Source organism: Talpa occidentalis, unplaced genomic scaffold (genome assembly GCF_014898055.3).
Source record: "Talpa occidentalis isolate TD23 unplaced genomic scaffold, MPIMG_talOcc4v2.1 talOcc4.2, whole genome shotgun sequence".
NCBI classification, from domain to species: Eukaryota; Metazoa; Chordata; class Mammalia; order Eulipotyphla; family Talpidae; genus Talpa; species Talpa occidentalis.
The window spans coordinates 133,298,031-133,370,119 of record NW_023602073.1 but is presented as its reverse complement, the minus strand read 5'-3'; the positions used below and the strand labels follow the sequence as shown (position 1 = coordinate 133,370,119).

Sequence of the window (72,089 nt, the reverse complement as noted above, 5' to 3'; positions counted from 1 at the left end):
CGCGCCATGTGGGATCCTGGCCCGGTGGCCGGGGATCGAACTGGCACTGCAGAGGCTGCAGGCAGCTTCGCAGCCCAGCACTCAGCTGCTGCACCACCGGTGAGGCCCCAACTTTTCATTTTTATCTAGCATATCTGTTTAAAACTACCTAAGAATGACTCAAATTACTATTTGATTTATACAGTTTCCAGGTATAGCTTTTAGTGCAATTCCCTATCTCACTTAAATTCTCAAACCTACTAGTCACAAGCATTTTAACATGAATTCTTGACAATTGCAATTTCTGGATCTCTTAAGGATTTTTCCCCCTTGGTTACAGAATTTTTTCCTTGAGGCATATAGTTTATTTTTGTTTGAATGGAGGGCATAAGTTATTAAAGAAAATTTTAGCTCTGGATAGTGTTATCTTCCTGAAGAGAGTTTATTTTTGCTTCCAGCAGGCAGTTAAGGTAGAGCAGTTATCTGACCCAATCATAAATTGAGGTGATTTTTAAATTGGGCTTCCACCTTTTAAAGATCCATCTCTTTGGTTGAGTTCCAACCAAACACCTAGAGTGTTGGCCAGGGCCCTAAATCATCAGCTAGCTCTAAACTCTAATTTTTGTTCCTGATGGTTCATAAAGCCGCTTAGTTTATCAGCCTCTCGGTCACCATTTGATTGCTTGTAAGTGCCTCGAGGGGTAACTAGTTTGACATTTCATTTCTCTGTTTTGTTTTCTTGTTTGTTTGTTTTCTTTTATTGAGAACCTTGGACCTTCAAGTTTTTCCTGTTTAGGAAGTTCTTCAATGCCTTCAAGCAGATATGGTAGCATTTTCTTCAGTTTTTCTAGTCATTCTTGAAAGGAAGTTTACTCTACAACAAGTGATTCCACCCAGGTTTCTGAACATCAACTTCATCATCTGGAAATTTCCTTTGAGCTCTAAAACTACAAGATTTCCTGTGATTTTGGCTCCTTTAAGTGTCTATTTTTTTAAAAAACATGAACTATGAAGGATCAGTATAGTTGTTTTAGCATATTTTGACCTTTGTTTATATCTAATATAATGAAAATATTTTTAAAAAATCAACCATGGTGGAAACCAGATAAACAAGTTTTATCCCTTGTGCCAGAGTCTAAGGTTACAACTAGTCCAGCAGGAAAGTGTTCTGTGATAAATTAAGAATACTCACCCTATAAAGAGGGGTGGTGGTGGCGTGTATGCCAAGCATTTGTCAGACATGAATGGATTCATCTCTCTACAGAACTGCTTCCCAACCTTCTAAAATTTAAAGAGACACATCTACCAATTCTACTCTCTTGAAGGAGAGCAAGGATTTACTGACAGAGCAGCTATTCATCCCATAAACTAAATTATTAACAAAAATCAAATCACAGTGGCTTGAGGCTTCCCATAATTTTGTATAAGAGTTTATATGTTCAAATTAGTTAGAAGGAGGGGGCATTGTGCTGCTTGGTCCATTGGGACAGCTATCACAAAAAAATATAGAGTAGATGGCCTATAGACAGAAATTAATTTCTCATAGTACTAGAGGTTGGCAAGTCCAAGACCAATGCAGATTCAGTGTCTGGCAAGAGCCTGCCCTCCAGTTGCTAGATGATCAACAACTCACTGTATCCTCAGGTGTCTGAAGCAGCAAGAAAGCTCTCTGGAGCGGCTTTTATAAGCACATTAATACCACTCATCCGGACTCATAAATCATCTCATGACCAAATCCTTTCCCAAATGCCCCACCTCATAATGCCATCACGTTGGGGATTAGAATTTCAACACATGAATTTTAAAGGAAAGTAGCATTCAGTCCACAGCACTGGTTGAGAAATGGAGGGTGATTTTAACCACATTTTTTCTGCTGCATCGTCTATCAAAGGTCAATGCTCTCAGACCAGCAATAAACAGAACGTTAGAAAACAAAATTGACCAGAAAAAAAAAAGCCAACAAATAGGTGTGTGGTTTTTCTTAAAATAATTCTATCACCAGGTCGAAATACTGTAGATTTTCACAAGTTCGTTCCAAGATGTAACTTTAGAGAGTGGCCCGCTTTGATGAGATTTTTCTAGACCAGAGATACAGGAGAGAAGGGCCTGCCCCGTGTCTTGATCTCAGCCTGGGAGCTGCTGGGGACACGTCTGTGGGGAACCAGATAACTCACTCCTAACCTGCTTATTTGAGTACAGCGGCTTCTCTTCTTGACGTGTCCAGTCTCACAATCGGATTCCCAAGGACTATATTGCAACTTCTGCAAGCCGACAGACAGCAGCAGCTGCCACCACACTGATAATGAGTTTTTGCTGCCACTTGCCCAAAAAAAGCGGCTTTGAATTGCCTGCATGCCTTCCTGCCTGTCCAAACCCACAATCTGCGCAGCTGCCGGCTCCAGCACAGAGAGAACAGGAGCGCCACCTACCGAAGCATTGGAGGCATGACCGGCATCTAGTCCAGCCCGGCCTGCTGGTCACCCAGCAATGCCACTGAAAACCACCTTTGTGCAGCTGTTAAGTAGGGCTCATCTTCTGCCAACTCTGGTTATTGGCTGGAAAAGTCTCAAGGAAGTTTATCCTGTTCTGAACAAATGAAACCGAATGGCATTTGGGATCCAGACTGTCATCCACTTCAGGGACAAGTGGGCAAGCCAGGAAAAGGCAGAGTTGAACACAGAATGCAGTTAGTAAGACACTGGGTGAGGCACTGGGAGGTGAGAGTGACTGATGTGCTCTAGAAAACAATAGAAAGATGATAAATCTCTACCTGTATTACACAGCTGACAAAACACACTCAAGAAACTCAGCCACAATTTATTCCACAGGGAGCACGTCTCAAAGAAAGGCATTTGAGGATTTCCCATATTTTGCTAGGTCCTAGCAATGCTGCCACTAACCTCAGATTAAGAAGCCATGATGGGGCCTCCCTGGTGGCGCAGAGGTTGAGCGCTGGGTTGCGAAGCTGCCCACGGCCTCTGCGGCGCCGGTTCGATCCCCGGCTGCTCCCCGGCCACCTGAGGAGGGTCCCACATGGCGCGCAGACCTCTCCTGCCCCTGCTGCTCCCCTCAGCAATGTACTTCGGTCCTTCTGCCTGCTCTGCTCCCCGTTCTGGCTTTGGTGTATTCTCTCACGCTCCTGCGCTTCTGACTGTACCCAGTTTATGTATAAACAAAACAAACAAACAAAAACAAATAAATAAAACATGCCTCTATAAAAAAAATTAAAAAAAAAAGAAGCCATGATGATATTTTTGATGGGGTTTGGGTTTTTTGTTTCTTCAGTTGGTTGGATTTTTTTTGAGTCACCAATTGAAAAATATTTGGAATTTTGTTCTCAAAAGAACTGCTTTGTGGATGCCCTAAGTATCTGCTTTATATCTCTCTCGATCTTACCATATCAGCCCTCAAAGTGTCACATTCCTTCCCCTGTATTTATGAACTCACATTTCTGACAGTGAATAATAAAGCACATTTTTCAATGAGTTTACTGTCTAATGACATGAGAAAATCTTATTTTAAATATGTACTGACATTCTTACGCAAGTCAGTAAGTTAACACCCTATCAAGTAAAATCTCAACATATATTTGCAGTGATTTCATCACTGAGGAGAAGAAACTGAGCACCTAAGGGGGCCCCTTCCCTACTGAGGAACCATGAGCTTCAGCTACTATGCACAGAGGACATTGTGCATATTCTAGGAGCCATCCAGGTGGGCCTCCTCCTCTGAGGCAACCACGTAAGCACAAATGACAGGAAACACACAAAGAAGTGCCGCGTTGGATTCATGGCTTTAAGACAGAATGCAATACTTACAAACTAAACTAAAATCTCTTAACCTTCTACTGTGAAGATTATATGGGAGCCCCTGCTAAAGTTTCTGGTATTTTGCTATAATTTTACTTTTCAATACAGTCCAGTTGGGCAATAACTTAAGTGTTACATATTATTTATGTTAGCTTATATTTTCACTCATATTCAATTATCATGTTTCCCCTCCATGCCCACTCCTATCTTTTTGCAAGATTCTATACAAAGTAGTTTTGAAAATATGTTTTCATCCAATTATTCAACTACTGACATGACAGACTTATCTTACCTGCCTTATTCCTTAACTTTCATCATTGAGTTCAGTGTAGGAGGGCACTTAGAGTTGCAGTCAGCTGCCACAAATTTAGCCATTAGATGAGTGGCTGGAAGAATAGGCACCCTGGACACCTCTTAGTACCTCCCACAAAACTCAGACCATTCCAACCCTCATTCTTGTCAAAACATCTGCAGTCTTGTCAAAAAGTCTTCATGGCTCTTCTTGAAATGTATACGCTACTAAGTACTGGACAGGATACAGAAATAGAGCCCCAACTTTCTTTCACCTCTCTTTCCCTCCTCGTCTCTGCCCCCTACTCCATCACCCAATGTTAACAAATTACCATTAACTTACCCTAAACAAATCAAAAATGTTCAAGGCTCACAGATAGCCTTGGCAGCAACAAACATGAAACCATTGGTTCTTATATGAAAAGGAAGCTTTAAATTCTAAGTTAACCTCTCACTTAGAGCATCAGCCCTCTCTACTCCCAGCCAAAATGTCAACACATTAAACACCTCTAGTGATGGCAACTTACCAACTCCAAGGAGTTCGTTCAAGCCAGAATACAACACAATAATGAGAGCAGACATTTGTTGGATACTCCATTTTTGCATCTATAATATTGTTTTTTCACTTCAGTAATGTGTGAGGAACATATTAATCTGATCCTGTTCTACAGATAAAGAAAATGAGGCTTAGAGAGATCCAGTAACCTTCCCAGGATCACCTAACAAGGAACATGGGATTTAACCACTATCTGACTCCAGATCCCTCCAAATTGTTGGGGTTGCCTGACATAAAAACTCCTGTTTCCTGTAACTTCCACTATTTAGTCCTGGCCTTCCCCTTGGGCCATAAGGGCATCTAACTCTTCCACATGACAACCTTGGTGTTTACCATAGAGGAGGCACTGTCTCTTCTACCTAATCACCCAGGTCCTTCAATTCATTTCATAAGAAGAGATGGTGTTCTATTTCTTTAGATCGCGAGGCTCTCTAATCTGACATAATCATTTAGTCTATGTCCATCAGAAATGTGCTACCCAGATCTTACTAAACCCTTTCGTTGGTGTGGGTGACCAGTGCCCTGGAGAAAGAAATGACTGCTACCTGCATGTTGGACCAGCACTGCCCCCACATCTTTCTGCAGTGATGGAAAGTTCTATACAGGCACTGCCCTACTCACATGTACCTTTGACTATGGAGTGTTGCGAATGTGGTTACTGAAATTGAGAAATTGTTTTTCTAAACTTTAATTTCATTTTATTTAGCTATGTATCTTTAGTGGATACATAGTGCAGAATACATTTTTGAAGCTTGTATTTCTATCACATCCTGATCCATGTTGAATGGTCTCTGTAAATATGTCGTTTCAATCTTATGCATTTGGCTTTGGGGACCACTGAGCACATTTCACACTGATGTTTGGCAAATATCACCTCATGTCATTACAGTCTGTTAAGATCATTCCCAAACTGATTTTGTCATTTAAAGAATTTAGTATCTCTTAATGCTTAACATGTCACCTATGACTTGGCTAAGCATACTGGCTATATGTTTAAAAAACAGATAGTGAGGTAAGAGTACTAAATATAGCTAACATTACTACTCCCAATAGCTGTGCATGCCGGGACTCTGTATACAGCTTCTCACCTAAACCCAGGACTACCTAGTTCCACAGCCCACACTTACCTATTGCCTAGACTGCCTTACACCCGAGGAAACACACACACATATGTGAGTGCATACACATGCACACAGAACAACACTGGAAACCTCCTTCCATTTAGACACCAGTTATTAATCTACATTTTGCACACCATCACTCAGTCACAAGTGTCTTAGTATCCAAGACATTATTTTTTAACACATTTACAAGAGTCTCATGAAAGTCCTTGTCAAATCTCTTGTTGAAGCAAATATTCACAATGTCTGTAAACACAGTCCTGAACCACCTGTCTGACAACCATTTCAGAAACATAATGAGGTGAATTGACCCTGATCTGTTTTTTCATTCATCTTGATGCTGGAAATATCTATTACTACTTTCTTGTTTAATAATGCACCCAGTCAAAGACATATTTCCATGTCCATCAAGAAGAATGTAAGAACTAAGACATGAATGAAAATATTGCTTCAGCAAGCTTTCTAACTTGTCAAAGGGGATAAAGATGCATTTAAAATTTAGAGCAGTGCCTTCCTGGGGGTGCAAGGGGTTAAAACACAACCTATGAAGTTGTCCGCAGCCACTGCAGCACAAGTTCACTCCCCGGCAGCCAGGGAGCTACCCACATGGCATAGCAGACCTCTCCTGACTCGCCCACTGCTCCCCTCAGCAGTATATTTCAGTACATCTGCCTGTTCTGCTCCCCACTCTGTCTCTGGTGCATCCTCTCACCCCCCCACATCTGGCCTGTACCCCAGCCCTTGTATGCATAAATAAATAATAAATAAATCTTTTTAAAAAATAAAGTTTATAGCAAAGAACAGTTTGTAATAAAAAGCAAGACTTCAATGAGAACATTTTTTAAGATAAATATGTCTAACAAGATGTTAAATGAGATTTTTTGCCTTTTGCATCAATTGCAATTAAAATCCCATGAGTAACAAAGCACCTCCCCATTCTAAAGGTGGAACTGGACTATCTTTGCAGAACTTTCTTAGTAAATGACCTTGCATCACTGTCAGTAATCTGTCAGTCACCTTTAGCCTTTCATTGAGAAAATTAGAATGATATAGAAAGGAAACATTGGTGGGTGAGAATGTCTTTGTAGAGCATTGTCATACTGCTGTGCGATTTCTCACTCCTCTCTAGGAGAGGGTGTGTAGTAAAAGACTTAAGAGATGGGTAAAGAAAGAGTACAAAGCATCAGGAGAGGTAGAAATAAAATCAAAAGTGTGCATTGTCATGGAAACCAAGGAAAGAAAGTCTTTCCAGAAAAAGGGAGTGGGCAGCCTCCTCAAATGCTGCTGAGAAAGTTAAGCTAAGGAATGAAAGCCTTTATTGAATTCAGTAATAATGGGCCATTGGCTTTCTCCATTAGAACAATTTCCTCTTGGATTGGTAAGGATAGAAGTAGGTTGAGCTAGGTGAGTGGTAAGGACAGACAAATCAAACAATTTTTTGAATTATGCTGTGAAAGAAGGAGAAAGGGTCTTTACTGATGGTATATGTAAATTCCAGGGAAGAATGCTTCAGATTTAAAATTAACAGTATAAAGCTCTCAAGGCAATCAGCCTAGCCTTTATTATATACTACATGAAGATCATATTCTGGAGTTCAATGAAAACTCTAAGTCTTGAAGACCTATATATAGATACGCACATACATTTTAAAATAATCTTAAAAAAAAAAGAACAACCGAATTCATTGGCTTAAGTCCTACTGTTTTCACCTAAGTAAAAACAAAGTATGAAAGGACCCAAATGGTCACTTGAGGTTTGGAATTGCTCAAATGTCCAATTTTTACAACTTGCAAGATTTCATAAAAGTGACGGAGCAATCCAGGGCTGTTTCAGCTAAACACAATTTGCATGACTGAAATGGTCCTGGGTTAGCTTAATAAAATAAAATTGTATAACCACAAAACATGTGGATATGACCTTTGCCAATTTCATTACTGCTGAAGTCGGTAGTGGACGGGCTTCTAAACCGAGCTGTATAACTAGCTACAATTGAGAAATTTACAAATGGTAATTTTATATCCTGTCATTTCAATTCAAAGACAATCATGAAATTAAGGCTAGGTATCACCATTGGGAGAGCAAAAACAGTGATTATGGTGTGGGAACTGTGGGAAGTGGATGGCTGGGCTGAGTAGGAAACATTTGTTTTTCCCTGGTGATTTACGCTGTAGCACATGTGTCACTCCTCCCTTCAGTGGCTGTGCAAGATTTATCTCAGGGAGTGTGAGTTGGCCAGTTTGAGAAGAGGGTCATACATCTGTTTTCTAGTTCTTCTTTCACATGGCCAACCAATTAATGAATAAATTAACCCTGAGGAGTCCATAGACAGAACTGTGGAAGAATCAGGCCTCAGATTCTCTGAGACAGAGGTAGAAAAATTAATAACATTTGAGAGGTTATGATAGGAAAGAACGGAGAAAGTTACAGATACTGTGAAGTTAGGTAACTTGTTGACAAGAAGTTAAAGGATTTTTTCATTTTTTAATTTCAATGTGATGTCAAAGGCAAGGTTGTCACCTGTGAAGCAAGTGAGGAAGAATGTTTGGGATAGGTCTAAAAAGAATAGAGAGGAAGTTTAAAAAAAAAAAAAAGACCTGATATCTGATATGAATAATAGAGGAAAGAAACTGATTTAAAAAATAACAAAAACATATCTCTGGATATAGAATGGACAGGAGGAAGGTGAAATGTCCCCAAATGCACAGGTAAGGGGGTTCTCCAGCAGTTGCGCAGGCCATGTGAGTTGTGGTTTGTCAAACAGTTTACAAGGAATAGGAGAATATTTCTAATACCCAAATTGAAACACCAGGCCATGAGTTCTAGGCTGGATTGCAGTGTCTGACACTTGGTAAATCCTCTAACAGTAAAAGAAAGAAAACTAAAAACCCAATAGTTATATCTCTTCCCACCAAACCTAATCAATGCCCTACTGACATTACATCCTAAATATCCATTCTCTCCACTTCCCTGCTCACTATATGGCCAATAGCCTCCCTTCCCTCCTAACTCATCTTCCATACTCGCCATTGATCACAACAAAGAGAAATTTATTTCTTAAATACTTAAACTTGCCTTTTATTCAAACTGCCATCTTCTAATAATTCACCAAAATAACCACTCCAGTCTTACCTCTAACACTTTTTTTTTTTTCTGCTCTAGCTATATCAGACTTCTCTCAATTTCAGGGACACATGTACTCACTCTTCCTCATCCCTTCTCTACTTTTACATCACCAAGTTTTTACAGTCTTTTCTTATGTACTTACCTAAATGTCATCTCCCACTGCCTGTCAATATCCTCCAGTCTGGGTCATCTTTCCTCTGTGAGTTCCTGCAGGGGCCAATCCCTCTCCTATGTAGGGCGGATCACGTGAGTAAGCATCTATCTCATATTGGCCTCTCTGACAGATGACAGCTCCATGATAGATGGGCCCATCTGTCTTGCTCACCATTGGACCCCAGGACTTAACTCAGGGCTGATGCTCACGAGAAGGTCAATAAGCCAGTGTGGCCGATGGATTGGTAAAAGGAGATCAGGTAGAAAACTCTTAGCAAGAAATCAGAGTGGGCCTCCCCTGGTGGTGCAGCGGTTGAGCCTCTGCAGTGCCGGTTCGATCCCCGGCTGCCGGTGAGCATCCCACATGGCATGCAAACCTCTCCTGCCGCGCCTGCTGCTCCCCTCAGTAGTGTACTTCGTCAGTCTGCCTGTTCTGTTCCCCGCTCTGGTGAATTCTCTCACCCTCCCGCACTTCTGACTGTACCCAGTGCTAGTGTAATAAATAAATCTTTTTTAAAAATTTTAAAAATTAAAATAAAAAGAAATCAGAGTGGTCATGGGCCTAGAGTGCCAGATATGGTTGAGGTCAGGAGAAATGAATTAGTGAGAGACCTAAAACAGGAGGATTTGGACAGAGTCAAATGAAATCATTTATTTTGAAAAAAAAAAAAAATATATCAAGGTGAAGTTCAAGCTAACAATGTGATCATTTTGGTGAACTCAGTGTGACTCTAGGTCTAAATATATACTGATATTTTTCAAACAACATGACCCCTGCAGGGTGTTTTAGTCAGGATGAAATTTAGCTGCACAAGGAACCTAAATATGAAACTCCACCAGTCAGCGATCCCAGCATGAAACAGATGGCACATTCAAAAGGGTCTAACTGAAGCAAAATTTTAGGAAGTCACTGTTATATAGGTATGGAAAGAGTTAGGGAAGCCCATAAGAGGAGGTGAAGTGCCCAGGACTCAGTAACAGTGGGGAGATATCACCACTTTTAAGTTGAAGGACAGAGGAAGGACATGTTACTGGAGCCCATCAAGAGCTGAAGCCAGGGACAAGGGTCACCAGGCCGGAGCTATGGTCACAGGGGAACGGAGCCTCTGCTAGAACCTGAACAAGGCAGGCAGGGAGAGAACAAAAAAAAAAAAAAATGATCCTCATCTTCCACACTGATCCCCTGCCAAGATCCTCATTGGCCAAACCCAAGTGAAAGCCAGAGGGTAAGGGAGCCTCCAGGAGCACAGGTCATAGAAGACTCTGGAGAAATGGATCTTGGAGAGAGGGCTGCAAAAGGAAAATAACCAGCACAGAAGCTTAGTTATCTCACTTTATCACAAGTGTTGATGGAGCGCCTTAGGACCGAGATGCCAGTTCTGTGATCCTCGGAAACCAGACTCCTTTTTTTTTAATATTTTATTTTATTTATACAAGAGCCAGAGTACAAGCCAGATGTGCAGAAGGGTGAGAGGATTCACCAGAGACAGAGTGGGGAACAGAACAGGCAGACTGACTGAAATACACTGCTGAGGGGAGCAGCGGGTGAGACAGGAGAGGTCTGCTGTGCCATGTGGGTTGCTCCGAGGCCAGTGGTGATTGAACTGGCACTGCAGAGGCTGAGGACAGCCTCACAGCGCTGCACTCAACCACCTGAGCCACCAGGGAGGCCCCTAGACTCCTATCTTTCTGACCAATCGTCTTTAACACTTGGTCTCCCATTCTATGGTTAAGATCAAAGTCAGTGCGACAGCCATATGCAGAGAAATGAAAGTAGACCACTCTCTGAGGCCATATACAAAAATTAAGTCAAAGTGGAATAAGACTTGGATGTCAGACCTGAAATCATTAGCACACAGAAGAAAACCTAAGTATGACACTGCCTTCAGGGATGTCTTGGAGACGCAATGGCAAGGGAAGCAAAAGCAAAAATAAACAAATGGATCTACACGCTGCACCAGACTGAAAGCCTTCTGCAGAGTGAAAGAAACTATCACTAAAATCAAGACACTCTACTGGGTAGGAGAAAACATTTGTACATCATACATCTAACAAGGGGCTAATATCCAAAATATAGACAGGGTTCATACAGTTTAACGAAAAGAAAACTACCTCAATCAAAAAAAATGGGCAGAAATGCTAAATAGATACCTCTCCAAAGAAGATGAACAGATGGGCAAAGGCACAAGAAAAAAAAATTGCTCATCATCAGAGAAATACAAATCAAAACCATAATGAGATACCACCTCACTCCAGTGAAAAGGACCCAGATCAAAGAGACCAGAAACAAGGGTGAGGGGGAGTGTGGAGAAAAAGGAGCCCTGTGCACTGTGTGAACAAAAATGATGAGAAGAGAGTTGTAGACTATGAACACAATGGAATATGATTCAGCTATTTTGAAAAAGATGAAATCCTGCCATTTGCAACAACATGGGTGAACCCAGAGGGAATCACGCTTGGTGAAATAAGACTGGCAGAGCAAGACAAACAGTATGATTTCACTCGTATGTGGTATACAGAGAAAGCAAAGAGATGAGTGTAGAGGTCAGGAATGGCACTGAGCAGGTTTTCCAGGATCCAGCAGACCGGGTAAAGGAGGAGTCAGAGTCCTCAGTGGTTTTGCAGGTTTTTATTGGGATTACCAGGTACACGGCAGGCAGGGGTGCTGGGGGGCCGGGAGGCTGGCAGGCCTCCCAGCCCCCAGCAAGTCTTCATTTTATCTGGGCTCACTGGCATTCTCTGCTTCTGCTTCTTTGCTTCTCTCTTGGCTTCTGCTGGCGTCCCCGTGACGCCGCCCTTAAAAGCCCAGTCTCAGCCCAGGTGAATCCCATCTACCTATGCCCACACCCTACTCCAGGTGCCCGCCATCAGGCATGCATTCAGGACCGCAAGGATCCATCATCTCTCCTGATGGCAGGAGGGCGGAAAAGCCTGACATTTTTCCTTACCCTACAATGAGCAAAATAAAACAAAAATAAACTCAAGCGCCGGCGGGCCAACAGTTGTTACCAATAGGGAAGGAGGAAGGTAAATAGCGGGGAGGGAAGAGAATGGAAGTGAAGGCTCTAGTTAGGCTTTCGACAGTGAATGTAGTATTATATACACATGTTCTCAACGATGGACACCTGAAACTTATCTAATGTTAGGCGTCCTCACTCCTGAGCACGGGAGTCCTCCTTTGTTAAGAGACTGGGGGAGTTGAAGAGCAGTGAAGGAGGGAGTAGGAAGGAGTTGGTCAGTAGGGCACAAGGGAAAACCGGACCATGTTGGTGTCCTGGAAGAGGGAGTAATCACTGTATTAAATGTCGTTATCAATTTAAAATGCAGCTGTCGGGCCTCCCCTGGTGGCGCAGGTGTTTGAGCGACGCGCTATGAAGCTGTCCGCAGCCTCTGCAGCACTGGTTCAATCCCGGCCGGCTGGCAAGGGTCCCACATGGCGCAGCAGACCTCTCCTGTCTCACCCGCTGCTCCCCTCAGCAGTGTATTTCATCGGTCTCCCTGTTATGTTCCCCACTCTGTCTCTGGTGAATCCTCTCACCCTCCCGTGAATCTGGCCTGTACCCCAGTTCTTGTATAAATAAATCTTTAAAAAATTTAAAAAATAAAATGCAGCTGTCCTACCCACCTATGACTATGCAGATGTCTTTCTTCTTTCCCTAATAAACCTGTCCTTTTAAAAAAAATTTCTGCTTGGAAGAACTGGGGTGCAGGCCAGAGGTGCAGGGGGTGAAAGGATTCACCAGAAACAGTGGGAAGCAGCACAGGCAGATTGACTGGAATACACTGCTGAGGGGAGCAGCGGGTGAGACAGGAGAGGTCTGCTGTGCCATAAGTGGATTCGCTCCCTGAACAGGGATCAGACTCAGTTCTTAGCTGTGATAGCCCTGAGACTCAACCCCTAGGCCACCAGGGAAGCCCTGTCCTTTTGAAAATTAAAAAAAAAAAAAAAAGCTATCAATTTAAGTATGGCAAGGACTACTTGTTTTAATATATAGACATCACCAGTGAACTTCACACTAGCGTAGAGTGATCACTCTATGTATCATAGTCACCTATTCATTCCATAACTATTTCCTCGGTATCTACTATGTGTGACAAGCATTATTCTAGACACTTGTACATATATGCGAAATAGAGATCTACCTCCCCTATGGTGCTTAGATGTTCATGAGGAGAGACATACAATAAAACAATCAGTATAATAAATAAGATAGAAGGTGATAAATGTTATTTAAAAATAGTGCAAGAAAAAAAGTGTAAGGAGGGGCCTCCCCAGTGGCGCAGGGGGTTGAGTGCAGTGCTGTGAAGCTGTCCACAGCCTCTGCAGCACTGGTTCAATTCCCGGCTGGCCAGGGAGATTCCCACATGGCGCAGCAGACCTCTCCTGTCTCACCCGCTGCTCCCTTGGCAGTGTCTTAGGTCCTTCTGCCTGTTCTGCTCCCTGCTCTGTCTCTGGTGAATTCTGTCGCCCTTCTATGCCTCTGGCCTGTATTCCAGTGCTTGTATAAATAAATAAATCTTAAACAAAAAAAAGTAAGGAAATGTTAAATGCTATTTTAAAAATAGTTCAAGGATTACCTGAAGGTCTGCGATTTAAACAGGGTGATCAGTTAGGCTTCCTAAAGACACTGACACTTGGTTAAAAGTTTTAAGAAGCTGACTTTCTGAACGTTCTCAGTTAACAGTCCTCAGCTGGTATTAAACAATCAAGTATATTTACAAGAACTGTGACTCTAGAGGCTTCCTGAAATTTTGATGAGTTGAATAAAGAAAGCAGGAGTAAAAAAATCAAGGTTCACCCTCCACTACACTGTAACTCTACAAAAATCCAATTAGTACTGTCAGCTAACAAAATCACTCAAAAAAATCATCCTGTATTAAGTCCAATGAAAGCTCATAAGGCATCATCAACTAAAAAAGTCATTAATATTAGACTATTAAAAATGGAATTAAGGGGCCTCCCTGGTGACACAGGAGTTAAAGTCTCAGCGCTATCAAGCTATCACCAGCCATTGCAGCATGAGTTCCATCCCTGGGAGGTGGCCCACATGGTGCAGCAGACCTCTCCTGTCTAGCCCACTGCTCCCCTCAGCAGTATATTTCAGCAGCCACCTGTTCTGCTCCCCACTCTGTATCTGGTGAATCCTCTCATCCTCACCTCTGGCCTACACCCCAGTTCTTGTATGCATAAATAAAATAAATCTTTAAAAAATTAAGAAATAAAGATGGAATAAAGTGTATCTCTCATTGCTCATTGAGGAGGCTAAGTTGAGCGGGGCTGTTAAGACGGCAGTTTTAGGAAGTTACTGTCACCTGACTCAGACCTGAAACTAGCCCTGGCATTTCACCTGCTGCAGACAAGGATCAAACAGGCCCTTTTCGGGGCCACGGCACTGCGATTGCTTATTTAAGGCTGGTTCTGCCTGAAGGAGCCCACATGAGTTTCCTGGGTTCACAGCTCTCCTAGTGTAGGTAAGGAAAAATGTCAGGCTTTTCTGCCCTCCCGCCATCAGGATAGATGATGGATCCTTGCGGTCCTGAATGCATGCCTGATGGTGGGCACCTGGAATAGGGTGTGGGCATAGGTAGATGGGATTCACCTGGGCTGAGACTGGGCTTTAAAGGAGGCATCACGGGGACACCAGCAGAAGCCGAAAGAGAAGCCAAGAAAGATGTAGCAGAAGACCAGAGAGAAGCAGAGAACGCTGGAGAGCCCAGATAGAATGAAGACTTGTTGGGGGCTGGGAGGCCTGCCAGCCTCCCGGCCCCCCAGCACCCTTGCCTGCTGTGTACCAGGTAAATCCCAATAAAAAGACCTGCAAAAAGCCACTAAGGACTCTGACTCCTCCTTCACCCAGTCTGCATGGGATCAGAAAACCTGCTCAGTGGTCATTCCTGCCTCTATACCTAGATAACCAAAATGGACAACACAATAAAATCACTCCATATGATGCTTCCAATTTTAATCAATTACTGAAATATATGATACAGTGTTCAGGAACAATTTTCAGGAACCCATTCGTTAAGGTTTTCATAGTAAAGGGGAAAGAGATTTGGTGAAAAAAAAAAAAAAACTCACATGATGCAATAGAAATTTCTCCCACAAGCAAGTCCTAGAGGCAGTTGATCTATGCACGATGCTTATATGCTCTCTCTATAGAGAAAAGTTTTAAAGTTAGTGCTATCCAATGTAACAGCCAGGCAGCTACTGAGGACTTGAAAGGTAACTAGAGTGAATTAGGAAGTGGGTTTTTAATTTAGATTCTTTTCTATGTCATTTGTGTGGCCACCTGGGCTAGCGGCTGCTGTGCTGGATGGCACGGCTGTAGAGGCCTCGATTCTAAGTAATCTTTGCATCTGTTTCCCTTTCTACACAGTAAAGGGGTTCAGAAGGGGGATTTTCAAAGTACCTCCTATTTCTGACATGCTCTAATTCTAATTTTAAAAATCTTTACTTAAATAAACATGATTACCTTTATTCTAAACATGTGGAGATAAAAGTGATTTTTACCAATAGCCCAGAACAGAGATGAGTTCTTATGATCCAGTTATTTTTCTTTCTTTTTAATATTTTGATATTTGATTTTCTGAAAGTAAGCTTTCAGAAAGATTCTGAAAAAAGAGCAGGCATCAAAAACACAAAAGTGGGAGACCATAAAATAATCTACACTACAGTCTAAAAAGTGAAAAAGGAAAATTCTCTGAATTCTCCCACTATTAGATCATTTGTGTATCTGCTATGCAGAGCTGCCAGTATTTTCTCTTGTCTTTTTAACACACTGCTAATTCCCAGACTAGGAATTATGAATACAAGATAGAGAAAACAGTTTCCACCTTCCAGGGGCGCATAAAAACAGTGGTATCTACATGGAGTCCCCGGCATGGTTTCTAGAGTACAATAGCCCAGCAACTACTCTGTACCCCACATCTGAGCAACTCCATGCCCAGAAAGATCATCCTTGCTCAACACTGACACTGCAATCCTATCAAGTTATCTTTTCACATAGTCCAGCTCTCCCAACACACTGCACCCCCAGTGGCTAATACAGTACAGTCCTTGAAGAGTTGAAAGCCTACTTCCTCATCTCATACTAGAAATCCGATGTGGAGGTGTATGCTTTTAAAATGAGCATATCTCTACAAGTCAAGAATTCCATTGACTTCAAGACCTTTCTAATTTCCTTTATTTGGAGCTTAATAATAAATTTTGAAATCTTAGGCTCACAATTAGTATTTTGTTAATAAAATTACATGTAAATCTAGAAACAAAGTACTAAAGTACTTGCTTCAACCTCAAAATAGAGCTGGTTCTAATAAAAAAAACTTCAGTTTGACTATAAATTATCATTCTTAGATAACATTTCTTTTGAACTTTAAAACCTAGCAATTTTGAACAAGCTTTCTCATAGCTCAGAAATTTGCTGGAGAAATTTTCTTAAAACTTTTACTTAATGCAAATCCAAATATGCACATCAGTTTTAAGAGAAATTACAAAGTTTTTAGCAACAGAATATGTCACCTCCTTTGCAATGATTTCACCCCAAAAGCTATAATAAAATATTAGCACTTCTTACACCAAGCTTCATATAAATGCCTAATGTTCAAATCCCAATTTCAGAAGACTAAGAACCACAGCCCTATCCCGCCTACAAAGACACCCGATTAAAGACATCTGGAAAATGATTGAGTTTCCAACACAATTCTTCCAAAAAAAAAAAAAAAAACCCGCTTCCCTGCACACAGTGTTACATAGGCATTAATAAACCTGACAAAAATGTAAATGAGGGAATACCAGGAGTGAAATTTCTGTTTCAGAATTTTTTTAGTCTGATGAAATTCTTTTTAATCTAAAAAATGCAAACCTTCTAAGTCAAATGCTTTTTTAGAATTTCTATTAGTTATTTTAGAAGGGATCTACATTTAAAATTTCATTTCAATGTTAGGGTAGAAGATCACAGAACTATTTTAGGGGTACGTACCTCAAGGAGTCTTGTCATACCTCATAGAATGCCGTCACTTCAAAAGGAGAATTCAGCAGAAGATTTTATTTTTTTTAATTGTATTCTTTTTCATTGAGGTAATATTGGTAGGTGACTGTAGTGGCAGGAATGGGCACGGTGCAGGTTTTCTATGACCTGAGCAGACTGGGTAAAGGAGAAGTCCTGGAGACCTCGGTGGCTTTTCAGGCTTTTATTGGGATTTACCAGGTACACAGCAGGCAGGGGTGCTGGGGGGCTGGGAGGCTGACAGGCCTCCCAGCCCCCACCAAGCCTTCACTCTATCTGGGCTCTCTGGCGTTCTCTGGTGGTTTCTCCTGCTCTCGTGGATCTTCTAGCATCCCCGTGACGCCGTCCTTATAAGTGCAGTACGAGCCCGGTGAATCCCATCTACCTATGCCCACACCCTCCTCCAGGTGCCCGCCATCAGGCCTGCATTCGGGACCGCAGGGTTCCATCATCTATGCTGATGGCGGGAGGGCCGAATAGCCTGATATCATTTACTTACCCCACAGTGACACTGCATAGGATTCAAAGCATAGGATCACATCTCTTCAGATATATACCACCACTCTGCACCCACCACCAAGGAACCCACAGTCCTCTACCGCAGGTATTGTGCCCCCACCATGCTTTGTCCCCCACCCTCCACTCTCCACCTGGTAGACTCAACGCGACAGTCAGTGTAGGGGCAAGAAGACACAGGGCAGGTTCTCTATGCACCTATGCAGACGGGTAAAGGAGAGTCCTGGAGCCCTCGGTGGCTTTTTCAGGCTTTTTGCCATTTTACCAGGTATACGGTGGGCAGGGGTCCAGGAGGCTGCCAGGCCTTCTAACCTCTGGTGAATGTTCACTCTTCCTGGGCTCTCTGGCATTCTCTCATGGTCTCATTCTCTCTCTTCTGCTTCTCTTTCATTCTCACTCTTTCTGCTCTCTTCTGGTGGTTCCGTTCCGCTGGCATCCCCATGACGCCGCTCTTGTATGCCCACGTCTCAGCCCAGGTGTGCCCACCTATGCATGCCCACACCCCACTCCAGGTACCTGCCATCAGGCATGCATCAGGACTGCAGGGATCCATCATCAACGCTAATGGCAGGAGGGCAGAAAAGCCTGATAATCATTTACCCTACAGTCAGAATTTTAGGATTTGTTTTGATTTGGTTTTGTCTGATCCTTTGTTTCTCTATGTTCCACGTTATGAATGAAATCATCCAGTATTTATCTTAGTCCTGGTTTATTTCATTTTGCTTAGTCCCCTCCAGTCCCATCCATGTTATATCAAATGGCAAGATTTCCTCTTTTTTAATAGGTAACTAGTGTAGTATCCCATTGTGTGTAGGCCACATCTTAACCCACTTATCGGCCACTGAGTAATTAGCTATAATAAACAGGGCTGCAATGAACATAGGAGTCCATGTATCCCTTCCAATCAGTGTCTCTTCTTTCTTCAGATGAACACCAGGGAGTGGAATTACTGGATCATATGGCAGGTCTATTTTAATAATTTGGGAAATTTGCATACTGCTTTCCATAGGGGCTGAGCCAGTCTACAACCCTCCCAACAGTGTATAAGGGCTCCTTTTCCTCCACACCCTCACCAACACTTGCTTAGCAGAAGTTTTTAAAAGATACAGCTAATGAAGATAATCTCCTTATGAACATTTAAGTTTTCTCTCAAAAGAACTTCTTTTGGAAATCTGACACAGATCTGCGAATTCTTCCTCCAGGATCAGAGGTGGTTTCAGAGGCCCTTAGTAAGAACCCCTGGAGAGTTTCTTTAAGGGGTAACAACTGGTTGGTGATATAAGAGACTAACTGCTCTTGCGTGTGTTGTTCAGTCATTTCCTCATCTGAAAAGAGAAAGTCACTGTTTAACACTATGTAACATTATTGTAAGAATGCTTTCTGCCCAAGAGAATCTAATGAGAAAAATAAAATCTACAAGAACTAATAAATTTACTGTAAAAAAAAAAAACTTTCTGAAACAACAAATGATCATAATGCATATTTTTAGTACTTACTACATGCCAGGGATTGAAAAATGAGTTATTTCCCTCTGACTTTAATAACACCCTCACCCCTAATAGGGGCTTTTAATACTGTAGGGGCAGAGGGGAAATTTCCCCTTCCCTTTAGGGTCTTCTCGCACTGGTGGGGTAATCAAATTAACTCAGACAGACTGTAAGAAAAAACAATTTTAATTACGTGTGGAGAATCTATATGGATTTAAAGTCTAAAGTAAATAGGGTCAAAACAAGGATTTTTATCCTGAACTAAGGAATGTGATAGGAGCCTGGGGTTTCAAGGAGAAAGGGGGGACTCACATGATGACAGGAAAGATGCTCTGTAACTATTCCATGTTCCCCCTGCGCACAGATAGGCTTCTCCTATAGAATGGTTATATCTAGAGATAAAAAATCTGGGTAAAATCTGGGTAAACCCTTCCCTCGCCTCTCTTTTTTCACTCACTATTAAGGGAGCGGTGAAGATTTCACTTGAGCCTGCAAAGCCTTTATTGATTGATCTCAGCTCAAAATAATCCACCTATAAACTCACATATCTTCGGGATGTCTGTCCTTCAATATTTACAGATTTGGGAATGTGAGCATTAGCGTGTTTGAGTAGTAGAATCTCCCTCAACTGACCTTTACTTAACCAGTCCAGCAAATGCACTGACTGGTTCAGTTCCTCAATCTGCACTGCCAAGAATGACCCCAATCCCATGAAAGCTGGTGAATGGAAGCTTCTCTTCTAAGCAGGCTCTGCATACACAGTTTGCTCCCAGCAAAATTTTGTGCTTACCAAAAGCTGGTCATGTTTACTCCCAAACTTGAACATGCTTGTCACTGCAATAATGCAGTTTAATAAAGGTAACACATAAACAATGAAATATATTTTAAAATACTGCTTCCAAAAAATTTCATTAGATTGCTTTGAAAAGACAAATCATTCACACACAAAAATGTTGAATTAAATGTAGGAGATAAAACAGTAAAAGATTAAGGAATGGAAATAACAAAAGCCCTGAGTTTTCCTCTTTGTAGTGTTTCTTGTGTGTCTTTAAATTCTTATTCCATTTTAAAGAGAGCAAAAGGGGAAATATTCTTTTTTTTAATTAATTAATTTATTTCTTTATACATGCACTGGGTACAGTCAGAAGCACGGGAGGGTGAGAGAATTCACCAGAGCCAGAGCGGGGAGCAGAGCAGGCAGAAGGACCGAAGCACACTGCTGAGGGGAGCAGCGGGCGGCAGGAGAGGTCTGCGCGCCATGTGGGACCCTCCTCTGGTGGCCGGGGAGCAGCCGGGGATCCAACCTGCGCTGCAGAGGCTGCGGGCAGCTTCGCAACCCAGCGCTCAACCGCTGCGCCACCAGGGAGGCCCAGTGGGGGAAATATTCTTAGAGAATGTATCACAAAAGGAGATTTGGGGGGGAAGGTAGTAGGGTCCTCAAAGGACTAAAATCACACATTAAAACAAACAAAAGACTTGAATCTGTTCAATGAATGTGTATTCCTGATTTAAATTTAAATAAAATGTTAATGCTATATGCTATCCCTGTGGTGGGAGGAGGGATATTTTTCCACTTTATGGAGATATAATTAACATAAAGTCTACATGTATTTAAAGTAAGCAGGAAGTTTTGACAAATGTATATACATCTATAAAACCATCAAGATAATGAATACATCAGTGACCCCAAGTTTCCTCCTGCCCCTTTGTAATCATTTTCTTTCCCTTCCCCATTAACATCTCTCCATCCATCCCTAGTCAACCACTCATCTGTCACTGTAGATCCATTTGCATTTTCTAGACTTTTACATAAATGGAATCATATGGTATTTACTCTTTTTCCCCCTCTAGCTTTTTTCACTTCGGTGTAATTATTTTGAGATTCATTCATGTTGTTGCATGTATCAAAAGTTCCATTTATTGCTAAGTAGTATTTTATCATACAAACATTCTACATTTTGAAAAAATGAAACAAAACAGTAAATCTGTAAATTAGAGACATTCATCAGGGGAGGGAGTGGAAAAGTGATCAAAACGAGAGGAAAAAGCACAAGAGTCTATGGTTATGGTTCACAGGTCTCTTGGTGTTGGGAATTTTATGGGGACAACACTTGAGAGGAGAAATCAAACATTGTACAGAAATGAACAACGTTGTAAAACTACATAAATTAAAAAATAAAAAAACAATTATTTTGTACCAAATAATAAAAATAAATATTCTACATTTTGTTCTTCCATTCTCCTGTTCACACTTGGGTTATTTTGTTTTGGGTTATTAACAGAGCTGCTATAAGCATTCATGAACAAGTCTTGTATGGAGATGGCTTCATTTCCTTTGGGTAAATACATAGAAGTGGAATGGCTGGACATAGGATAGATACATGTTTAACTTTTTGAGAAAGTGCCAAATTATGTTCCATGAGTAGTGTATGAGTTTGTTACCTCACTTAATTGCCAGCAATTACTATTCTGTCTTTTTAATGTCATTTCTTTGAGTATGGAGTGGTATTTCATTGTAATTTTGATTCCTGAAAGAGTAATAATGTTGACTGTTTTATCATCTGTTCATTTGCCGTGTGTTTCCTTTGCAAAGTGTCTGTTCAAATATGTTGTCCAAGTGGGTCATTTGTTTTCTTATTAGGTTTTGGGAGTTCTTTATATAGTCTGGATTCAAGTCCTTTTCTTTGGTTGGTCTTTTTATTCTCTCAAAATGTTTTTAGAGAAGTTCTTAATGTTCATAAAATCTAATTTGTTCATTTTTAGATTTTACATTTAAATCTATGATCCACTTTGGGTTTTTTTTTAACATAGTATTGAATCCAGGTTTGGTTTTTGCTCTTTTGCATATGAATACAATTTGTTCCAGCTCCATTTGTTACATTATCCTTTCTTCATTGAATTCTCTTTACACCTTCATAAAAAAATCAAATAGAAATTGTACATGCATAAATTATATGTAAGTGTGGGTCTATTTCTGGATTCCATCCTTTCCTGGATTTCTTTGCCTATCCCTATGCCAATTATCTTTATGCCAATGCAGGTACAAAATTTTTGAATAACTTTTTTTGACTTATTGACCAGCTTATGTTTGGAATTGTCGAAGGGTTTTTACTGTATAAGACTTGATGCAACAAGAAAGGACAAGATAGAAAGGAGAGATGGGCAGGCACAGAAACAATAAGGCAGAGATGTAACACAACAGGTGAAAGGAAAAAGATTAGAAAAAGTGGATACTTTAAAAAAATGGCATTTTCTCAACCCTGCTATCTTCAAAGACGACCCTCCACCTATTAATCCCATCCTGTTTTGAAAGGTTATGTGTATAAAGTAAACAGCATTTATTAGGCAATAATTCATTTGTGTTCTCATGTATAATTCATCAAAGGCATATGCCACTGCCAGTATTTCTGAGCAGTATGAAATAGCCAAGGTTGATATAATTCCTGCCAAAAATAAACTGACCTTTTAGATATCCTGTGCAGTCTTGTCATGGGCAATGATATAATCTCCATTAAGCTTTTTGAAATATTCACAATAGCACCCCCCCCCCCAAACACCCCCGGGACTGCCGCCATCCAGCTCCCTATCCGAACTTCTCTCTTTTTAAAGCCAGGGGAGAAACCCTAGCCTCAGAGCTTCACCTGACCGCACAGGTGCAATCCTTCATCTACCACTTGCTCGCTTCAGACACGTGTAACTTGTTAATGAAAATAACAAAGTGTATGGTTTTGCGATAAATTGGAAAGCATTGATTATCTCAAGAAGAGCCCTAAGCTAAAAAAAAATAATAATTCTCTAAAGGAGCCATGTAACCAGCATTTTCCTCCATAAGGCTATGTGAAATTCAAATAAGCAGTGATAAGGTTTGGCAATTCCTAAAGTCTGAGATACCGAACCCTCAGAAAAGATGGTGAAAAACTGAAAATGAACCACATCAAGAGAAACTGTTTTAAAAATTAGTCAAAAAGAAAAACCCTGCCCACATTGGATACATCAGTGCTAACAAATCTAACAGCCTGACATGTCTGATTCCAAAAACATCTCCCAGTCAGTTTCCCAAGTGAATAAAATGATAGATCCTTAGTGGAGACTATTAAAATGTCACCTTATACCAGATATAGTTCTCCTCAAGCAATGACAAGCGGGAACAGAATGTCAACAAATTAATTCACAAAAAATGAGGTAGAAGACATGCAATTATTGATTTCAGATATTGTTTTCCCCTTTAGAAAAAAAGTCTTTGTTCTTTTCCCTAAGAACCGGATGCTTTCAAATGTACTTGTCATCCTTATGCAGGGTTCCAGCAAGACCTCTTGGAATTCTATTTTCACCCCCATGTTACTGAAGCCAGCGCTGCAGTACTTTTTAAATCTACTTGTTGGCAAAACAACCCCAAAGGTCTCTCTCAATGGAAAACAAAGTGCCTACTTATAAAGCTCATTTTGAGGACTAGGAAAGGGAGTCCAGACTTAACACCCAGTTTTCCATTCACTATGGGAACTTAACTATTTAGATTTAAGTTCTCAGAGCTTCCATTTATCACTAAAATGAGTATAATAATCAACGCAATTTAACATGTACTATGTGGATACAAAGAAAAACAGTCCTTGCTGTAAATTTCATTGTCTATAAATTGTGTCCCAGCTATGATTTTTCCACTTTTAGTTTTATAAAGCATATAATTAGATTGTTCTAAACTAGACTTTAGGAATACAATCTAATAGAAAAAACAAAAACAAAAACACAACTAGCAGGCAAAAGATAAATCAAAGACATTCAGCAGGGAAGGGGAAGGAAGAAGGATCACAACAGGGGAGGGAAGAGCACAAGAGACTATGGTGACGGTTCACGGGTGACATGGTGGTGGAATTCCATTGGGATTACACCTGCGAGAAACCACATGTAAAAAAAAAAAAATACATACATAAATTAAAAAAAAAAGGTACAATCTTTTTTTAAAAAAAAAATTTGTTTATGCGTACAAGAGCTGGGTGTGTAGACCAGTGGTGCAGGGCAGAGGGTGAGAAGATTCACCAGAGACAGAGTGGGGAGTAGAACAAGCAGACTGACTGAAACACACTGCTGAGGGGAGCAGTAGCCAAGACAGGAGAGGTCTGCTGCACCATGTGGGTCAGCTCCCTGGTGGGGGATTGAACTCGCACTGAAGTGGCTGCTGATAGAATCATAGTGCTGAGACTTAACCCCCTGTGCCACCAGAGAGGACACACAATCTAACTTTTCAATCTGGTGCATCAGAATACTTGTTATGATATCTACAGGAGTAACATGGCCAATCCCATTTGAACACTGACACGTAATCAGTGCTGTTCTACAGAATTTCCTAAAACAGAGCCTTTTCTTTTTATCTTTGTTGTCCTTGAGGTGTTAATACTAGACTGAGTTTAATATATATAAAAGCACTGCAACGCTAAAGGGTATCCTTAAACAAATGCCTCAGAAGTGCCTTATTTGATATAGTACAAGGGTATAGCACTTCACTATCTTCGAAAATACTCGTATTGATTAGGTAAGGTTTATCTCTGATATAGAGAGCTAAGAGAACATGAAAAGAACAAAAGCTCAAAACAAACTTTTTTCTTCCAAAATTTGAAATGAAGGGGACAAAGAGATTTGAGAGATAAATCTATTTGGTCACAGTATGTAAAGTCAGCTACAGTTTAATTACAACTCAGTTTTCATCTTCCTAAAATGAACAAGCATATAATCAAATCTTTTCATTGTGAAAATTGTTACGGGCCTAGGAATCAAAGAAAACACTTGTTCAGATTATCTACCTATTTCTATAACCAGAACAATAATTTTGGACTATCCATATCAAATCAGCTTTTTTATAAAGAATGCTTATTTTGTTGCAAAAGGATTTACATCTGACACATCGCTTTCAAACAGCATAAAAAGTTCGTTTCTATTAGCTGCACTAGTGACTTTGAAATGGCTGCCTGAATAGTCATCAAAGCCTCAGAATATCTTCTCTACTATCGTTTCAGATCAATCACAAGTTCAGAAACACTGAATTCCAGAAAATAAAGTGACACACTAGAAAGAGTACGATGCTAGTTTCTGAAATTTTATTATTTTTAATTACATACAGTTCACAAACAGAAACCTTCTAACATCACACACAATTCCATAACCAAATGTTGCAATTTTATCAACATTCTTTAACTATTTACACTGTCTTCCTTCAACAAAAGTGCAATCCAAGACATCTTGACAAATCTTTATTGACAAGAATATATTTTTGAGCTGGTTTTAATGTTGCCCATCCATTTTAGTTACTTTCAATTGACCTGGAAGAATAATTTACAGGACACAGAGACGAGCTGGGTCAGGCAGCATCCTACTATAGGAACCAAAACACTGAACAAGAGGACTTTCTCCTCACCTCTGTCCCAACTGCCCAATAAAATTACTCAACAGCTTGTGTCATGATGCTAAACAGGAAAGCAAACTGGAGTTTCTGACCTGGACACAGGAGAACAGACATTATGTCAAACACTGACTGCAAAATGAAAGACTTTTAGCAAATTAGTTTTGGTGGTCTAGTAAGTTATGTATCAGTATATCTGTTAGTTTTAAAGTTTAAACACCTAATAAAATTCCTTCCTGATGAGTTAGTATCCCCAAAGCTGATATGAAAATACTTCTTTTTATTCTAAAAATGAACTTCTTTTACAAAATCTAGAAATTAAAGAGTGGCAAAAGCTCTTTCTTAATTAGAAGGGGATAATTCACCCCACTTCCCAATTTCAATGTTTATCTTTTAAAGTATAAACCCAATGTATCAACTGCTTCAGATACAAGCAGAGTTGGCCTGAAGAGAAAATGATGAGACCATCAGAAATAGGCATCTCACTACACGAAAGCAGGTAATTTTATTTGTTCAAGGTATATGTCTTAAAAACAAATGATTTCTTAAAAAGTTAGAGGAGATGAAAAATCACTTTGAAATTATTAGTCATTTATGAGTAGTTCATGTTATTGAACACTATTCATCAAAAAAGCAGAAAATGGATCTCTTGGGTGACTAATATCCTTAATATCCTTTAATATCCAAGCCACAATAAAAATAATCATCTTCTTTGACATATTCCAATTCCCACCAAGGTATTCAGAACAAAGTACTTTGAGAAAGTATAGGGAAAATATTAAGGTCAGCAGATATCCAAAGTAAGATTTATTCTTCACATTGTTGCTTACCCATTTATATTTTACCCTCAAATCAGCCAAATTTTCCCTTTTAGGCAAGAATGCAATGCCTTAACGGCAAAAGATGCTCTCAGATATGATACCTATGCCTTCCTTTTATGTAATTGCAGCATCCTACCTTTTGCAGACTCCTACCTTTATCATCAAGATAAAGGCCAAATGCAAATTTTACCCAATTACAGTGAAACCAAATCATATTTAATTTTCAGGGAGTAAAAAACAATATGAAGAAAACTATTAAACACATCAGACACTACAGTCATAACAGTTTTAGACTGAGAAGCTTGCTGGATATGATCTGCATATAATTTCAAGGTTAAGAACAATAATATAAGCAGGTTTCACTACAAAAATTGAGATGGGTTAAAGAATAGCATTACAAATACTTTACTATTCATTTAACTTCAGAAATAAAATCCCAATGGTACTCTGAAGACAAGAGAAATTTACTAATCTTTTTACTTGGATACATAAGAGAATCAAAAGGGAAATAGTTAATTCACAATTAACAGCTTTATGCAGTAAGGACAAATTTGCAAGGGATATGTCCTATAGACCTCTTTAACTTGCATCAAATACTGTCAGATCAATAATGATTTTCTGCTTCTTAGAAGCATTAAGCATTTGCCCACAGCTGTGAAATATTTTTCAGATCATCAAACACCAAACTAGATGCTCTAAACCAAGTGATAATCATCTAAACTGAATAATGAAAAATATTAGTTAATATACTGGTGCTTTGATGGTGTGCTGTTTCAAATAAAACATCAAATATTTCATGTAGCAGAACTGAAACCCACTCCAATAATGCCTAAACACTTCTGAGAGGAAAACCAATTGTTTTTTGAGAATAAAAAGTAGTATCGACCAATGAGTTACATAAAATGTTCACGGCCTCAAATTTAACTGCCCGTGAAATGGTATATTTTCGGCTTTCTTTTAGCATATATTCATATTTGAAATCATCAAATTTTGTTTCAGAAAACATATTCCAATCTAATCCTAGAAGGATGTAGGGCATCAATCTATTTAAGTCACCCCGAGCTAGTGAAAAAAGGCTGTATTTTGGAAAGCCCAATGCTCTGATTAATCAAGTTATAAAAGTTCCCTTTTTATTTTCACCAATGGCAAGGTACATATGGATCTTTAGAATTATCTCTTTTTAAACACATTGTTATACATTATAATTACTGGATTTCCAAAATAAAACACACCCTAAAAAGGAATATTATCTTTTCCTCCTATCTTCACAAGTAATCTTTCCTTTCCTTCCTAGGGTCAAAGCTGATTTTCGAAACTTGGCATTCAATGGGTAAAACGTGGCTATAATCATTTTGGGGGAAGGAAAGTGTGGCAACGATTGGTTCTGAAACTCATCAGTTAGGGTGCATGCCTGATATTTACCTGTGAGAAGGATCAAATGGCATTTCAGCAGTGCAACCTATGTAAATCACCACCCCCCAAACCATGTTATTCCTGGGTTCTCCTTAAGAGCTAATAAGACCAATATCATGGACACAACTCAATTAGCAGGGTTCTGTCTTTCTTGCCCACTTCAGTCAGTGTGCATCAACAATGCCAAACTTAGCATATTCTCTCTGTTACAGGTCAGTTTGCCTAAAAATATTTGCAATATCAATAGCTTTCACCTGTCTTATAATTTGGGCATTACTTTCAGTATGATAACTGACTGCTAAATTACAAGTGATAGAAAATGCACTCATGTTCATTTACAAATAATCTGTCAGTGAGGGCAAACGGCAGGTCAGTGTGCACTGCAAAACGCTAAGCCCAGAGAGACGAATACACTGTCAGCTCTCCAGGCAAACACTTACATTCACTTGTCACAAGTTTTTCCCAAGGCCCAGACAAGATCAAAAGTGGGTCTTGAGACAATTAACATTTCAGTAAGAGTTTCCTCCCAACTCCTACTGCGCTCTTAATTAATGACCACCTAACCCCTTTCCAAAATTTATCCCATCCTCCCCACCACCTTAAAAGCTGCATGAGAGACTCTCAACGATAGTGAACTATTACCCCCAAACTCACAGGATTACCCACTTGGGCTCTGGTCATGACCACAGACTAAGACTTGGGAGTGAAGAGAAGGCTGGGGGCAGCCCCCACTTCAGTGGCACACATACACAAAGGAATTCTCCTTTAAATTAGAAAAGAAATTAATGTCACAGAATGTTTCTCTATAAAAGATATGTAATAAAGTAATAATATCAATAAAATAAGCTATTACTAAAGCAAAGCTTTCATCAATAAGCTTCGAGAACTTTGAAGGAAGAAAATGGCTTCACGAAATGGTAGTCCAGGTTCCCACAGTGTGGACACTGCTGGACGTTGCTGTACTCGGAGAAGTACTGCATCCCGATCCGCACGTCTATCACAGGCTTCCCGCAGTGCTTACAGTTCAGGCGGGCCTGGAGGGGAAACACAGACATGTGAGCCGCGGTGGGCTTTCTGCTTTGCAACACCTCATCCAAACCAAAAGGCAAAACTGGGACATCTGGGAAACTGATAAAGAATTTTCAGTAAAGCATCACTTTTCTGACACAAAACCAGATCTGCAAGGCATAGGATAAGCATAAAGTATATATTCATCATCAGCTTGAAAGACTAACAGCTTCTAATCTCTGTCCTGATGTGCAGCACCATTAGTAGTTTCCTTCTGGTAGGAAGAAAATTCCAAAACATGCACTGTCTAAATTTGTTCACTCAAGTCCCCCAGGGGAAAGTCCAACCCCCTAGGTTTCAATGTATGGTAACATTCACGTCCCTCACCCAAATCTATGTAAAAGTTCTTTAAAGAGACTGAGTTTATTTTAAAAATTCGTGCAATTTTTTTTCCAATCTACTCCTTACTACATTTGTGTTTTCTGTAATAGTAAAATTTTCCTAAATTATTCAAGTAAAATTTAGCAATTTAGGAAAAAGTAGTATGTTTACCCTGAGGCTTCTGGAACCCACTAGCAAACTCTGCCTTCATTTATGTCTGGTCTTTCTCTAATAGCACATTCCTAGAGGCTTTCAAGCAGAGGTTCCAGGACTCAGGTGAATAATCAGAATTTATAAATACAATAGACTCTTACTTTAAATTCATTCTAAAAGTGTAATAGAAAAGTATAATGATCATTAGTCCTTAAAACAATGATGAAGTAGACAGTAGCATGTGACTTTTAGATGATGAAAGCAAGGCATGGTGTAATAAAGTAAAATACCCAAGATGATGTAGTTAGGAGGTAGAAAGGTTGAGATTTAAACCAACTGCTTACTCCAGAGCTCTTAGCAATTACAGGGACTATCTTTCCAGAATCTGATTTTAACCCCCCTTTTAACTGATTAATCTCTCTCAGCAATATTAAAAGTGATAAATTCTGAGCAAAGCTCTCTCTTTAACTTGTTACCTCTTTTAATAAAAAGTAGTCATTGTTTATTTTGGGCTCTAAGTTTCACTGGAAGACTTCCCTTGATTCCTTAACAGTAAATATAGCTAATTGACTGTTTTAAAGCCAAACAGTAATCAAACAGGGTTTCTATTTCAGTAGGAGGCTAGAAAATAAAGGTCTGACCTTTATAAAGAAGAACCAAATAGCGACTATAAAGAGGCTGGTTAAAGCAGGATGCTATTCTGATTTCTCCCTAAAGATACAGAAATAATCCCACAACTTTTCAGTGGTTGTGAAAGAACACCAGATAGGATATTACAGGTTTTCATCATGGCTGTGACATATTTGCGTAGATCTGGGTAAAATAATACAAATTTTTACACCTCCAATGTATTTGGAAAATGAGTCTGACCAAGATTCCCAGTCTTTGCTGGCACTAATATTCTGAATTACAGGTTCAAATTTTCTTTCACTTCCTTTTTTCTTTAAAGGAGTATGTGTGTAGAGAGGGGAAACATTTCCTTTTGTGTCTCTCATGTCAAGAGCTGACACAGGTATAGTACTATAAGATGACACAGTGAGTAATAATAAAAGACTGTGATATCTCTTTCCCAAAGTTAAGTTTTGAAATGGAAATGTGGTCAATGTGTGAGAACAGCATGAACAAAGTTAATCTTGTCTGGAATCAAACAACAGGCCACGGATGGCCACTTAGGCGTCTCATGGAGATATTTATCTCCTTAGGTCACTAGCTGAAATAGTGACTCTACAATTTTACTGACACAGGTGACCTTTCAAATAAACTGATAATAGCAAGGATAGTCTCACTACAAAAACCAAACCACAATGTTACAGATACAAAAATATGTAATAACTAATTTTAAAAAATTTTTATCAGATATTTACAATAAAAGTCAGGCTTTTTTTTTTTTTAATATGGCCACTGAAGAGCAAAGGAAAATTTCTCTGCCACCCACAAATATCAAGGAATCATATAACAAGAGCTTTCTTAGAAATAAACCACAAAATTTCCAAGGATTTTGGTTTGTTGCCTGTTTCTATGTACATACTTAATACACTTTCACGTTAATAGTTCCTTCTTTTCCTGATGACAGCTAAATTTTAACTGCTTAGCATCAGAAAACACCTCTTACTATCGCTTTAAGGATTACAAATATTTCATGTCAACCTCAAACACCTTCTAAGCAGGCAGTCCCTGGGTAACTGTACTATCCCACAGGGAAAAAAGAAAAGGAAAACCCTGTCTACTAAAGGAAATCAAAGTTTCTTCTTCCTTTTCAATAATTACTTTTTCTTACTAGAAACTTGGTATATGTTAACACACAAAACATGAGAAAACAGAAGTAAACAAAAAGCAAACTACAGACACCACTTATCACCCACTGTCCAAAGATAACACCTGGTAACAGGTTAGCAGATTCCTTTTCATATTTTTCCACAATAAGGAAGCATGCTACTGGGCCGTTTTATAACCTGACTTTCTGACTAAATATACTGAAAATATTCCTCATGTAATTATACATTACAGTATCCCCTTTAATGACTGCACAGTACTCCAGCAATGGCTGCACCACACTGTGGTAAATCAGCCACCACTCCTGGGCTTTGGGGCAAGTTTTCTGACTGCTCACTACTAAAACATCTTCTCTATGTCCTCACCCCTCCCCCACAGTAACTACAGTGCTTCTTTTAACTTCTCCACTTGGGGACAGAAGCCTGATACCACCCTGAGCTTGCTCAGTGGGGTCCATACCAACCTGACAGCATGGAGAGGCAGCCAGGATGTCGTAGGTGTACATGGTGCCTAGCTGGTGCCAGCTGCCATCCCAACGGGACTTACACTTGATGCAGATGATCTTGTGAACCCCTTCCAGGCAGTCCACGCACACGGCATACAGGTGCATGAGTCTCCCTATGCACAGAAGACATAATGCTGAGTGGCCATCGAGGAAACACCTTTAGTCTCCAAAGGGAAAAATGGTTCATATATCAATTATAAACAAACATTTCCTCATTTGGGAAAACACAAAAAGCAAAATAGATGATATTTATTCCCCATCCCCAAGACGTCCTTTTAGAATAATGAATTATTAACTATTGTCAGTGGGACATGTACTCTAAGTTCAATCTTACTGAATACTTGCTTCACTTTTCCTGAAAAGTACTGCTAGATTTACCATATGGACATCCAAATGTAAATGGCCAAACAACACATGCACCAAACCAGCCTGTGATCACGCAGGCTTGCTGCTCAGAAGTCTATGTGTGGGAGACATGGTGGATGGACACGGAACCAACAATGATGGCCTTCAGTCACAGGCACTCGTCCACCAATAACCCCCAACACAGAAAGCCAAGTCTGTCTGGGTACCGCTATCCCAGAATTACACCACAGTCAAAATTCCTATTTTAACTGTCACTGTCTCCAAAATTACTCAGCCTTCCCACATCTAATTTAGAAACCAGAATTACAACTTATTGGGAAGTGGTTTTTTAAGAGGAATTCATTGTCGTGTGAATTACTGGGCTCTTAAAAGTCACAACCCCGTCCTCCATTATTTATCAACAAACAATGCTTGTAAATGAAAATGCTTCCCTGGTTTATAAGGATGAGTTAGAGTGCGAAAACCTGGGAAAGCGTAGGAATGTTTCCAGGATCTGCCTGGGCAATGTGCAATGGCAAGCATTTGCCCTCCATGTGGGGATCAGGGAGCTCCACTGCACTAAAAACTACCATCAGGAGAACACGTACTCCTAAGAGGCTTCTCATCTTACTCAGAAACTGCTGTTCACTGCCATCAGCCACAGCTCTTCGCCTGTCAGCGGTAAGGGCTAGCCTGCTCCTTACTGGAGAGCGGTATACAGTACTTACAGGGAAACCTCCCAATGCTGTACTTTACATGATCAGGGACCAAGTTTTATTCATCTCTGTATGCTCAGCACCTAGCACAATGTCTGGAACATGAAAGCACTTCCTAATTGTGTGCTGGATGAATAAATGGGGCGTATTAATAGCCAAAGACATTATAACCTTGGGGGCCCCCTACCCAAAATGGGAAGGGTGACAGGAGCATCTCAAAATACAGCTCACCTCTGCTGTAAAGCAGTGCAACTTTTTAAAAAGGTCTCATATGTCATGGTCGACTTGGAGTGGCCTGGGGACATTTTAGACCTTAGTTCTAGTATCCGGGAGCCAATGGAAAATGTTGCCTCCTAATTCTCAAACATTCAAAGATATCAGGCTGCTGGGAAGGGTGAGGGCGGAGACAGAGAGGTCAAGTGTTGGTAGCAAAGACCATGATGAAAGTTAAGAGGTAACTTTTACCAAGGGTCTGGCACTGTGCTCTGAGGCTATGTGTATCATTTCATTTAACCCTCCCAGCAACACTGTAAGTAGACATTATTATTCCCACTGAGATAGGCGGGCCCGGAGCCTAGCAAGGGCGTGAGTATCTTGCTGAAGTTCACAAAAATAAAGTCCAGACTAAAATTCATCTATCTGTCTGACTTATAACCTCCAGACAAGCTCATAGGAACTCCTGGCCTGGACTGATACTCCAGATTGCTTTCAGTTATTATACATATTCAACCTATAGAGAGCCAAAGAATTGTAAATTTCTAAATGCTAGGGTTATCAAGTCAAACAAAAAGTAGATTCCTGTGGGAATAGTTACCTGTGGTTGTAGGCCATAATGAAGCACAAAGAACTTCCTAATTAGATTAATCCTAACAAATTATTCAAACCAAATGAAGGCATCTTCTCAGAGAATTGTCAGAGAACAGAGGCTGGAGTTGGAGGCTGGGGAGGACAGAGAGGGGTAAAGGGCAAAGCAAGGATGTAAGAATCCACACGTCACCACTGGAAATAACACATTATTTCAGCAGCATATAATCAACTACAGACTGGTATTCTGTGGCCTGGAATATGGCTGTTCTGTTGAAGTTGAAAACAGCTTCTGGAACATATGGCTGGGACTCCGTGATGAGAGAAAACATGACTTACACTCACTTGCTTTAAAAAAGATTGCACGGACTTCTCCAAGGCATGGCAGTAAGATCACTAACAGGTGTCAAGGCTCCACCTGTGGCACTGACTTGTCTGATAAAACACCCTTACCTTTAGATTTTATCATTAATATTTAAACTTCTCAAGACCCTTATAGTACACACCTACCCATCCACTTATGTATTTGTGGATTTATATGTATTTCTGTGCACACTCACATGTATACACACATGCACACAGAGTTCTCAGGCCATCTTATTTTCACTCTTTTCCATTCACTCCTTGGTGAGTACTCTCAGTATTTTGTCTTAGCTGCTACTATCTTCCTTTTTTCCTCCCCATTCAAGACCTCTTCCATGCTTAAGATTTTAACCATCACTCATAAAACATGCTCCCCTGTGTCATCCCAAACGCTAATTTCTACTAATGGTTGCTAGACTCTCCGTACAAAAGTCCCAACATCCTCTCAAGCCTAACACACACAGATGCCTTCATGCTAAGATCAGGCTCTCCCAACTTTTTCCACTCCTTTCCATGACAGCAACATCAATCAACAAGATGATTCATCTTCATCTTCTGCAGTCAAGCTGTACCAAAGCTCTTCCAGATATTCCCATCTTTCATTTCCTGCTATCACTACACAGCAGTCCTTTCATGTAGATTGGAGAAATAAGTTCCAATTATCAGTTCTACCCCTTTCAAACAACTTTTCACTCAAGCAATTATCTGCTTGAATTTTTTTAGACCCTATGATTCATAAAGAATAAAGCAAAGTTCTTTATTATGGCTTGAAGGATACCCACAATCTGTCTTCCACCTACCCTACTCATTTTCCCTTCTAGAACCTATGCTCCAAACAAGTTCTTCTCTCCAGTTCTCTCAGTATCTCCCAATTAACCTGTTTTACCACTATTCCCTTGCTACTATTGCTCTATCTCTGTATCAATACACACAGAAGGTGACTAGCCCCTCTGCTTATCAAATATCCAACCCATCTTTTGACATCTGCCTTCATATTGCCTCCTTCGACTACTCAAGTCAAAGGTGTCCCTCCTTAGAAATTATAGGATGTTTAATGTACATAATATTCAGAAGTTACTAAATCCAGAGGTGTTGTAAGAACCTTAGGCCTGGTGAAGTCAGTTACATTTTTATAAAAGTATCTTACATCCTAAGATTTAAACTGATCTAAGACTAGGACTAATAACACCCAGCACACATATGGAATTCTTAAATCGATCTGTTGCTGGATTAAGTGAAAGAATTTGCCCATCATGAACAGAGAAAGACTACTACTATTCATATGTACCCTGTAGCTTCATTTGTTCACATAAGAAATTATTTCCAGTCTTAATTTGGTGAGGTAAAACTGATTCCAGCTATTTCCCTCTAAAGTTATCCCCAAATACTATAAAGAACAAGAAACAAAATACAAACTCCATCTTCCATGAAACTACAAGGCACCTGCAACCTGGAACCAAAACATGAGATCAGAAGTTGGATGGAGGGATGGTAAATGGTTTAACTCTGACACTGGACAACAGATACAGGGTAGGATGGGATGAGGCACTGAAAATGAAATGGTGGGAGTAACACGTAATCATACATTCTATGTAATTTTCTCCATCAAGAAGCGGTCTATTCAACCATCCCCTGAATCCTACAACTTATTTTGAAGAACAGGATGTGACAGAACTGATTACTTATTTTCAACCTTAAGCCACTACAGAGATAACCTACAGTGCCTACTGTCACCCTCCTGAACACTGTCCTAAGAATGCCAGGAGAGGGCCTCCCCTGGTGGTGCAGCGGTTGAGTGCTAGGCGCAGCCTCTGCAGCCCCGGTTCGTTCCCTGGCCACCAGCCAGGGTCCCACAAAAAAAAAAAAAGAATGCCAGGAGAAAAAGCCCAAGCGAGGCCACTGAAAGATGAAAGACTGTATCGAAACAAAGATGAGTCATTCTACCTGAAGCTACTGATGCCAACTATTCCACCAACTGCCAAATTCATGTGAGAGGTCATGCTACACAACCAGTGCTTACAATTGTGAGAAATTATAAATCACTGTTTTAAACCACTAAGTTTTAGAATGGTTTACATTTTAACAAAAGCTAAACATATAGGGTATTAAATGAAATCCCAGAAAATGAATGAAACTACCACCTGCAAAGTCATCTCCCTTTCGCTGAGAAAGACAAGAAAGCACATCCATGAAACAAGAACAGGATGTGATTTAAAAGAGTTCTTGGAAATTATAATAAGAGAACAGAAAATCTTAAGTCCAGGGTATAAATGAGGTTGAATGGTCAAATTTCTTTCAGATACTAGAGCGCAAAACCAAACAACAAAAATCACTTTTCTCTGAGACTTCCTTTGAGTGACACAGCGGAGCCTATATGTTTATCAAGTAACCCTGAGTTGAACTTCAAAACCAGCTAGAGACACAGGTGCTAGAGAATAGTTACCCAGAAGCAAGGGTCTCACCATCAACAGAAACCAAGACTCCAATTACCTAAATAAAAGCCCCTCCAGACTTCCTCATGTTTGAGTGACCCTACAATTAGCCAATGAACTTTAGCCAAGTCCACTTTCTTTGCCCTGATCCATTTTTGGGGGCAATGAAACTGAACTACTCTGTTCTCAACTCCGGTTCCCCAAATCTATGTAACATCATTCCCTTTCTTAATCAGGAAGAAAAATTTGAGTTTATCTCCTATCTCCTTGTCAATTTACAATAAAGCTTTTCTTTTCTCAAAACCCTAGTGTCATAATAATCTGGTAGCAAGTCCATTGCCTGGTAACAAGTAAAAGTACTGGTATATAAAATCAAGGAGAGCTCCCCAAAAGCAGAACTAAGAGGGGAACAATAGGACCAGATATATATGAGGGATTTTCCCACCTCAAAAATAATACATCAATCTAAGAGGCCCAATATGTGAAAAGTTTTTATAGTTTAAAAATAGAAAAATAGGAGGAAATTATCAAAGAAATAATACAAAAGAAAATTTCCTCAAACTGAAAACCGTAAGTTCACAAAATCAAAAAAGCCAAGAAAATACCTGGCACAATGAATAGGGGAAGAAAGATGCACACCGTGGAGAAACTTCTGAATACTAGGGCTAAAGAGGAAATCTTAAAACTTATAAAATGGTGAGGTATAAGGGAACAGATACAAGAGTAATATTAGGCTTCTCAACAGCAACATTGAAACACAAAATAAAATGAAGAAATGCCTTCAAATGTCCAAGGGGAAAAAATAATTATTATTTCCCGGATGACTATCCCCAGCCAAACAGCAATCAAGTGTGAAGATAGAATCAAGATATTATCAGACTTTCAAAGTCTCAAAGCCTCCATTCCCATGCTCCCTTTCTTAGAAAGCTTCTGGGAATGTTTTTAACAAATTGAGGGAATAAGGCAAGAGAAAAGAAAATACGGGATCCAGTTAACAGAAGACAAAAAATAGGACCGCAATCAAGGAATTCCTGAAGGGCACCTAAGTAGGAGAGCAGGTCTGAATACACCTGGACAGACAGGCACAATGAGATCAAAGGCTCCAAAGAGAAATTTCTTGAAAACAAAATTCATAAACTGTCTGACAGGAATGTGGAAATAATTTTGCAAGGTGATTTGCAGAACTGCTAAAGAGTAAAAACAGCCAACCAAGGCTTCCAAAAAAAGGGAAAGCAAATGAAAATGTGCAGCAATTTCTCATTTTAATAAAAACAAAATATGTTCTAGAATATATGGTATATAGGAAATAGAACTACACTTCTTAGCTCAACACTAAATATGTACATACTCATAATACCACAATGAAAATAGTAAGGATCTGACCAAAAATTGTGATATATTATCCTAAGTGAAAAGGGAAGATGCAAGAAAGCACAGTCATCCACCTTAAAAAATAAGTCAATGGGTAATAACTAAATTGTAGAATAAAGGTAGCAGTTTTACAGTTAGGATGGTAAACACCTGAAGAATCAGTTCAGATTTGAAAGTATCTGTCTCTGACAACAGAGACAGCAGGGGCTGGTGGGAAGAAGACAGCTGGGAACATATCATTTTTATTACTAGGTTCTTTAGCACACTTTAAAGTTATAAAAGTTATTGTCGTGCATCACACCTTTGTATAAATTCAATAGCTTTCTGTGAATTGACACATTTCTCACCTAGACTAACCAACCCCCTGTCATTCAGTTTATGGCTGAAATATCCCCAAGTCTTTGTATGTCATCCCAACCCTAACAAGCTCTCCACCCCTCAGCACCAGGGTCATGTTTGAGCTTTCAACAACCTCCCCTTTAGCTTTTATGGCTATCAAGAAAGTCTCATCTTTCAAAAATTTCAAGATTAATTCAACTAATCTAAAACACCATGGGCCTCTCTGACCCACACTTCCCCTCACGCCGTTGTTAACAGGATCAAAGAGACTACATAGCTTGCTGAGCACATGAACAGATTTTCAAAGGCAACTACTTTAGCAAGTGACATAATTATGGGATCCCTTCTCTAAATTTCCTCCCAATTATGGAAAACTGTACACCAGCAATCCTCTCTTCAAATTACAGCACAACAAAAACATAAAATTACCCACCAGGATAACTGTACTTGGTGGAGTAACATCTGAACAAAAACCACCACCACCTTCACCTCCTCCTGGGACAAAGCTGAAACATTCAAATGTCACCTAGGACCTGACTGGAACAAAAAAGCACCATCCATCAAAATTAAGCCAGAACGGGGCATTTATTCTGGGTTGTTTTTCAGCCTTTAACAGAAAGCAGGCAAGGTGAGTTAACACCTGTACCTTGAAGGTGACAAGGAACATCATATTCGATCTCGTCGTGTCTCGACGGGCTTAAGAACAGCGTTCCGTCCACCAGTGGGAACTGTTCGAACACCGGGAGGGCCCGGTGGCACAGCGCACAGTTCACCACGTTTCGGTGACTGGCGCTGAGCGCAGCGAGGATGAACTTGCGCAGGTCCTCGCCCTGGCCCATTTGGGCATCGTCTTCCATGCGCACGTGGAAAGTGTTCAACTTATGCCGGGGGATGTGGGTGAGGAGCTCGGAGAGGTCCAGCCGCCGCAGGAACTGCACCGGCGCCTCAAAGTGTCCGCCCCGGTGCACCGATAACCCCGCGGGGCTGTAATCAAAGTGGGCGTTTCGGAACACGTGCCCCCCGGCCAGGGCCTTTTTGTGAGGTTCCAGGTGAATGGCGTTCTTCAAGAATTCCCCCAGGTATCTGGAGGCACGGGGGCCGCTGAAGTGGGCAGGGGAGAGGATGGAGTACCCCGTGGGGGGGGACTGGCCGGGGGAGCCACAGGGCGAGCGGGCCCCATAGGCCGCGGCGCTGACCCCCTTCTCCTGCGAGTTCTGCCGGTCCATGGAATGTCGGCGGGGCAGGTCGGGATTCAGGCCCTTCTGGGGCTTGTTGGGAGGCCGACACTTTTTGGCCTCCTCCGCAGCCTCTCCCGGCGGTCGCCCAGTGTTCTTCTCCGCCGCGGACTTCTTCTTTTTCTCCTCCTGCATGCGCTTCACTGGGTACCAGTCTGTGTCCTTCTTCAAGTGGCCCTGCCCACAGCGGCAGGAGCAGAAGCGGAAGGCCAGGTCATAGCCCTTCTTTGTCCACATGTTCTGGCGGCACTGCTTCTCGTTCCAGCTGCGCGCCCGGCCAATGCAGTTGAACTGGACCAGGATGCTGCTCTCCCACTCATAGAAACACTGCAGGTGCATCCAGCTGCTGTGCGGGCAGTGCTCATTGTTGCACACCACCTTCTGGTAGTCGTCCTTCTCCAGGTCCACGGGCCTCCCGAAGCTGCAGATCAGTGGTGTGGCACAAAGGGCTTCTGGAGGGGAACACAAAACGAGACAGATTCAGCTCATGGGACTGGGGACTCCACTGACACCACGTCAGAGGGCAAAGCTGGATCCCCACATTAGCCCTTTCGTGCCTTTTCTGGTGTCAAGATTTCTGTCACTGGAATAACACCACTCAGGGTTAGAAAACATTTACCACTGTCCTCTGTTGTGCAAGGAAATTTATTTTCTGATATTGGTTATCTGCTGAAAAACAACCAATAAACTTCAAAAAGTCCAAATTCTTTACATGCAATTAGCTGTGAGTCAGCACTGGACACAGTGTAGCATGAGGTTTTCCTAAGAGGTGGGCACGACGACTGGCACTTCCAGGGTTCCTTTAAAAGTGAATCATGCCAGTGAACTAGAAAATAATATGAGGAAGCTACTTAACCAACCATTTCAGGCAGTATCTCCAAAAGGACACTCGATATAGAGTTTAAGTTATCCTGAATTACACAGACTGTTAGAAAATAGATCTCCCTCACCATCATTTCTATTCTAGAATGGTCTAATAACTAATGGCAGAGATGTTTGGTCAAACTGTTGGTCTGCACAAAATTATACTGTAAGGTCATAAACGAAAAAAGAAAACAGAATTCTCCAAAAGCTATCAGGAAGGAAAGTGGGGAAAATGAGATTATTTCTACCCTTTCTTGTATACATGCCCCAGAGGGCTTCAAAAAGCCTTTCTGGGTTCCCACAAAGGAAGGAAAACATAGTAACACAAAGTCATTTCCTTAACTAGCAAATAGGATTTATAGAGACTAGAGTTCTACTAGAGTCCCTGTTACTTCAATGTCCAAAACATTTTCAAAAGAGCCCTTAGAGGGCAGTAGCCCTCCCAGTTGGGAACCACTGGGATTGATCACATGTCATGCTCAGTATAAATTTCATCTGGTGTAGCTGAGAAAGTAAATGAAAACTATATATCCTGCTCCGCAATCACAGATGTTCTCAGAAAGCTCACTGGGTGGTGTGGGTGGGAGGCTAGAGGCAGGAGGGAGGCGCACCATTGTTAAGGTAGCTCTGGGTACAGGAGATGGGCAGATGCTATGGACAGCAAACCTGGGAGGGGAGGTTTGGACAGAAGACTCTGGGTTGACCCTATGTGGGGACTGCTGAGCTGCACATGACTATGTACCACCAAGGTGTAGAGACATGACTGGAGCTCAAGAGAGCTGTGAATATAGATGTGGAACTGCATACCCCCAGGTGGACGTTAAATCCCTGGAACTATGAGCTACTTCAAGAGGGATGTGAGGTGCAGAAAACAATCCTGGGAAACAATGTGAAAAGGCTGAAGGAGAAGAGTACTCAACAGAGAGGGATAAGGAATGAACTGAGAATTCACCGCAAGACAAATCAGGAGAGAATTGTATCAAGTCACTCTGGAGAAAGTTGTAAGAATGGAAGGCTAAGAAGAGTCCCAGAGTCAAGTGAGTTCAGTGTGAGTCATCTCTGCACTACTGACCTGGGCTGGCTAATTCTTTGCTATGGGATTGGTCCCGTGCACTATGAGAAGGTGAGTGGTACCATTCCTAGATGCCCCCTCAACAGACATCCAAAATGTCTTGGACATTACTAGATATCCCCTGGTAGTTCCCACCCCAAATGGGAGCCAAAGGGGAAGATACATTGAGAAATCCTCACCAAGTGAGCAGTGAGCCAGTCTTAGACACCTACGCCAATAGCTTCCTTGGGCAAATGGGCAGAGGTGGATAGTCAGGAGTAGATGGTGAGGTAAAAAGAAGCAATACAGGGCCTCCCTGGTGGCACAGTGGGTTGAGCACCGCACTGTGAAGCTGTCCGCAGCCTCTGCAGTGCCGGTTCGATCCCTGCCAGCCGTGGAGGTACCTACATGGCGCAGCAGACCTCTCCTGTCTCACCCACTGCTCCCCCCAGCAGTGTATTTCGGTCAATCTGTCTGTTCTGTTCAATCCTCTCACCCTCCCGTACATCTGGCCTATACCCTGGTTCTTGTATAAATAAATAAATCTTTAAAAAAAAAAAAAAGGAATACAGATGACCCTCCAGAAAACTCTTTCCAGACGTACAATGGTAGTGGGAAAGAGAATGAGCAGAGAACACTGGGCAGCAAAGGCGAGACTAGTCATGTTCATCAACTAGGAGATGAATGCCAAGAACTCAGGATAGATGGAAGATATGGGAGCGGGAACAAACTATGTGATTCTGCTACTCAAAAACCTTTACAACCTTACTACTGCCCCCTGAATTACAAACACATTCCAACCACCTGAATCAACGCAGGTGACAGAACCAGACTCATAGGTTAACAATCATCCCCTTCAGTGTGGGATTCAGTGCCTCAGCAAAACAATCCTAACCACCTCCATGCCCTTGATTGTTGTGGCTTCCCCTCTACCTCCACAATCCTTAATATTCATTTGTCCAAATCCTATTCAGCCTACTATACTAATTCATAGCATGGAATCACCACAGCTGCATTGGAATCCCACTATCATCACTGGTAAGCTGTATTCTTGGACAAGTTAATTAACTTCTCTTTGTGTCAACTTCCTCTGTATAAAATACAGAAAATAATTCAATGTACATTTGTGGTTGTTATAAGATAAAAAAAAATACACCAATAAAGAGGAGGCATTTAGAGCAGGACCTAGTGCCAGAGTAAACCTCCTCTCCTTCCTCGAGCTCCTTCAAGATCTCCTCTAGACACCAATTTTCCCGGGATACCCGATTCACCAGCATCCTGGCCCAAGCACCCAGCATGGTCTGGTCTGAACCCCACTGGATGAGGACTCAGGAGAGGATGCCTCTTACTCATCTTTGTGTTCCTGGTACCACTGGGCCCAGGCCTGGCACAAATCTGGTGCTGAATAAAGTTGCATTAAAAAGGAACACTGGCACATGAAGCCCACACATGACAAGCAGAGCAGACGGAGAGAGATGTAATCCTAGAGAAAAAGTCCTAAATGTTCTAAAGCACATGAAAAAGAAATAGAAGATTGGTTTGAAAATGCTGAGTAAATTAACTGCAGTCACCTGGGCTGTGACCTTTAATGTCCTTTAAAATGTTAATTAGTCAATTAAACAAAGTTCAGTTGCTTTTATCTTCAATCCTTCAGAAGAAGAGTCTTGAAGGGAATGTCTGAAAAATAATGGCAGTAACCACAGTATTATAAAACTAAAGAACGGACTAACCATATCTTTGCATTCACAATATCCAAAATTTTTAAATGTAAATGCTGAGTGACTTGATAATTCTTTACAAAGTAGTTTCACATTAAAAAAGATGGAAAAAAAATTCTATTTATATCTTTTCCCAAATGTTGCAAATGTATCATTTAATCAGTTCTGAGCACTTCCTACATAACAGATCTGTGCATCTGAAAAGACTGGCAAGTCGTGCTAAGAGGACTCACAGAAGTATATACACAGATTACAGAGGGGGGCAGCACAGCCACGCACCCCTGTTCCTGTAACACTGTCTGTAATATCACAGCCATTTTCATTGGCTTCTGCTATGCAAGACTTAGCAACAAAGAGACCCCACTGTCCCTCTTGTTTTCATCTGCCACTCCAATGTGGCCTTGTGGCTAGGCCTCAAAAACACAATATAAAGCCAAGGACTTGTTTCGCAGCATATAATATATGCAACTGACATCTTACCCTATTTCACCCTTCCACTGGCAGGTGAGACTCCCAAGGATGCAGGAAACTCAGGAACAGGTAGAGCCTTAGAAATAACTGAGAACTTCTAACAAGGCTTCTGCATCTCACACAGTCTTTTCACAGAACTGCAGTAGGCTGATCTCAACATTCAGACATGATTTTTTCAAGGTTTGGTGCAAATTTATCTCCCTCTATAATTACTCTCTGACCACCAGGTCCCACCCCTCCCCGAACTTTCCACACCAGAAAGGCAGCTAGAAAGAATGAATGAAGGGGTTGGTTGGGTGCCAGGGGTTCTGCTACTAACTAGCTGTCTGATGTGGGACAGTTTCCTCATCTGTAAAGATGAAAATGCTTACCCAGCTCACCTCAAATACATAGGGAAGCACTTTGTAAACTGTAAAATTCTATAAAAATCCTTCTATACTACCTCTATAATTTTATGTGTGTATTTAACTCCATAACTAAATGCAAGTTGCTCCAATGTATTTCCTGCTTTTACTAATATTTTAGAAACACAATAGGTATTTAGGCAGTAATAAGGAATGTCACGTACTTTTTAATTTCCTAAAAATTGAAACATAGGAGAAGGTTTTGTAACTAAGAAACAGCACTGTTGGCATTCAAAATCATACCTATAACAAATTAGAAATATTATAGAAACATATTTGATTGCTTCCTAAACGCTGTCTCTAAACTTACAAAATCCCTAGCTCTTAAGAATAGCCATCCCAGGGCCTCCCCTGGTGGCGTAGGCAGTTGAGCATTGCACTGTGAAACTGTCCTAAGCCTCTGCAGTACTGATTCGATCCTGATCCCGGCAGGCGAGGTTCCCGCATGGCGCAGCAGACCTCTCCTGTCTCACCTGCTGCTCCCCTCAGCAGTGTATTTCATCAGTCTGCCTGTCCCCGCTCTGTCTCTGGTGAATCCTCTCACCCTCCTGAGCATCTAGCCTGTACCCCGGTTCTTGTATAAATAAATAAATAAATCTTTAAAAAAAAAATAGCCATCCCACTAAGGCAAAAAATGTAGGAATACAGACTGATCTGATACAACTAAACCTGCAATGGGAGGGGTGGGTGAAGGGAATCCCACATTCAGTGAGCCTGCCTGTATCACAGACACTGCAAAGTCAGCCTAACTCTAATAACTTGACTATCAGGCAATATGAGAAAATGTTCCTTTATGCGGTCAGCACTGTCTTAAAAAATGTATATAAACACTTCAATGCCTGTTTCTGCAGCTTCATCAAATATTCAGGACCCAACTTATATTTCTTCCTACCCAAGTAAAAATAATCAGGGCTCACCTCACTCTGGGCAAAATCTCAACTAGTTTCAAGTCTGGACAAAAGAATAACTCCACTGAGGTCATGTAGGCAAAGTCTGCCTCTCCCCACCCTTGCCATCCTGTCTCCCTTCTCCCACTGCCGGGCTCCAAGCCCCTCCTCCCTGGAAGGGAAGGATCTGGCAGCAGGCAAGAACACTGGCTGGCCAGCACACCCAAACCCCTTGACAAACTCCTCACGCTTAACAGGACCCCAAAAACCAGGTATTGCCATGTTCAGCTTGTTAAATATGAAATTAAATGTTTCTACTCTTAAATAATTCTAAGCATTGATGCAGGTGAGGCATTGGACAGGGTTGGGGGATCAGGAGGACCTTCTGAAGGTGTGAGAGCTTTCTAGGGTTGGGGGATCAGGAGGACCTTCTGAAGGTGTGAGAGTTTTCTAGGTAAAACGCAAGGCAAGGACTCGGTTCTAGTCATTCTTATAAGCCCACTACTTTGCTACTTTGCAAATCACATTAAGTGCTGAATAAATTTTAATCTTGTTGAAGAAAAATATGACTCAACTGGATAGAGCACTCAGTGACAGTGCTGAAGGGAGAAGGGAGGAAGGGTGACGCCGTTGGGGAGGGTCTGAGGGCAGAGATCTCAGCAGGTCATCTAGACTCAGACCAGGACTCTCACTGGGGCAGCATCTGGCCTCCCCCTCATTTCCTGAAATGGGCCTGAATATATTTTACCCTCCTTCTAGTACCCTGTTGCCAAATAAAAATTTTAGGATTTCTCAACAACTATTTTACTATATGGCTCTTTTCCATATAGCAACTCCTCTCACATGAGAACACATCCTCCTTCAGTTTCCTCAGGGTATGAGGTTTCTGACCACAGGGTCCTCCACTCCAGCTCCCTGAGAGGCCACAGAACATGCTGATTGATACAGACTCTGGAGCCAACCAGCCTGACTTGACTCTCTGTTCCGCAATTTACTAGTTTTAAGATCTTTGGCAAGTCACTTAACCTCCCTGTGCTTCTGTTTTCTCACCTTTAAAAAGAGAGACATTATATCACTCACCTCAAAGGTTTTGTCATGAGAAATAAAGGAGTTATTAAGGTAGTTTGAACAGTGTCTGCCACATAATAAGCACCATTTAAATATAAGCAATTATTATTAAAAGCCCCATTATTTTATATTACTTGATGTAAAAACCAAAGGTAGTTTGAATGTGCTTAGAGCAAAGCTATAACCAGGAGATGACCATCCTCACTTCTCCATAGGTAAATAATTACAAGAAATGTATTTTATCCCCACAGCAAACAAGAAAGGGTGACATGCATAAAACAATACATTAAATATTTAAATATCTGACAACTGTAAAGAAATACAAGGAAACGGTAACCTTCAAAATTCTCTTCTAACCCGTTAAAGATGTTTCCCCTCTCTCAAATAAATAAGTACCTTGTTATATGTATTTTTCAGCCTAAGTGATCTTTCCCAAGACTAGGTAACAGGGATTCATGAAGTATGGCTGCAGCTGATTCATGGGCTATGTTCCTGAAGAACTTACATAATTCAAGACTGATTATCCTACAGTCTGGGGGAAGGGTGTGGGTAATGCATCCTCAGAACACATAAATTTGCAGTCACTGTGTTGTATTTTTGCTTTACTGATGCTTTTTAATGTCAGCATAATCTTTAATATTTCTCAGTTGTACTTCATAAATTGACAGCATGGCATAGCACAGTGTGTTTTATCACATTTTTATACCAAAGTTACTGATTTTCAGGATGATTTCAGCACCAGCATTAGAACATTTGAATGATATTTTAAAAACAATAATAAAGACTTAAACTTTTACAGTTAATTTTAAATAATAACACAACTGTCACAAAATTCCTTGAAGAGGCTCTATAAACAAGAGTTCACATAATATTGCCACAGACTAGATTATTTTTCTTTATAAGAGAAGGTGCTGCTACTAGGTAGCAAAGCATTTTTACAATTCAGTCAACCTGCTAGCTTGAAAATATGGGATGGCCTGATGCATAATTTGGGGGAACATGTCTATTGAAATTTTGCACGAGGCGAAGCTTTTATTAATATTATTTATGTATCATTAGTTGAAATTTGCATAATTCAATTTGCATATAATGGGATCACACTGTACTAGGAAATAAATTAGCAGACTGCCTTTCTCTTGCTTAGAAATTTCATCTTGAGGGTGCTGGGTCACTGAGAACTCCACAGCATGCAGCATCACATGGACTACTGCACACACTTGCCCTAAAGGAAAGGCAGGTCCAGGAGCTCTGGGACCAAGACACAGTATCATATGATTGGAATAGAACTCACATTAAGTATATATGAACATGCATGAGTGGGTGTGTACATACACATGTACATACATGTAACTGAGGAAAACTGTCCAGCTGTTAAACTTCCATTTTTTAAAGATTTTTTTATTTATGCATACAAGAACTGGGGTACAGGCCAGAGGTGTGGGAGGTGGTGAGAGGATTCACAAGAGACAGAGTGAGGAACAGAACAGGCAGACTGACAGAAATACACTGCTGAAGGGAGCAGCAGGTGACAAGTCAGGAGAGGTCTGTTGCACCATGTGGGTATCTCCCTGGCTGAGGATCGAATTCATGCTGCAATGGCTTTGGACAACTTCATAGGTTGTGTCTCAACCCCTTGCGCCACCAGGGAGGCCCTAAACTTCCATTTTTAAAGACTCTCAAAAATACTTCATATAATGCCCTTTAGTACTGTATTTCAGTTTCAAAGCATTTTTCTTTCTTCTTCTGAAATAATATAGAACTTGATTTTGGTTATCCTTGTCAATGTTCTCCTTTACCAGGTCAGATCATCAAAATGTGGCCATAATCAAAACTCTTAAATCTAAAACTGCTAAATGTGTATATGATTCCCATTTATCACCAAAGTATAGCACAACATCCTCAAAATGTTGGCCTGCTTCTTCTGTCTTGGTTGGCTCAGAATGGCACCTGGATCATAGTGAATTGTCCCCTTTCCCTGACCTCTGGATTCTTAGGGGTCTCAGCTAGAAAGAGGAATGCATTTACCTCTTCCCTAATCTGTCCAACAGGTAAAGCACATGACTGCATGATTAACCAGCCATGGGTCATCTGCACACCAGGTACCCAGCAGAAAATACAACTCAACTCATGGCCGGTCAAAACTGTCCAACATTCAACCAAGAGAAACCATTTTTAAGAAAGATTTCATAGGTGATGGCTACACATTTCTTCTAGATCAAGGTTCGAGTGGGGCATTCTGCTGCCTTTACCTTGTGTGGTCTCTCCCTCCTTTAAAACATCTTATTGTACGTAACATCTTTGGACCACAGTTGACCATGGTAAGTGAAAGAGCAGGCAGTGAAACCGCAATTGAGGTGTGGCAGGGAGGGAGGCTACTATACTTACTCACATGCCAGGACCCTGGCAGCGTCTGTGTATGTGGCTCTAGTGCTAGATAAAATCTATCCCTCTAGTTAAGCCAGGCATCACAGACCTGGTAACATGGACTGCTTTAGCAGGTTATTTAACCTTTAAGTGATGTGAGCAAACCTAATAAATTTGTTTCATTTATGAAATGATATGGTCATGAACACTGCTCACAGTATTTTACAATGTCTTCTGAATGGCTAAGTGACTACTTTGGATTTTTTTTTTAATCTTATGGAAACTGAAGAGCACACCACTGCTTCATTTGCTCTTCCCTTTATGCATTAGTAATCTGAAACTCAAATTTGTGACCTAATGCTTATACTGACTCAGGACATTTGTTACTTTTCCTAATAGTTTTATCTCTATTAATAATATTCTCACTTATTTATTATTTATCTTATACTATTGTATGTATTTCTGAAAGTCACTTTATTTTTAGAATAAGAAGGGCATAAATAATCAAACCAAAGACCCACTCTCCACCTCTTCTTTTAATTTTCAAATCCATTTTGCCCAAAGTATATTGACGTCTGTACTTGATTAACACCAAGGTGCTCCTCTCCCTCCTTTCCAGAGTCAGCCAGAGAAGGGTGCAAAGTGAAAGTGGAGACCAAAGCTGACTGCACAGGCCCCAGGAGCCCCATACACACAGCACTTTCAGGAAGGGCTATACCCCCTTTGCCACGCCCCTGCTCTACTCCTCAGGAAGCTTCATGGGACACAAGCACCCAGCCCTGGAGCTGTTCACCTCCCCCATCCCAACCTCTCTTCCACTTCCCTTTGGCTCAGCTCCCTCAGTTTCAGACAATGCTGTTCATCCTACCAAGATCCAGGGTCTCTACCTCTTCCCATCTCCCCTGGTTTCGCTCTCAGTTCTTCTCTCAGACACAACTTAGTTAAGACTCCTGTTCCTCAGTGCATATCAGGCAGTCTGGCCTCCTCAATCCTAGATGCTCACCTGGTCTTCCCAGGTGCCACCCCCTCTCCTTCCTGTTTCCAGTGTCACTGGTGAATCCAAGACACAGTGAATTGGGTTTGGGATCCTTGTCTTGTCTTCTTCCACTAGGTCCGCTCTGCTTGGCTGTAACCCCTAAAGCCTAGCCTCCTCGTGCTGTCATCCTCATGTGAGTCCCGTATTCTTGCCACTTCACTTTTCTCAAAACATTCCCTTTACTTCCTCTTCTCCCCTTCTCCCTCATTTATCAAACCCGGGAATTCATTTCTGTAAAAAATAAAAAAGCAAGTCCCAGAGACTAGATCTATGGGGAGAGGCAAAGAAAAGAGCAATGAATTTAAAAAATGACAAGATGTAATTTTTGCATAATCTGAACCTGCTCCTGGATCACATTACAACTGACACTAACAACTAGAGTCCAAGTGACTCCACCTTCTTGGGTGGCTACTTAAGAGAAGTCCATGTAACAACTGACTAGTGAGAGTAACAGCCTTGATTAATGCCATTAGCAAGTATAATGGTAACTTGCTTTAATAATAGGAAAAGTCATATTCATTGGCAAACTACTCATAGAAACATACTCATCTATAAGATTTAAAAGAAAAGTAAGTTTGTAGTGGGTGCCAATTGAGATAAGGCATACACATTCATATATGTATATAAGCTTATCTATAAATAACTGGATATAACCTTATCCATGTAAATTTTATATGCTTGTCTGCTCTAGATGCAATACTATTTCCACAGTGAAAATCAAGCCCCCAAAAACCTTGCATTTTACTTTCACTTGTTCTATTGCAGAAAACCCAAAATGATCTTTCAGAGGAAAACTGCTTATTATGTTCTCATCCTTTTTGCACACAGTAAACCATGAAATAAAAAGTAGAGGGCAGGGCCTTAAATTTACTAAAAGTCCAAACTCATCCTCAAAAGGGAGTTACGGATTTTCCAGCCAAGTTCTTTAGTAGTAATATTTTAACCTCATGATCTACTGTGAACCTTAGTCATTTCTGGCCTTGTTTGTAATTGCCAGTAAACAATTGTTTACTTTATGGGTTGCCCTTTTTCATGTCACAATCTGAAAGTTGGCCAGCTCAGTGTTAGCAATTTCAGGAATCTGTCATCACCATTTGGAATTCTAACCACATTCTGTAAGATGCTAATCAGTCCCTCCCAGCTTGGCATCAATGCAAATTCAGTATCTTCTTGCCATGGATTTTGGAGCTTGTTAATCTAGAGGTTTTCCCCCTTTTTTTTTTTTGAGGCACTAAAGTAAAAGAGAACGATAAATATATATATATACTAATAAGTATCTGGAACCAGAAAACACTGATTAACACCCTGCACAGATGTGATGCCATCAGCATTTCCAGTTTCCCTGTTTCTGCTCCTGGAATAAATCACAGAATATCAATGCAGTAATCACAACCTTGAATTTCTTCTAATATCACAACTGATCATGAAAACAAAAAGTTTATCATTTGCAAATATTATAGATTTGAGGCCAGATTTTTTTAATCAGTATGTGCTGATAAGCAGACTTAAGAGCAACTTACTACGTCTGATATTCAACTGTTATAATGAAGAAGTCAAATATATGGTAATATGAATACTTGACTCTTGGTCACTAGAGATATATACATCTACTAAAAAAACAATAAGTAATTTCTAAAAATGCTTTGAAAATTCAAACAATATAGTCAGACTTCATATAAGAAACATTTCAAAATGAACTGGTCTCTGAAGTCAGTTTTCTTAGAGGGTTTATTGTACATAATTTTCTTAAGAAGTAGGGGGGTCTTCAAATTCTCAAGCATACTAATAAAGACCCACTTGGGCAAATGTGTGTTATGTTTTTTAACAGTTACCACTTAAGGAGGACCCTATTTTAGGAAATATAAAAATGCCAGGGTTTGCCTTAGGATTAAACACTTATTTGAGAAGAAAGAAAACATATGGGGGGGGCCTCCCTGGTGGCTCAGCGGTTGAGCACTGGGTTGCACGGGTTCAATCCCTGGCTGCTCCCCGGCCACCGGAGGAGGGACCCACATGGCGCGCAGACCTCTCCTGCTGCCCGCTGCTCCCCTCAGCAGTGTACTTCAGTCCTTCTGCCTGCTCTGCTCCCTGCTCTGGTGAATTCTCTCACCCTCCCGCGCTTCTGACTGTACCCAGTGCTTGTATAAATAAATAAAAATAAGTCTTTAAAAAAAAAAAAAGAAGAAAAAACATGGGGTCTTGAAAAATGAGCTTACTATAATCAGCTGACAATCTATGCAAGTCAATTCAAGCACTGTGTTGAACACCTGTTATGCACCCAATGCAGAGTTTGGTGCAGATTATGCAAATGGTGAATGATTATAAGACATACTTTCCTATTTTTTCCTCTGTTGAAAACTGAACACCTTAGATAGTGTAAGGTGGGAACTCTGAATATCAGATTCCCTCCCCTTGCAAGATATGCTATTGTTACTGTTTGTTGTTATTGTCATTTGATTGCTTAGTGACTCCTGGACTTTCTGGCCTCCTGCTGTACAGGCTGTATTTTTTGGTCAGGTGGAGTCACTGAAGTTTCTGCTCAGTTAGCTTAGTGGTCAGTTATAATTGAACTTAAATGCCTGAACCAAAAAAAAAGAGAGAGAGAGGACAGAGAGGTCAGACAGGAGAAGGGTGGGGGGGGGAGAGAGAGAGTCTTTTTAAACATTCTCTCAATATATTCAGTTAATTCTCCTAAACCCACTTTTTTCCTGCTTCCAATTAAAACCTACAAGCCTATCCAGCCTCAAGTTCATGCTAAATATAAAGCTACAGGCTTCTATTTTACCTATTTTTTTATTTCCATTCTAGCTTCTACACTCTGATATCAATAAGAAATCTATAACAATTCTGCCTATGAGTATAAGACTGATATTTTCCCTTTCTAATGGAGACCATGTCAAGATCCAAAAAGATGTAGGTCCAAAACATACCTGGTTTAGGCTGGATATTAAGATAAGGGTAATAATTGCACAGTTTTTCCTGAATGTTTGTTAAAAATACCAAATTCCACAGGACAAAAATAAGGCAATCCCTTAGATCTAATTCTCCAAATAGGTCCTGAGCCTACAGAAGATCCGTTAGCAATCTGCCCAAGGTCATTCAGCTAATAAGTGGCCTTGTATTTTCCATTCCCACCTGTGCTGCACAAATGTCAAAAAAGAACACAGAGCAAGTTTATAAGGAAAGACAGTGACCAATAGTTTTGTGCAGTGAGATCACAGTAAGTAATTCTATAATTTTGAATAGTCCCTTATTCAAAATTATAGATACTATATCTAGTTACACAAAAGCTTACTGTTCAATATTCATATTAATCCTCAGACTTACTTTCAGAGTAGATATAAGGAAAGCCATGTTACAGACAAATGCTTAAACCCAATTACAATACAAAGGTTTACTGACCCCCAAAAACCTTTAAAAACAAAGATAGACAATGAGGTAAATCTACCCTCGCTAATAAAATTGCTAAATTTGAAAAAAAAAAATGTCATGAATAAAAGCTCACTAGTCATTCAATGAAAATAAAACAATTTTCCTTGGAAAGCATGTAATCAAACATCATTCTATCAGTGTGGAGACTAGAATGAAACAGCAGAAAAAGCAATGACATTGAGATACTCAATCTGCATTGCCTGAACCCTGTTTGGGTCAACAGACTGGGACAACATACCAGCTCCCAAGATGATTTTAACACTACTGTATTTATATCAGTAAAATCCCAACACAATGTCACGAAATTTATTTCCCTACCCTTATCATATCCCTATACTCCCTTTGTTTTCCATGCACCTTCTCTTAACTGCTGAACTCCCTAAAAAGTCACTTTGTGCTCCCCTGTCTTTCCTTCAAAATAAATGTGGGAATATGCGTTACAGTGATCCCTCCCACCCTTGCTGCCACTCTACTGGGATATATGGAGAAAAGACAAAGGTTTTGCCTGAGGGCCACAATGCTTGGACTATTTCTGAAATTCTGCATCAGCAACCAACAAGCAAGTTATAGAATCTGTTGCAACAAGGCAAGACTTGTCAAAGGAGAGGGTGTGCCTAAATCTTATACATACCTCAGCAAAAATGAAAACTAGACTCAAGAATCAGTCATGTCTGCTCTGATCTCATAGTTCACCACACTCAACATAGTTTGCTATAATATGACTTGTTTTCAAAAGAATATTTCATAAAATGTTCTACTGCAAAGGAAACTCAAAGTTTAAACCCCCATTAACATATAAAGCAGTGAAATAATTACAACTAGACATTCATTCCTCTTGCAAATAGTAACTTTGCAGAGCATAGATATAATTTATAACATGGCCATTCTCAAAGACTCAAAACTGTTCATTTCAAAACTGGGGGGGGGGGCGTAATATACCATTCATAAAAGAGTTATCAAAAATACCTAAAAATTTTTGTCATGAGAATTTGTTATATTAAATAAAAATTTATCAAGATATATACATAAAGTCACACATGATTATATTCCAAATGAATCCTAAATAGTATTCCAAGGATATTGAGAGAAAACACTCCAAATTAATAGTTTAAAAATTCCCCTAAATTTATCTTGAGATGCCATATCTCACGGAACATTAAAAAAGAGATTATATATAAAAGCAAAAATAAACGAATGGGACTACATTAAGCTAAAAAGCTTCTATACAATGAAAGAAACTTATCAGTAAAACAAAAAGACACCCTATTAAATGGGAAATACTTGCATATCATACATGTGACAAAGGGTTGATATCCAAGATCTACAAAGAACTCATGCAACTCAACAAAAAGAAAATACGCCAATTAAAAACCAGGGTAGGGCCTCCCTGATGGCACAAGAGGTTAAGCACCGCACTACGAATCAATTGCAGCCTCTGCAGCATGAGTTCAATCCCCGGCTGGCCAGGGAACATCCCACATGGCGCAGCAGACCTCTCCTGTCTCACCTGCTGCTCTCCTCAGCAGTGTATTTCAGTCAGTCTATCTGTTCTGTTCCCCTCTCTTTCTCTGGCGAATCCTCTCACCCCCTGCATCTCTGTCCTGTACCCCAGCTCTTGTATGCATAAATAAATAAGTCTTTAAAAAAATTAAAAAAAAATTAAAAACTGGGCAGAACAGCTAAACAGACACCTCTCTAAAGAAGATAGAGAGATGGCTAATAGGTGCATGAAAAAATGTTCCACATCACTTGTCATGAGGGAAATGCAAATCGAAGTCACAATGAGATACCACCTCACTCTAGTGAGAATGGCCTGTATCAAAAAGACCAGAAACAAGAGTCAGTGAGGGTGTGAAGAAAAAAGGAACACTCCTAGTTCGTCAGTGGGAATGTCAACTGGTCCAGGCCCTACAAAAAAACATTATATTGGTTCCTCAAAATATTTAAAATAGATACACCATATAATCCAGCAATTCCACTCACTCCTAGTAGCTATCTGAAGAATACAAAATTTGAAGGGATATATGCACCCTTTGTTCATTTTGGCACTATTTACAATAGCCAACTTGTGGAAACAACCTAAATGCTCATCAACTAGTCAACTATAAAAAAATAGAAATAAAAAATGAACTCTTAACTTTTATATGGATGGAACTGGAGGGGATTAAGTGAAATAAGTCTCAAAGGAGAAAGACAAATACTGGATGAATTCATTCATATTTAGAATATAAAGAGTTCTCTATATAAACATGACTACTGAATTCAGGCTACCGTTAGAGAGGGAACAAAGGGGTATGGGTGCTTTGATGGTGGGGTGGCATAGTAACATATACTGAGCAGGTGTGACCCTATTTTCCCATAAATGATATACAGGATTGTAAACCAATGTTACCTTAAAAAAGAAGAAATATATTCTCTGAAATAGACATAACTGTTTTAAAATTAAAAATTAAGTTATATGGAAAACTGACTTATTCCAAAGTCAGAAATTTCAAATATCAGTATGTCAAGGATAGAAGCTTACAAATTGTTTTTAATCAACTGAATCCCAAGAAATACAATGATTCAATAGAAACATGTTGATATATTTATACATAAACACTAATACATATATGTACAAGTATCATATGCCTATAGAAACTATTTTGGAAAAAAATCCATAACATGAATTGATTTATTCACAATTCGTTAACCTAATTAAAATCTAAAAGGGAGGTAAGGAAACAAACAAAAGTTGCATGTGAGCATTTCAAATGCTTTTACAACATTTACCTTGCCAGTAGACAGACCCTAGAGGCAGGTAGAGAACAGAAAGGCCTGAAGTGAATCAAGATATAAACTATGTGAGAGATGATTACAAATACAAAGGCACACCATAAATCTATAATCCATACAGTACAAGAGGCAAAAAAACAAAACAAAACAAAAAAAACCTCTGTTAATCAAATGGTTTTAAATGGTGGAAAATGCTGTTATAATGAAACCTAGGGGCCAGGATAATTCAAGGATCACAAAACAATCCACAGAACAGCTACATTTGGTGAAAGAATCCTCCCAAGGCTTTGGCCACCACATCACTTCCCCACAGAGGAGTGAAAAAGAGAGAACTTCTGCAGAAACTCCAGAGGAGCTTGGTCAAGGAGTGGGTTAGCAGGACTACTGGCAGCTTCTCTGGGAAAATCACACAGTAAGAGCTCCCAGATCTAAATTAGTTGAAAAACTTAAAGTTCCCCCAAAGGAGCAGAATAAAGACTTTGGAAAAGTAACATTAACTGCAAACTCTGTGGGTGAAAGTCAAGGTCAGCCCTGGTTCTTCCAACAAACTGGAGCATGCACTCATCACTAGTTGGGAAGCAGCCACATTAGCACATGACAAACTAAGTCCTGAAAATTCAACTAGAAAACAATAAAAACCCATATCATAACATAACTATTTGCTTTTTCAACCAGCTCCACAATTCATTTGCAAAGAGTCACATGGCATGACGTTATCCTCACTTTCTAGAAATAAGAAAATTAGGGACCAAAAGGGTTCATTGGCCTTGCAAAGTGGCAAATCTCAAACTATGATTTGTCTCACTCAAATCTCCTATTTTGGAGCAAGCAATGAGTCTGGGAACTTCTTCCAAATAACAGACCTTCAAAAAGCCCAAGGGCTGACAGAATCAGTCAGCATGATGCTTGCTTGGTGTGTGAGTAAACTCTTGGTTCAAGTAAGCACTAAGTTCTCACTACAGTAAAATACAAATGCAATTTCAATTAAAGTGCCAAAATGAGGAAAAATGAGAACTTTTCTTGTGCGTCAGCATTTAAGTTTGTTATTACACGAAGTTACTAGCTTTAAGAGGCATCTGTTTAAGTTTGGTTCTTGAGGTGATTAGTAAATAATAGACTTTTACCTACAAGTTTCAGGTTCTAGTTAGTTAGAAAAGAAGTGGCAAGTGTTGGGTACTGAACTTAATTGTTGACTACACAGTAGTGGTCAAGGAAGCTGAGGGTCAAGGAAGAGTCCAGGGATAGGTGGCAGGAGTTGCAACTGTGGGGTCAGTCTCCCCAAAAGGGTCAGAGAGGTTTTTCTCAAACCTATGCCCAGAGTAGGCCTCTTGTCACCTTGCTAGGAGAAGCAGAGGACCCATATCATAGCCTGTGGGTCTTGAGCAGTCTATGACCATTTCTTAAAGAATGGAGATTGATTTGCCCTGAGCACAGTGAGGGCCCTTAAGCCTAGTCTTGTCTAAGACCATCAATCCTCCCAAATAAAAGAGATCATCACGTTCTAAACTTCTGTGCTTGCTAATCAAAGAAGAGACCGCTACTGCTCTTTGTATGTCCTAGAAGAATGTAGTCTGGGGGTCTCATCTCAGTTCTAGATTTAACAGTGAACATGTTCTCCCTCAGAATATCTTCTTTATTCTCAGTAAGGATGCGGCCAACCCCTCCTAGTCTGTCATGAGAAGTCTCCTCCTGCTTTCCCTACGGCCCCATGTCCCAAAATGCACAACAATTACTTCTGGTCGGCAACATTATTCTTTAGAATGTACAACCATGTACATTCTCCACACCTATGTTATTAATTGATTGTTTTTCCTTTGTTCACCCATCTGATGCTGTTTTGATGACTCCTCCAGCAGGAGGAGTATGGGATGATTTCAGAGGATACCAGAGGAGTATGTGATGATTTCTTTTGTGCCCCAAAACAACCAATTCTGTGAAACAGAGTCTTACTTATTAAATACAAAAAAGGAGCTAGAACCTCACAAATGTAACAATGTTACTATGCACTAATATCCATAAGAACTCAGTCACTAACCTTATGCTCTGCCCACAAGTAGTTTCACAGACAACTTCCCTCACTCTCCCCTATCTTCTTCCTGAACTTCTAACTCTGTGAGAATGTTCCGTGATAATACAAAAAAATTAACATTTCTAACAATGAGAATGCCTTAATGAGGTGAAAAGACAACAAACTAGGAAAATTTTATGCCGAAAAGTATCCTGAATATACAAAGATTGTGCAAATCAATAAAAATAAAAATATCACATTAGTAAAACAGACAAAAAGCACAAACAGGAAAAAATACAAATAACCAGTATACAAGTAAAAAGACATTCACTTACTGGCAATCCCACAATGTTAATGAAAATAAGATGTGGCTTTTCATCAGGGTGGCAAAGATGACAATGGTTAACAAAATCCCTGCCTAGGGTATGAAGACAGCAGCACTCCATGTAGGGTCAAGTGTTAGTGGAAAGAGGGTTAAACCCTGTTAACTGGGAATAAAATGTGAATGGCAGAGAAAGAGTTTATTGGATAAGCAAAGTGAGCATTTGAACCCAGGGAGCTGTCAGACAGATTGTATTCTTTGAGAGTTATTCCAACAAACACAAGTTTGAATTTAGTTTATATAGATGGGAACAATCAGTTACTGACATTAAAAATGTATTACTATAGGGGGCGGGGGGGGGGGGGGGGGGGGGGGGGGGGGGGGGGGCTCTGAATTGTCTGGACCTAAAGATATGCTGATGATACCTGTCAACCCAGAGGAGAGCAATGCAAGACTTAATCTTTCTTTAAAAAAAAAAAAAAAAAATGCACTGTGGACATGCAAAGCCTGGGGGGTGGGAGGGGGGAATTGGTCTTTAAAAAGACTGGCTTTACCTGCAGGCATCAGATATTGCATAGCTGTTTCAGGCTTCAAGTCTATGTCAGATAGTCTTGCTCTCCTGTCAGACAGCAGGAAGGGGTCATTTTCCAGAACATTTTACAGTATGTTTACAACACTTTCTGGAGAACAGCTTGGAAACAGGTATCAAAGTCTTAAAAATCACATGACTTGTGACTGTGATTCTAGGACTCTGTCTAAAAAAGATAATCAAAGCCTAGTTATAAACTCTGATCCAGTAAGAACAAACATCAGTTCAAATGTAAAGTACTTCCTTGGTCAAGTGTTTTACAAATTTAATTTCAAGTACCAGAATAAGCATGAGATAATTTAAAGTAATTTAAAGAATTCCATTGCTTTCATGATGTTTTTAGGCTGAATTTAAGTGGCCTGCATAAAACCTTGTTCATGTTTATGCACATGTGTTAATTGTCAATCATGACAGATCAGTATCGTGTAGAATCCAGCTGTGGCAGAGTCAGGCACATCTCCCTAACCGAAGCATGCCTTTTTGCTACAAGGGAAGGAGGTGTCTTTAGATCTTAGTATCCTCACTCTCAGTAGACTGCAGACCGCTGGCATCTAGTAAGCACACAATAAAGGGCAGGTGTAATAGCATCCTTGTCCTGTCAAGAGAATGGCTGTTTCTCCTTCCTGAGGATTCCATGAGTTCTGTGATGCCCACACAATCTGCCACCCAGGAATCTTTCCTAATTTGTTCCTGTACTGCCAAATATGTCGACTTCTAATACAGTGGACTCTACCATTGTGGGACTAACATCACTGCAACATGTAAGTGCTGCCCAACAAGAACAGATCTCATCTGGCAGAATCCCACAGCTGCCCCGGGTGTTAGACACACATGCTTCTGCCTCTACCACTGAAGGACCCTGTCTATTCCTTGGTGCTGGGTCTCTCCACAGCTTCTGACAGCACTGTGTTCCTTACCACCATCCACCAACCACTCCAGGCTCAGCCTCTCAGATTATAGACTGCACCTGCTGCTAATCAAAAATACCCAGGATTTGAGTCTGTGCATTTCCCAGTTGCCCTCTCTGCTTTGACACTGAACTTTACTGGGCATAACAACAGTGTATTATTTTAGCGGGAAGTTGCATTTTAATACAGTTATACTAAATAATGTACTGAAATAATCACCACATCCAGGAGTGCTTAGAAACCTAAAAGAGAGTTTATAATTCAGTTTCAACATCAGTGTCAAGGGACTCTCCTGAGATGCTTTTATGACTTGAAGCAATATGATCTAAAGTATCATCTAACTAATGCTTACCCTAGGGAAAAATAAGCATTTTAAATTTGGCAAATATCCCCCTTACTTATATAAACTTTAATACCATACTAATTTGCCCAGATTCATGTTCCTCATCCATTTTATAAAGGCGATTTCACCTTTATAAAAGGCCATCTTTTTCTAATAAATTTATGATAAAATGAAAAACAGAAATACTGAATTAGGACACCATCTTTTGCTCTCTATTTGTAATTGCTATTATAGATATGATGTGATTTGAACAAAAATATATTTTGAAAGGGTTCAGAATATGCCACAGTGGCCTAAAAATTATTCTGAGCTGAAGGTATTTGAGTTCCAGAAGTCTCTTATCAGTCTAAAAGCAGAGCCTCCCAGAAGAACACAATAGTCATAAATCCCTTTCCAGGGAAGACTGACTCTTATCCTCAAAGATAAGAGGTCTCCGCTATACCTAAGGGACTTATCACAAAACAGCTATTCTCAAAAGGGTCCATTTACCTTTCAAAAAGTTATCTGCATTTCTATACATGTCCCTTCTCTCCTTCTCTTATTAAGAAGGCATTCCTTTCCCCACAAGTGCTCTCCTATTAAGAAGGTATATAAGTCACAAATTATAACCACTCCTTTAAGTCACACCTTTCTGTGATTGTATCTGTCTTTTCTCTTACTAAGCTGTCTTGTCAATTAGTTTACAAGTCAACAATTTTTGCAGGCCCTAAGAGAAGAGAAGGAACGCTTTTCCTGACCATTTGAATTGAGGGACTACACTGGATAAGTATATAACAGAAGCATGCTAACGTTCTCATTGGGCGTGCAGTCTAAGCATTCATCTGATTAACACTTAATCCTTCCTGTATCAACCTTCCTCTCCCCTCACACATTTTCAATGTCTTTCTGGTGTCTAACTCTTAGTTTTCACTCTTACCATCCTCATAAGTATAAGTTGGCAGAAATAATGTTTTCCTTTTTTACTTTTGATAAATTAGAACATAGAATTTTTAAGTATTAGCAACACTTATCAACTTTTTACCAGTTTATAAAAATCTCTCAAGTACAATCAGGCTAAAACATCCTGTCGATTAAATAAAGCAAGTTGCAATTTCACCAGGCACTAAAAGTTGGAAGTTTTCTGAAGTACACAGAATTAAAACACATACAGTCACTTTGTACAAAACAACCGCAACCCCTCTTGCCAGAGTTTGTTGGAAACCTGTTTCAATGAAGACAAAAATAAAATGACAAACCCAGATAATTAGTCTAACCTGGCACAGAGATATACATTCTACCAAGGTATGAAAAATAAACCATAGGGACAAACCCCCTTCCTCCAGAGAAAATTCTTCCTGCTCAGAAGGCCCAACAGCTCCCTTGGCATTTGGTTCACTGGAGTTAACCTCAATTAACTAACCTCCCATGGCTTACAAAGACAGGGATGCTGGTGTCTACATTTAAGACAGACCTTCCATACAGCAGCCTCGGGGGCTGAGAAACTATTGTCCTGCTTTGCAAAAAAGTGGTGTGCCTAGTATACCCACTAACTGATAAGTCAACAAAATTGAGCCTCCAATCCTGGGCAAATTGCATCAAAAGAAAAACTGCTGGAAGATACCCATTCTGTTAAAATATACAGTAACTTCACAAGTGTTTCAAGAATTTGTGATTGTTATTGCAGGGCCACATGTTCTGCAGACTCAAAGAACCACCTCTCCTAACAAACCTGAGAGTTGGTTCTCAATGGCTACAAAACACCCAGATTTGATTGTCAGGCCCACTCCCTTTCTGGCCCTTGTGTCCTACCACTGTACCTCAAACCAGTTTCAAATTCCTGGCAGCAACCAGAACTCAAGGCCCTTTTCTACCTCCCTCTCTTGAAATATCCTTCCTCTATTTTCAAAGCTAACTGCTTCTCTTCCTGCAAGACAGCCCAAATGTCCCCTCCTCCAGGAAACAAATCATTTTTTCCACTGGGCACTCACAGCCCCTAATCATGGCTCCCAGTGTTTACAGGTCTCTGTCCCAGCTTCACCATAAGCCCATGTGGGCCTAGATTCTGATGCCTTACATAATTCAACATTATAATACCAGTCATAGAAGAAAGTAGACACATAATAAATGTTTAGTGACTGGATGCATGCACACATGGGCAAACAGTGAGAGAGCAAACAAAACACTGCACTTTCTAGTTATTGCCTAGAGAGACAGGAGGCTCTTTTGCAAAATTCTCAGTCTTATTAAGCCCTGACTGAGCCTCAAAGAACACTATGAGCTCTTTACCTCCATTCAGCTATTCGTCAATTCCACATGCTCATTTCACTACTCTACATCTTCAAACCCTATTCCCATATTTTGCCAACTCCAAGTTCCTACTGTTTTCAATTTCATAGCTTCCCTTCTGTAGTACATATAATAACCTATTTGCACTTGTTTCTATAAAGGCTCCCAACTAGATGATACCCTAGGGCCCAATTCTTTTGTCTTGGTAATCCCAGAGACTAACATACTTCAGGCACTCAATACATCAGGCATATGAACTAGATGAATGAAGGAAGATTTTTAGAAGATCTTTGTCTTCCTTGAGTGTTTTCCTGTCAGAAATAAGGAGGGGATAAGGCAGGGACTATTACAGAGAAGAGAAGCATAATCATGGTGTGGAGTCCTGGAGGGTTTGGGGATGAACCTTTTAAAAGTATTTCAGGGTAAAAAAATAAATAAATAAAAGTATTTCAGGGCAAGGCCTGTTTTTGTTTGTTTGTTTTTTAATACATACTTTTATTGCATTTTTTAAAAAAATGTTAATATTAAAAATAAAGAATTCTGGGATACCCTATACTTTACCTGTGTTCTGTTTTCTTGAGTTAACATATTATAGCAAAATAAATAACTTTATGTTTTGTTAGAAATATTAAGTATAGGGCCTCCCCGGTGGCGCAGTGGTTGAGCGCTGGGTTGTGAAGCTGCCCACAGCCTCTGCAGCGCTGGTTCGATCCCCGGCTGCTCCAGGGCCACTGGAGGAGGGTCCCACATGGCGCGCAGACCTCTCCTGACACCTGCTGCTCCCCTCAACAGTGTACTTTGGTCCTTCTGCCTGCTCTGCTCCCCGCTCTGGCTCTGGTGAATTCTCTCACCCTCCTGTGCTTCTGACTATACCCAGTACTTGTATAAATCAATCAATCAATCTTTAAAAAAAAAGAAATATTAAGTATAGAAAAATGAAGATGTAATAGTTTTCATACTTTACCATTTACTTTTCTTTTGCTAAATCATCTTTTTTTCCCCAAGAAAACTATGATCAGAGATAATGAGGGAAGAACAGATCACTTATTATCAAATCAGTGCTCAAACAAAAATCTATGACAGCCAAGATATGCTAACAGCCTATCTATCCATCGATGGATTACACAAACATATGCATACAATGGAGTAATATTCAGCTACAGAAAAAGGAATGAACTCTTGAATCTTGCCATTTGTGACAATGTAGATAAACTTTGAAGGTATTATGCTAAGTGAAATAAGTCAGAAGGGGAAAGCAGATACTCCATGATTTTACTCAGATGTGGAATATAAAAAAGACAATGAACAAACAAAATAAACTCCTCAGATACAGAAAACAGATTGGTAGTTACAAGTGGGGAAAAGGATAAAAGGGGTCAATGGTATGGTAATAGAGGGAAACAAATTTTGTCGGAGATCACAAATTTTATATACAGATATAAAATTACATCTGTATACCTGAAACTTACAAAATGTAAACCAATAGTATCGCAATGAGAAAAGAAATTTATGAGGTCAGTCTTTCTCTATATTAATATTCATTTGTTCATTTGCTTTGTTCATTTGTTTCAGTGTCTGTTCTCAATAGCATAATAGTTATACATGTGTGTATGTATTCATATATAAGTATGGAAATAAAATATACATACCATAACAGTAGAACAAGTTTATAAATTGGGCAAAACAGGAAAATCACAAAACTCAAAATGCTACTGAAGATAGTGCCCATATCTGTCAGACCCTAGGCCAAGCTCTTTCACATGTGTTTTTTCTTAATCTTCAAAAACACTCCACTCAACAAAAACAAAGAAAATAATCCAGTCAAAAAATGGGCAGAAGAGCTAAAAAGAAACTTCTCCAAAGAGGAAATGCAAATGGCCTACAGGCATATGAAAAAATATTCAAAGTCACTTGTAATCAGGGAAATGCAAATCAAAACTACCATGAGATACCATCTTACACCAGTGAAAATGGCACATATTAAAACAACTAGCAACAACAAATGTTGGCAAGGTTGTGGAGAAAAAGGAACTCTCCTGCACTGCTGGTGGGAGTGCAAACTGGTCCAACCACTACGGAGAGCTGTGTGGAGATTCCTCAACCTACTAAAGATAGAGCTTCTATATGATCCAGCAATTCCACTCCTAGGTATTTACCCAAAGGACACAGAAACATTAATTCCAAAGAGTACCTGCACCCCTATGTTTATAGCAGCACTATTTACAATAGCTTAGCTATGGAAACAAACCAAATGCCCAAAAATAGATGACTGGATCAAGAAAATGTGGTACATATACACAATGGAATATTACTCAGCAATCAAAAAAGATAAACACATGCAATTTGCAGCAACATGGATGGAGCTGGAAGGGATCATGCTCAGCGAAATAAGCCAGAAAGAAAAAGAAAAATACCGGATGGTCTCACTCATAGCAGGAATCTAGAAAACCTAAATAAGGGACCAGGAAAAAGAATAACTATAAGAAAGAAAAAATCAAAATCAACAAACAACTATGAACCAAAGACACACTATTGGGGTGGGGGGAAGCAGGGACTGGGGTCAAAATAAGGGGGTTGCAATTGTATGGGGAATATAAAAATTTTAAAAAATTAAATTAAAAAAAAAAATACCAAAAAAAAAAAAAAAAAAAACCTCCAAAGAATTATATTAAAAAAAAAAAAAAAAAAAGGAATCTGAGAAAGGTTAAATAACCTGCCCCAAAGCCACTCTGCTGCTAGATTGGGCACCTGCATTTATGTTCAAGTTTGTTTAAATCCCATGCTTTTTAAAACTACTAAAATTCTAGGTCTTACTTGTTAAGATTAGAAATGGTACAGAGAATTTAAAAGGCTTATGTTTTCACCTTTACTATCACCAGCTGCTAAAATAGTATTTACCATTATTAGATATTTGTTAAATCCTTGTGAGTCAGGACATCACTAAAGATCACAAAAGTTCCCTGTAGAAATAAATGCAGACTTGGAAAGTCCCCCTATGTTTGGTTGCATCTACTCTAGGTTCTTGATCTAAATGGGGCCCTCCTATTATTGAAACATTTTGGGGTATATCAACATTCTCCAACAGTTAACGATGGTAGAATTATGCATTTGACTAAAAAAATTGAAGAGAATTTTACCTATCTTCTTTTCTTTTAATTTAAAATTTTCCCACAAAGGAATACAAACTGGTCCAACCACTATAGGAAAGCAGTGAGGAGGTTCCTCAAATTACTAAAAATGGATCTACCATATGACCCAGAAATTCCACTCCTAGGAATCTACCCAAAAGACACAAAAACATTAATTCACCCTATGCACCCCTATGTTTAATGAAGTATTATTTACAATAGGTAAGATATGGAAACAATCCAAATACCCAAAAATAGATGAGTGGATCAAGAATATGTGGTATATATACACAATGGAATACTATCCAGCAATCAAAAATGATAAACATATGCTATTTGCAGCAACATGGATAATAGGGCTTGAAGGGATTATGCTCAGTGAAATAAGCCAGAAGGAAAAAGAAAAATATCAGATGGCTTCACTTTTAGGAGAAATCTAGGGGAACCAAATAAGAAATCAAGAAAAAAAATAACAGTAACAATTTTTAAAAAGCAAAATTAGCAGGCAACTATAAATTAGAGACATTCTGAAAGGGAGGGGAAAGCAGAGGAATCAAAACAAGGGAGGGAAGAGTACAGGGACTATGGAGATGGTTCACGGGTGAATTGGTGGTGGGAATTTTACCTGAGAGGAGCAAGCATACATGGTACAAAAAGGAACAATGATGTAAAATATATATAAGTTAATATTAAAAGAAAAAAATAAAAATTTCACACAATGTCCATTATATTACTAGTAAAATAATGACAACATATTTTTAATATTAATCCCTTAAAAAGACAAAAGTCTTGGCGACCCAAATAGATCAGGACAGATTTTTTTCTTCTTTTGATACCTTTAAGTTCTTTAAATTGTTTATAGCTACAACTCTGCAGTAAATTTCTAGGAGGATTAAGCTTCAAGAGTTTTCCCAGTTTTGGCTCCCGAATTTCAATTCCCTACCGAATAATATATATTCTTGGACTTACTAAAGATGACACTGAAGGTTTAGTTTCTAGAATTTAAGATCTGGTCCTATAACAAGAAAAGAAAGACAGAGAATAAGAACTATATATAAAATGCCATTATCAGAGCACAGAATAATTCTTAGTTTAGTATACAAAGCACACAAGATGAATCTTTGATGGATGAAGCAATATTTTCTACCAATCCCCAATACAAAGGTGGATTTCAAAAGCCAAAAGATATTTTTTTAAATCTGACAAAAGTGACTTCTAGATAAGAAAAATCTCTTTCAGAAAGACAATGGTGCTCTATATACCTCAGACCATAATTAAGTATTCTTGACTTGAATATAAACAGCCAGTAAACACTCTTCATTTTCTTCCTGATGAATGTAAGTAATATAGATGAGAAGTTATTTTAAAGTTACTACAAACATGGGGTTATAAAAAGTGTGTTAGCCTAAATGTGCAGAAAAATACAAGTCTTATTCACAGGGAACAAGCGCTACTACAAAAGTCTATTTGTAAACAGATGTATTTTTTTTTCAGAATTCAGAACATATTTTCACACACATTTTCACAAACAATGTTGTAATGGTGATTAATTCCCAGCCTGGTCCACAAAGGCTATAAGGCTGTCAGCGACAACTATTTATCCCACAGCCATGTTTTACATGAATGGTACTGGTAGTTTAAGTGAAGATAATGCTAGTCCAATGCTTGTCCAATGGCTCTTCCTCACTGGGAGCCAAAACTCTCATGTGAGTCCCTCCTCTCCACAGAGGCTCTTCAGCTGGCAAGATGCCACCTCCCAGGTGATATCCTCTTCACGTTGTGGTCCATGTCTAAAGACCAGGTAGTGAGGGGTGGGAGGTTTCAAAGGCCGAGTTCCATGCCATCCCAGCTCCAGAGCTCCCAGTATCACTGTATCATAGGGATCCCCAATAAACCTCCTGCAAGTAAATCTCCATCTCAGAGACTATTTCTAGGATCTAAGATAAATAGCCAACACTTAGAAAGCCCATATTTTAAATCAGACACAGTTCAAATATACAGATATTACATATGACTATATATATTACATGCATGTATATATATAGTCATGTATATAATATACAAAAGATGATACAGATATCTCACTATGTGTATTGGTAAGCATGATAATCTAATCCAGATTCTAAATATGTAGAAATTGAGGCTTGGAGAAGTCAAATGACTTGTCCAAGATCATATGGCAAGTCGTTTGAGGAGCTCAGATGTGAATCTAGGTATACCTAATGCAGAGCAGGTCCCTATATTAATACTAGAAAGAGCTATTAAATTAGTTAAAGTAGACTCCAATGCCCAGGGTTTTTGGTGGAAGTCAGCAATGAGCGTAACGATGAGCCATGGTCATCCATTAAACAGGAATTTATAAAGACTTGGGATCAAGGTCCACTGAAAACTAGATAATGTAATCACAGGTTCATATATTTTTAGGCCTGAAGCAAAAGAGTGGAGGCCTAATGGAAGCAGAATTCTAGAATGAAATTACATAGCTATAATCTACTGCATGATTACTAGATCCTAAAAATGACTGGCAAATCTTACCCACCTACAATCAAAATGCTACAATAAGTATAGACAGATGTTTACTCTGGAGGGGGAAGACAGTGCTTCCTCACCTTTTAGTCCAATCCTTGCAAAAAGCTTCATAAACCAGACCCTAAAAATGTACAAATAAATTTCTCAGTATGGGTACAAAGTTCTTACAATTAACGTTCAACTAACTCAAGAGGCGTAACTGGCAACCAGCTCAACTCCTTCAACTGCAACCACACCAGAGCTTCCCAAAGCTTTCCCTAGCAAGCAATCTTCTTTTATAGAATAAGTAGTTATTTATACCCACAGACAAACAGAAAACTAAGAGCTAATATTACACTGCTCTGGTGGCCACACTGCTCTGGTGGCCACACTGCCCAACAAGTACAAGACATAAAAACATTCTATAAACTAAACAACTACAAATCAATACTATTAACTTTAAGTGAAGTCATTCAGTTTGTACGCCTGCCACAGTAGATCACAACTGGCTTGAACACTGAGAACAAGCCATTTAAAAAATTTAATAAGAGGTAGATTTACTATGGTCTCTGGCATAATTGCTCAATTTGTAATATTCATGACTACAAAATGTAATGTCACAGTTAAGTAAAAAATTGAAATATACTTAGAAAGTCAACAATTAATGTCATTTTAAAAACCAAATATAATTGGGCCTTATCAGTTGAATCTGAGAGTTTGAATATCTTGCAATTCCTTAAAAATTCACCAAAGTCAGGCTTCCCCTGGTGGCGCAGGCGGTTGAGCGCTGCGCTGAGAAGCTGTCCACAACCTCTGCAGCGCAGGTTCAATCCCGGCCAGTTCCGGCCGGCTGACCTGCCAGGGTCCCACACGGTGCGGCAGACCTCTCCTGTCTGGTCCGCTGCTTCCCTCAGCAGTGTATTTCGTCAGTCTGCCTGTTCTGTTCCCCACTCTGTCTCTGGTGAATCCTCTCACCCTCCCGCGAATCTGGCCTGTACCCCAGTTCTTATATAAATAAATAAATAAATCTTTAAAAAAAAAATTCACCAAAGTCACCACTCTTTAAAACACATGTGACTAAGGTGGTGGACCATGACTGCTTTGGCGGTGGGTACACTGTGGTAATAATAACACTTGAAAGGGACAGGGAGGGTCTTATACTCCCAAAATTCAACCAACTATATAAATGAATATTACATCAAATAAATCAAATTAATAAAGCACAGCTTTAAGTGGCAAAATACCTGAAATTTTCTTATTTATCAATTTTGCACATAGAAAGGCTCAGCATCCATATTCAGTTATCATCAACTACAGTGGGAGATTCTTCAGATTAAGGTGGATCACCTCACATCATGTCAAAACCAAGAACTTGGTATCAGAAAATTCAGCCCTCTGCTCTAAGTTGTACCTTCTTTAGCCACAATTATAACAACATTTGGTTTTCTTTCTTTTTCCCCCTATTCATTAAAAAAAAAAGCTCCAATTCAGAAATAAAGATTCACAGAACTGCTAAATATACCTGAATTTGCCATTTCAGAGGAAAATAATAATAGGGACAGCATAATCAGGTTACTGTTTATAAATGAGGGGATACCACTAGCCTAAAAACTAGACTACCTTAAAGTAGTCTAATCATTTGGAGGAAAGGGAAAAAGAAACAGTCAACTTAAGCTTCCATAGAGATTTAAAAAAAAAATTAGCACAGTAAGCCAAAGCTATCAGCAGCACAGGAATGCAAGCTCCATGCAGACAGGATGTCCTCTCTAGACTAAGACTATGTCCTTTAATATCTAAGACAGCACTTTTAACACTATTTCCTGCTTAATATTTTTGAATGAATGCATGAATAAGACAACTATCTTTCATTAATCACATACTTTTCTTGAGGAACTCCCTAAGCTTGTTACAATTGTAATAAGCTTTTAAAACAAGACCCAGGGACTGGGTAGGGAAGGGACACTGAGCCTCACAATAACCCTAGGAGAGGACAAATATCACCAATACAATTCTTTCCATTTTACAAGTGAGGAAATTGAGGCTCAGAAAGACTGACCTTCCCAAGATGACAAAGCTCTAAATGGCTGAGCCAGGAGTCTGTCTTCCTTCCCCTCTGCCACATCAATACCAGAATGAAGTTTAGAGCTAGGAAAACAAAAGAACATGGAAAATACAGTCTGGCCAAAAGTCGTATTATCAAACATTCACAAATGGGTTAAGTTTGCTCCTGGGGGGAAAAAAGCCTTCCTATTTCAAAATTGCAGACACAGCCAGTGGGCCCTACACCTCTGTGTCTAATAGGCTACACTTCAATAGCCTGTGTTCACAGCGCTGTGGGGTTCCTCTAAGTGCAGGTGCCCTGTTTAAAAAGTGACTGATCTGCATATAGAATGGCTTCCAAACTAAAAGAGACAAGTTAAAAGCCAGATATAAAGCTCCCTTCATTAAAATATACCTATACTCCCTTCCCTGAAAAACTGCCTGCCCAGAAGATTTCAAATTGTCCAAGTAAGAAAAAAGTGTTTGCCCAGGACCCTATAATGAAAACCAGGTCTCTGCGGTGAGAATGACAATCTATCACATCTGCACTACTCCCTAGGTGTCCCCTCAAAAACAGCATTCAGGCACTACCTAAGATTATTAGGCTCCTTCTTAAAACGTGCAGCAGAATTACACAGAGGATGATTTTTTGAAAGTACAGGCTGGGAACGGAAGTCAAGTTCAGATTCTCTTCCTTCCTCAAGCAAGCAAGAGAATTTAAGAACACCCCTCCACACACACACAGAGACGCACACACCCTACAGTAAAAATGTCTCGGGGCCTCTACACCTGTGACAATCAACACAGCGAGCCTGGATTTGCAGGGATTTCAGGTTCCTCCTCACATGGGGGGCAGGACGCGGGGGTAACCGGAGCAGAGAGCAGAATGAACTGGTGCCCAAGTTTCAATCGGATCGTTCTTCTCAACTTGGGCAGCGCTTCCCTTCCTGCCTTCCTGCCTCTTCCCTCCTTCCCTCCGGACCAGGCACCCGGCGCGCTCTGGCCGCGCGGGCCCCGCGAGCCGGGCCCGAGGGCAGCGCTCCCGCGGCGCGGCCCCCGAGAGCCGCCCCGAGGCCGGGGCGCGCCCAGGGTGCGCGGCCGGGGCGGACAGGGACACCCGGCGGGGGCCGCGCGCGCCTGCCCGCGGCCGGGCGTGGGCTCGGGGCAGGGGCGGCCGCGGCGGGGCGGAGGGGCGGGGCGCGCACTTCCTGACTCGCATTGTCCACGCAGCGGCCGCGCCGCCCGCGCCCCGCGCCCCGCCGCCGCGCCGTGCCCGTCGGGGAGGAAGTTGGCGCGCGCCCCGCGTCCCCGTCTTACCGTTCTTGGCGTCGCCCGCGGCGGCAGCCCCCGCGGCGGCCGCGGCGTGGGCGGCGCCAGCGCCCGCGCCTCCGGTGCCCGCCGCGCCCCCGGTGCCCGGCGCGCCCGCCGCCGCCGCTCCGCCGCCGGCCGCCGTCGCCAGGGCCCCCCGGCCGCCGCGCCAGCCGCGCCCGCCGCGGCCAGGGCCCCGGCTCCATTTTCCTGCTCGTCCCCGCTGCTGTTGGCGCGTTTGTTTTTGCGGCCGCCTTTACTGTTTTTGGGGTTGGGCATGGCGCGAGCCTCCAGGTGTCCCGACTCAGCGGAGGGGGAGCCCCGCGGCGCGGGGCCGGCTGCGGAGGGAGAGAATGGGGGTGCGGGCCGGCGGCTCCCCCGGCGCCCGTCTAGCCGCGCGGCCCGCGCCGCGCCATCCCGGCCGCCGCCGCGCCCTCCCCGGCTTCCAGGGGCCGGCGCGCGGCCACCCGAGGCTCGAAGCCGCGCGGGCGCCGCGGGCTCGGGGCGCGAGCGAGGAGCTCCCGAGCGGGAGGGAAAAGGCGGGTCTCCGGCTTGTTTTGATTCGGCTTCGCTGACACGCTCTGGCCCCGCCCCCGGCCGTGACGTCACTCGAGAGCCGGCCTGGCCGCGCCCACCTGGTGACCTCACGCCGAACCGGCCAGCCCGCGTGACGTCACGCCACGCGCAGAGCCAGCCAGCCGCGCCGTCCCCGAGTGACGTCATTCCTCGGGCGCCCCCTCCTCTCGGCCCGTGGAGCTCGCGGAGTCTGCGCGCTGCTGCCGGGCCTGAGGCGGCCTGAGGGCAACCCGAGGCCGCTGAAGTTATTCGGTGACCGCCCCCCCCCCGCCCCCCGCCCGACCCCTGACCCCCACCTTAACACGAGTGAGACGTGAAATCTGGTTCAAAAACGTAGTCGAACAGGAATGGGAAACAAAGGATTTGGCTCGATGATCCCTTGAAAGACTTTGCCCTTCGGGAGCAGGTGAAATTCGGCGATTATGGGCATGAACAGCAGGGTCCCTGAATGGGAAGGGGACACGGTCTAGGGGTGAAACTGCCCTTTCAAGCTGGGCTCGCCATCCCAGGATGAAACTAAATGTTGCCGTGACCGAGAAGCACCCCCCGCCTCGGAGGAAACCCAGCCTTGGTGGAGACAGCTGAGCTGTCCTGAAAGATAGGTGACCCCCTCCGTGAGCAGGAGATGAGAAGGGGACACCTGTGAAGAGAGGCGATGATCTGAGGGCAGGAGACCCCGAGAAGTTTCATAAGGTCTTTTCCTGAAAATGAATTCTACCTTCTCCACAGATCAGCGACTTCACATCCACAGGTCCCAGCATCTTATTTCCCTCAGGCAGCTATAACAGACACCTTCCCCAAAGAGTTATCAAAAGGATAACCCCGTTTATTTCCCTCATCCAGCTCTAATTATGGTGTCAATTTATATGATTGCTGATTTCCTAATACTCAGTGAAAGCACACTCAATGAAATTTCCATTGGTAGATTTTATC

At 40.8% G+C, this 72,089-nt stretch overlaps 1 protein-coding gene and 1 long non-coding RNA gene across 3 annotated transcripts; both read right to left on the bottom strand.

Annotated features, from left to right (window-relative positions):
* Positions 1–24,126: 24,126 nt before the first annotated feature.
* Positions 24,127–70,946, bottom strand: HECA (hdc homolog, cell cycle regulator). The gene is given in 5 exon segments (XM_037520486.2): positions 24,127–28,700; positions 31,445–31,599; positions 38,503–39,543; positions 70,590–70,733; positions 70,736–70,946. Coding segments are annotated over 5 exon segments (1,629 nt in total). The 5' UTR covers positions 70,860–70,946; the 3' UTR covers positions 24,127–28,535.
* On the bottom strand, positions 48,079–70,283 carry LOC119252928 (uncharacterized). 2 transcript variants are annotated; one of them, XR_008552793.1, is made up of 3 exons: positions 70,118–70,283; positions 69,289–69,377; positions 48,079–49,185 (listed from the first exon to the last, which is right to left on the bottom strand). It is a non-coding gene; the product is annotated as an uncharacterized LOC119252928 (long non-coding RNA). The 2 variants fall into 2 exon arrangements; XR_008552792.1 differs by lacking the exon at positions 48,079–49,185 and adding an exon at positions 65,746–66,661.
* Positions 70,947–72,089: the final 1,143 nt, after the last annotated feature.